The sequence below is a fragment of the Diprion similis genome, chromosome 10, assembly GCF_021155765.1.
Source record: "Diprion similis isolate iyDipSimi1 chromosome 10, iyDipSimi1.1, whole genome shotgun sequence".
In the NCBI taxonomy this organism is placed as follows: domain Eukaryota; kingdom Metazoa; phylum Arthropoda; class Insecta; order Hymenoptera; family Diprionidae; genus Diprion; species Diprion similis.
In genome coordinates, this window is record NC_060114.1 from 6186969 (window position 1) to 6259057 (window position 72089).

Consider the following 72089-nt stretch of genomic DNA (forward strand, 5'->3'; position numbering starts at 1 on the left):
ATATGATGGTTGATAAATGTAGTCTAATGGAAGATACGACAAGACTGTTCGAGAATACTGTCTCCAAATTTGAAAAGAATCGGTTTAAGCCTTTTTTGAGGAGTCATGAGCACCAAAAAACATATTATTGAGTAAAATGTTTAACATTATTTTCCGTAGGAATAATAATGCTTCTTATTGTTTGATATTCATAAACAAATGTCAACGATCTAATTGGATGATTGATTGTCAACATATGAATTTCGAAAGTCAATTGACAATTGACCTACTTTTCAACCGCGTCTAATAGTATGTATATATATTCTATCGAATAGATTGATATTTTTGAAAACTTTTTGGCAATCCCATAATTGTGGTGAACAAAAAATGAAAATTTTCAACTTTTTTCCCAGGATTGAGTAGCAGCAGTAACTCCGCAAGTTCAGCGGGAGGAAACGGATATGGAACTTACAGTTCGTCGAATTCGTGGGCATCGGGGTCAGGATAGGAAGGATAAAGCAGCTAACTTGGACAATATATTTACCTGTAATAAGCCGGGTATAATAGAGAAGCAACCGAAAAAAAACAAGTAATGAAGTTGATTAGTACTTAGATCAATAAACGTATAAGAACTCTAAGTTACTCTTTTCGCTGCTTTAATCACCTTGTTTTCCTTCATGTGTCTAAACTTAGTCATCAAAGATTTTTTGACATGGCTCCTCGCGGTCCAACATGGCGCCGGGCCAACGCGATCAGCTGATCTCAGTTTTCAGTTAATAGCACGAGTAACGAGGCGCAAAAAAATTTCAGCTAGCCATCGAACCTTCGTTTTGTAGCCTTGAATGAATATCTAAAAAAAAAAAAAATAGGATATAAACTGACCTTTACCATCAAATATGTATTGTATGGTTCGTTGAGACTGCGTCGAATTTCACTACATCGTATTAGATTTCTGCGTCTGCGGAATACGTTCTATTTTTACTTGGATCTGGAGGCGAGAATTGAGACGTTGTGGAAACCAGAGAAGCGTGAGTAATTTTATACGGCGATAACAGTCTGCCCGATATATCTTTGCTACCTCCTGATCTCCTAATTGGAGCGTATATTTTTACTCTTATTTTTTCGAGGGGGGGATGAGGTGTCTTACACAATTCCGAAAAATGAGCCCACTTCAGGCCTTTGAATTATTTGTCGGAAATGGGATGATGGAACGAAGGATGTTTTGAGATTGTTTTTATTTTTTTCCACCTCCGAAATTTTGTATTTTCAATGGATCTTCGTTTATTGTGACGCGATCATCTTTATTGCTGTCAAGTGCGCAGGGCATTGTTACACATAAATACCCGACCAATTTTTCTTCGATTTTTCACGTCTTTTTTAACAGTGTGTCTAAAATATATATCATAATCATGGTTATAGAAATACGGTGTTAATTCACAGTAAAATTTTTCTCATAGTTATAAACATATGTTTACAATTATTGTAACATCGATGGATAAATTTAATTGTATTTCATGCTCTTTTTCTCCATGTAATATCTGGCCATCTTTTCTCTCAACTTTGTAAATTACCTGGAATTATACAGTACATGCGTGATTTCATTCTGTTACGAATTGTTATTGAAAAACACGGAAAAGACGCCCGAACGAATGTAAAATCGAATGGTCGATCAGAATTTGAACGCATATTTTCGTATTTGATAATTTTCAGATCGTTTTTTTTTTTTTTTTTTTTGTACACTTACAAAGCGACTGAGAAATTAATACCGATACATTTCCTGGATTATTATTATTATTATTACTTTTTTTTTTATAGGTTATGTTCAACGTCGTATAGATTACAGGTACTCGCGGTCAGAAATTTTTTTTTCACGGTACCGAATAATGATACTATCCGTATACTTACATGTTAATGTGTTAATAATAATAATAATACAACAGCTGTAAGTATAATATAATATACATGTATAAATACAAGAATATTCGGACACGTGAAAAATGTAAAATAATATAGTAAGAAATAGTCGAAAATATAAATATTTTTCGTGTGATCTTAGAAAATACAAGCTATGTATATTTACAGAGTATATATATTATATTTATTTATGTAATTGGATAATATTATAGATATATTGCGGGGACTCTATACATAATATTATCTATATATACTTAATATGTTTATTAATAATTATTTATATTTAAATGTACCTGTAATATATTGTATAACACCAACTATTCAACAACATGTAAATACTTATAAATTTGTAGTTTTTCTTATTCTTCATATATATGTATAAGATATTGTTTTTGTTTTTTGTTTTTTTTTTTTTTCTTCTTATAACATTCAATATAGAATTATTCGAGTTATTGTGTCCATCCTAGTAATATTTATTATACGCTAACACAAGTTTTAAAGGATATCCATACAGTGCCCTATATTAACATTTCATTTACTACACGGTCCTATTTCTAGGACCAGTTTATCGGCGTTCGATTTCATCGTATATACATTCCGAATTTTTCGATTATTCTTCATTTTTCCCTAATTTGGAGTGAAAAATTCAAGTTTTATAATAATTGTCAACTATTTTGTTTCGTTCCTTAAAATTTGCTATTGAAGAGTTAGACGAGCGTCGATAAACGGATATTTTCAATTGGATTATTAGGTACATTTATTGAAATAAAAAAAAAAAAAAAAAAAAAAAAAAAAAAAAGCAATTTTATCGTGTTTTTTTATTGCACGTATGATGCGATGACCTTCCCGCAATTGAGTGGTAAGAAGAAGATTGATTGAAGAAATTTGAAAAGTCATTTATTTTTCGACTTTATTTTTAGCGGTGATTTACTCTCTTGAATGCCTCGCGCCATTTCTAACTCCGCATGTTTCGTAAATAAAAAATTACGAAAAGGACTCCCCAAGGATCTTCAAAGGGACAAAAAGCTGCGATTTATTTGCAAAAGCGAGGCATTGAAAGGGAGAGAGAGAAGGAAATTAAAAAAATACTTCTAGAAGCAGAAAACTATTCAGCACACACAACTTTTTACATCAATAGTAAAGTAATAACTTGAAACTTTTCCCGACGTTAATTGAATAAACATTTTCTTCCTCGATCGATCGACGATATCGTTCGGTGGTTTTTACCTAGATCTCGTATTTCATTTTTCATTTTCTCGAACCAGAATTCTCCGAAGTGAAATACATATATTTTTTTTTCTGTCAAATGAACGTCATTCAAATTTTATTCTTATTTTCAAATCGTACTAAAAACTGAGACTTTCTTGAAATTTGTGTTGTTTTTTTTTTACGAATAGTTTCCTTATAAAATTCGGAATATGTGTACAAAGAAATATATCCAACAGCCGACGAACTTTTCAAGTCGACTAACGATTGTCCGCTACATTTTTGATGGTGTTATAAACCAGTGATTGAAATTGATGAATCTTACATATTTTAATTACTATTATTATCATTATCGTTATTATTACTACTATTATTGTTATTATTATTATTATAACGATTATTTAATTTCTTAAAAATTGCATTATACGCAAATGAGGGAGGCAGAATTTTGATCACCTTACTCGCCTCCGTACAAATATAGATATATATTACATATATAATTCAGTATATAATTTGAACTTCCATTACAAGTGCCATTTTGGCTGAATTAATTTTCCTCATTATAATTATTATTTTTACTATCAATACTACTATCTGGTTTTTATATATTATTTTTTTTTGTGTCAAAATATTTTTATTCTTTTAGTTTTTCACTTATTGCTGACGCAGGATTTGGACGAAGCTTGCAATTCTTGGCAAACACTCAAAATAATAGATGAAAGGTTTTCCAATCACCGCAAACTTCACCCTCCACATATTTATTGTAGTCACACTTAAGAGTTCCGCTAATCGACGAGAGCCTTTTTAAACCGTTTCAACCGCCTAGATTGTTACGGTTGTTATTATAATTACTACAAATATTTTGAATCAGTTTTTTGTACATATTTTCTAAACTGTATCGAAAAAAGTGACATTTTTTGTCGCGCGGATTGAAAAATATTTAACAAAAAATTAAAGCAGTTTCAGCAATATTTACGCTTTTATTTTCTGTTGTTGAAAAGTATTGATTGACTTTTTTTTTCTTTTAATCAAGATTAGTATCAACAGTTCGATTTATATTTTCTTTCGGCCGGGTTTAAACGGGTTTGAAGTACTCTCAACGATCCACCTATCATGCATTATATGTATATCATATTAAGGATCGATTGATATCCACACTAGACGTAAATAGTAAATAATTGTCCTTCGCAGTATATTTTGAGACTTTCGTTGACCTCCGCAGTTTTCGCTCCATAATTCAAGAAATCAAATCAGAACCTCTGTAATTCGAGACAAGAGAGACTCCCGAGATTCAGCATTTCGATCAATTTCTACAAGAGTTTCAAACTCCAAAGAAAGCGAAACAATCATAACAGCAATCGCTATAATTATTCCAAAATTGAAAATTTGGAAAAATTCACAGTTAATTTTTGACGTTCTGATTGCACAAATAACAAATGACAAAAAAACAAATTATATTATTCGTACAATTTAACAGCAATAACAACAAAAACGACGAGAACAATAACGGAGTGATAAAAAATTGAGAAATCGGGAGTTTAAATGATGCACGAAATGTTGATTACGTTCGTTTTTTACAAATTATTACACACGATCAATTTTTCTGTTTTTTTTCATAAGCCCGTCCTTAAACACCGATGATAATAATAATAATAATAACAGTTTACAATTGAATACAAATCACGAACTAATAGCTTCTTTTTCTTTTATATTTTTTTTTTGTATCTTCTTCTTCACTTTAGGCCGATAGAAAAAGGTATTTACATGCTTTGCGGAGAAATGTGTATAGGGTATTCCACGCCAACTCGACCACTGTCAATTTTTTTTATTAAACCGTTTATTTTTTATAAATACTTGTAGTTGATTGGTAATGCCCATTTTTAAAAATCTGATCAATTCTCAAAAAATTCAGTGAATGCCACAAAACACCCCCCGTTAAGGAAAATGTGGGCCGATTTTTGTTTTCTATTTTTTTATCACCTAATTCGAAATTTCAAAACTTTTAAACCCAAAATTATGTTCACCAACTAAAGTGTCGCATCATCGAATCGCTGAAATCGAACATTTACAAGAAAATTGATCCTTTCTTGAGCTTTTCGATTTGATCCTGTGTTAATTCTGGGTTTAAGAATTTAAAAATTCCGAATTGGGTGATAAAAAAAGAAAAAAGTAAAAAAAAATTCGGCCCACGTTTTTCTTAACGGGTGGGTGTTTTTCGTTATTCACTAGATTTTTGGAAATTTTTTCAGATTTTTAAGAATGGGCATTCGCAATCGACTTAAAATATTTATAAAACATAAACGAATTGACAAAAAAATTTGAAAAAAATTCAGGTCGCGTTTTTTACCGAGTAAAACGTTAGAGAAAAAAAATGAAATGTTTTTGAGATGGTCAGGGTTTAACACTGGTCGAGTTGGCGTGGAATACCCCGTACATTATATATATATATATGTGTGTGTGTGTGTGTGTAAACGATTAAATTATTATAGTCAGGTTCGTTAAACAATTTTTTTTTTTTTTTCCCACTCCTACAGTAAAATATATCGTATGTATATAATAAATTATTATTTGTATATTTATGTTTCACATCGTAAGTTTTAAGTTGATATATTATAACGAGATGATTATTAATCATTTGTCTTAAATACTCCATCATATGTAGGTACGAACAGCTATATTACGTACATCTATATTATTTATTTACTTTTTTACTCAAAATTTTCAACGCTTCGGCTGTCCCGCAGCCCGTTACGAATTCTATAAGGATATTGATTCCTGTCGTTGAATATCGTTTTACCAAATTTTACGATATACGGTAAGGTTATCAGTATAGGTATACGTATATGAGTTCACTGAATTTCCTGATTAGGGAATAAATTCACATACATACGTACGTTTGAATAGGAATTTTTACCACTGTATTGACTGCCATCGTTTGATCTAACCGTTTATTTCGTAGATTGAGATTCAATTGAAAAGAAGGTGAAATTCGACACTTACTTTACATTTTCTGTCTGTGAAAATCTCGGAGAATCTTTGAATTGGAAAAACATATTTTTTTTCGAGTGAAAATTTGGACTGTGTTAATAAATTGAGTTGGAAGAAGAAACAAAATTATTGAAAAAATAGCAACAAAAGCAAAAAAACTAAATAAGAAACTTCCTACAATTTGTCGTAAAGTTGGAGTCGAAATTTTTAACAGTCTATGTGACGATGTTTTTGCACTCCGTATGAGTTTAAAATTCCTGTAAATGCATATCTGTATGTAATATTCTCGTTATGTCAAATTACTAATAATCTCTTAGACTTATAATACTTACGCAAGAGGGGAATTTGAAAATGAATCATTGGTGTCTCTACAAGGGAGGTAGTTTGGCATCGTAATTTTATCTACCTGTTACGTCGTTATAACGATTTATTACTACTTAACATCTCATCAAACTACTTTCGATTTTTTAACTCTACTTCACGACTCGTGATATTTAATTATTTCATCGTTCACAGAGTGAATTCTGTCAAACTTAACCAAACAATCAAATGATCATTCAATCAACAGATTGCATTTTTGTCTGATTGGTTGATATAAAGCATTCACTCTTACAGATTTTGGATTTTGACTTGAACGCACATCAAAGTTCTTCCTTTAGGATTGAATTTGTTTTTTTTTTTTCACCCATACTAGTATTAAAAATAATTGTATATATTGATACTACTCGATTGTGTCGTGTGGATAGAATTATATAGTTACACTAAGTTGGTTACATGTATATAATAATATAATTTGAGCGATCGTTTGCGAAGATTGAACGTAAAAAATGAAGGATAAAAAAACTGGAAATTAAAAAAAAAATTCAAACAAATTGAGAAAAACTTTGCAGATTTAAACTCACCTGCTAATTTCACTTATTTTTCCAATACGTACGTGTACATAAAGCTATACAATATACCAGACCTATGATAAATGGCGGCCTGTTGACATGAGACTAGGAACGGGATCTTCTGAGTAAATATTAGTGCCCGTGATTCCCGGGACAGTAATTGATTCGTTTTTACGATGTATGCATATGACGACTGGGGCGAATCTACTTGAAAAACTTTTCCTCCACAGGTTTCTGTACTTCTTAATGTGACCTACACGAGCGGAATGTCTCTAGATGAAAGAAATCAGAAGGGGAGAAAAGAGGGTGAGGCATCAGTAACAGATGTTTGCCTTGTCCTGGTTATTGACTGATCGATTCTCTCCGTGAGGTTAAAAAGGGAGCGAGACAGGGCCGAGTCACGAGTTGTCTGAAAGCCTCCTTTCGGACGCAAAAGAAGACTGCAAACAAACAACCAAGAAGCAAACAGAGAAAGTGGTCAGTTCCATACCGGGAACCAGGAACGTGGCTCTTCAAGAATGGTACTCGAGATGCACCTCATCGATTTTCTTCATTCTGTGATATATTGCGATACGTCAAAAGACATTGGGCAGGTATTTTTTATACGTGCCAATTCGGTCGTTTAAGGTATAAAAAACACGATTATAGCTTACCTAGACAAAATAACTGGAGCGCAAACTATGAGGGTGAAAACACTGTACGTACTATGGTCCTTGGATGGTGGATAATGTAGCATTGGTTTGATTAGAAACACATTCGTCATTATTACAGAATCAAAAAAATCAATTTTTCAGGGTGAATTTTAACCCTTAGAGGACCGGGGTCTGATGGATTTTGAAAAACCTTTTTTCCTACGGAAAAGTGATTAAAAGTCCAGAACATTGGACCAAATTGAAGTCTAATGTTGGTAGGTGAATGACTTTATCTCAGATCGAAGAAAATCGGTGAGGTACACATTGAGAACCTTCTTTATTAGATGCTTGGATAATTTGAAAAACTATCAGAAAACGCAGGAATAAAACATCGAGTGAGAAGAGATAAGAAGATCGCAGAGAAAGACTAATTTAGTTCATTATTGTCAAACAAACAAGACAAGGTCGTGCCTGCACATGCTGTCAGAGACCTTTAAACGGTTCCTGCTACGAAGTTCCATTTCGGTACTAAGGCTTCTTCATGAAAAGCTGACCATTCCACGAAAATCCATTTCAACGATACTGTTCATTTTCGAAGTTAACAGTCACACATTAATAAACAAATGTGAGCTACATGCATATGAGGGATGAAAGTCGAATGGAATGGTCGAAGCAGCTCACCGGACCTTGAAGATCGATGTCTAGTGCAAAGACAGTGACTCGACGGACAGAGACATCGATGCTGCGTGTCGGTATATCTGGGGACCAGGAGTTACCGGGTGTTCTTCGATACGTTCAAGGTCGTTTGCGGCTCCAGCGCTGTTCTGCTTGTAGAGTCGAGGCGTTTGTCTACTCAACTGCGGCTCCGTCAACGACGAAGGTTCATCAGCACGGTCGAGGCTGAATTGCCGCTTCAGCAACCGACAGCCACTGCTTTTTCCTGAAGAAGAAGAGGAGCGGAAGCGTTATTGTTTAAGGTTTCTTGGAACTGTTCATCCATAAGGGTAATTAATTTAAATTATGTCTGCTTTATTACACTCATTATGGAATAGTAAAACGGGTGAATTGAGTCAGAGAAGACAATAAAAAGTTCGAGAAGATTTGAATAAAGAATTAGCTTGATTATTTTCAAAGTAGATTTACTTAAAAAAAGCCAAGAAAAAGTTTAGAAGAAAAATCCCTTGCCCATCGGAAGTAAAGAGCAGAAAAAGAATAAGATCAAAGTGGCGCATAAAGAGGTTTCACAAAGCACCAAATGATTCAATTGAATCAATTTGCAAAATGAAAGCAGAGAGGCAAAATAATTCTAAAGTAAGAATGCTTAAATTGTCCGCCATTCTTCATCAGTGCATGCAGTACTTAGATGGATATAACATTGGAAAACCAATTGAAGACTAGTACAAAGAGAGGAATAATATGAAAGAGTGTCTATTAATGAAGATAAGATTTCCAACTTACCGTAGTGTTCATTGGGCGAAAGACATCTGTAGTGATTGTAGGGCGTACTGAGATCATCCTCGTCGATGACGCCAACCCTTCTGTGCCTTCCGCGAAAAGCAGATCCAGTAACCGAGGTCAGGGAGGTCGTAGAAGCGCCGAGAAGAGCGGCGGCGACTTCGGTTGCTGATACCGGAGTGCCGAGTGACAGTTGAGTGTCGCCGGAAGTGCTTTTTGTGACATTGGCGCTCGAGTTGTATTCCGGAGTCTTAACGATGTCTCGAAGAATTTCAACCGCGTCACTGGACTTCAGGGAGAAGCTTGTCGTCAGCGACTTCTCGTCATGTACTGAGGCCGAAACTCTCTTCGTAAATGCATTCCTAGCCTCAAATCTATCCTGCGAAAGGTGTTCCGTTCCTCCGGACAATTTCAATCCGGATGGAGATGCCGTTCCTGCCGGCGTTGTCGCCAAGGAAGCGCTGCCATCTCCAGAACTCTCGTCGTCCGATGCAATGCTCATTACCTGAGGCGTTTCCAGTCCAGATTGATCCTCCATCGGCATGTTACCGATTATCAAACTCTCGTCTAGCCTTTAGCAAAACCAATTATTTCACATTTTGGACACCAGAGGGCGTCGCTTTATCAAAGGGTCGATAAACAATTGCTGTAGTTAAATGTCGTCGTACAAGTACACCGAACGTTCGTTGCAGATATTATTATTGAATGAGGAATTGGGTCTTCTTGAATTCTAGTGTACAGTTACTTGAATTATATCTTAGATCACTGGAAGGCTTGGTTAGTCTTTTAAATCCGCAAAAGTTTTTAGGTTATGAACATGTACGTTCAATAAAGAAATGATCAATATCTTGTTTCTGTAGAGTATTAGTTTAAGAGAAAGTTATCTGGAATGTGTAAAGAGAGTCGACGAGAGTGATCGAATCATCTTTTCTAATCGAATCAAGAATAAACGTCAAAACGAATTTCACCCTGGATGTGTAAAATCGAATTATAAGCGCTTGGTAAATTTGATTTGTAAATAATTACTCACCCGTGACTCTCCCTGTTCAGCGTTAATAGAAAAAAATGCGAGCCATTAAATTCCTGAAAACGAAATAACATCACCCTTCTAATAAAATAACGAAATAAACTGACTCAATTGAATTGTAACATAAACGAATCGTCAATTGAAACTTCAAAATTTTGATAACTGCCAGTTTTTTTTTGTTCTTTTACATTCACTATGTCGAGTTCTACTTTACATACACCTAGTTTATGCTTTGATTTTCCTTCGAACTTCACGTTTAGAGGATATCCGTGCTTGAATTTGAATTCAAATTTTGATACCGTTGACATTACCCAGTTTCAACTGGTTAAATGATGACCGGCATCTCAACAAGTGTAGTACCTAAAAAATTTAAAAAGAACATACCCAAGTGGCGGTGGCGTCGGCAGTTCCTTGTCAAATCCCTGCTTCCCCAGGAGCCAATAGGTCGGCAGTCTTCCCTTCCCCTTGACCTCGGTTCTCCCACGATACTCGATCTGGTAGCCGCCGACATGCGTCAGGCGATCGCGGGTTGCCTGGCTCATGTGTATACGCCAAGCAGCACCGGTCGACTCCATCCTCGAAGCGGTGTTGACAGTGTCGCCGAAGAGGCAGTACCGAGGCATGGTAAGTCCAACGACTCCCGCACAGCACGGTCCTTGAAAAAAAAACGAAGAGAAAGGAGAGTGAAAGTTGGGTCTTCGGATGTTGACGCAACCTTCAACCTACCGGTGTGTAGACCAATCCTCAGCCTCAGCTGCGTCTTTGGCAAGTGTCGCAGCTTGAACTTCCCGCTCTGGTGAAGCAGATCTAAAGCCATCGTCGCTATCTGGGTCGCATGGTCCGGTATTCGCACCGGACATCCGCCGACCACCATGTAAGCGTCTCCTATCGTTTCCACCTGTGATATGAGAGTGGCTCGTATTAGTGTGTAGATGAATTGAAATGAACTTCAAAGTCAACTATTGACTTTTCTTAAAGGAAGACAAAGGAAAATTAACATGTTACCGCATTGATCAAACTGTCTCGTCCATGAGCTTCTGCTGAATTAAGAATGAATGGGCCACATCGTCTGAGTGAAAAGTCAGGATGGTGGAAAAACCGTTTCAGGTATCATCAGCAGTGTTATTTGTACTAACGATGGTAAACAAAAATGAATTGCCATTCTTGTTGTGTAATATAAATGGTTCTGAGCTGATTCGAATTACACATGCCAAGATAAAAAGGTTATGAGAAGGGGTCTTTAGAACCAGAACATTCAAAATGTTTAAAATCTGATATTTTGGATCCGATTTTTACGTTTCTGAGCCTATATGGTTCATCATGAAAATCTCTAGACGTCACATGATATTTTTTTGACAAGCAGTTCTCTCCAGAGTGAATATAATTAATAGATTCGTGTGACTAAGGTTCAACACATCTTTGCCAACCGTTGCATTTGCGCTTTGCAACTATTTGGGTAATTTTTGGGGATATGGTCAGCCAGAAAAATGAGTTTGAAATATTAAAATCGGATAAAAAACAACAGAGTTTAAGCATTTTGAGCGTTCTAATTATGAAACCTTTCTCAAATTGTGATGTCTCAGCTTCTGTCGGTTGAATTTTCTCAGAATCATTTTTATTGTATAATGAGGATTCTGTTTCATCCGTGCTTACCTTCATTGGTGCCAAAAAAAATATCGCGGGAAAATTTTTTCTTCTTACTTTTCAACTTTTCATTTAGACGGTGGGGCACATTCATCTAGTGAGAGACACTACTTTGTCTAACATTTTACCTTGTAGACATTATACGCGTTTATGGTGGCATCGAAGCAGGTATAAAGGTCATTGAGGAGGTCGACAACCTGGAACGGAGTCGAGTACGCTGATATGGTGGTGAATCCAACGATATCCGAGAAGTATATCGTCACTTCACGGAATTCTTCGGGGTTCACCGGCTCACCGAGTTTAAGTTTCTCTGCGACAGAGCTGAAAATTTCACAGATAAATGTTGTCACTCCTGTTTCAGCCAGTGGCTAACTTCCGATCAATAGATGACGGCACTTGCCTAGGCAGCATGCGGTTCAGCAGCTGTTCGGTCTTCTTCTTCTCCATGTCCAACTGCTCGGTTCGCTCCCTGATGAGTTCCTCCAAGTTGTTGGAGTATTTTTCGAGCATTTGGAACATCGTGTCGACGAAATTCACCTTCCTGAATATTGTGTTCCAACTCCATTTAATTCATTTCGTATCGCTACAAGGTTTGCGGGACAAGTGGGAACCAAATGGAAATTTGACAAGGTGCTTGAGCTTCGCCGAAGACATAAAATTCCCTCTAAATTCGTGTTTACTTCTCATCGCGGACGCTTGAACGGAGAAATTTCGACCCTTGAGGAGGCGGTTGACTCAGTTTGGTTTTGTTTACCCACCTCCTCGATTCCGAGGAAGAGATTGTCGCTCCTCGCGTAAATTACCGAAGTGAAAATAGGTCGTTGATGCGGACAGTTTGAAACTACGTCGGAAATCAATGCGCTAGCCGCAGCCTGTAACTTGTATCAAGTAGACACACTCTCGCAAATTGGTGGGTAGCAGCCCTTGCTGCCCGCAGTTTCAAAGTTCCTCCAACACGGATCCCGTTTGTATCAATCTACCGGGTGGAGCAGAAAAAACGAGTAAAACTTGCGGAGTTCAAAGGGCTTTCAGTTATTGGCAACGGCTGTACTTCGCGGAGAATCGATGAAACTTTAGCTACTGGACGCCACCGCCAGTTGGCGTTCTCATCACCGATAGAATACCGCCACATTGCCGAGGTATTAGTTGAGAAAGTTTGCCTCAGTTTTTCGAAGGGGATCAAAACAGGATCCAAAAGTTGGGGATCCACGTTTATCTCTCTTTGTTTAATTCAATTCCCCCTTTTCCAGGCTTGAAAAGACCGGTCGGAAGGATTTCTTGACCGTGAAAATAATAAACACCTGAAACTATCCAAGATTGGAAGGCTTTCCTCTTTCCTTCATTCGCGTCATCGTCACAGGAAACCTTTTTATCCGACCGACAAGCCAACGCGCTAAAGCTGCTCGACTACGCAAAGTTAATCTGACGAGGTGGACGTGTATCGGATTGTGAGTTAAATCTACCGTTCAACGATCAAAGGGATTTGATTACATTACGCGGCTAGCTCAGCTGGATACTCTGATCCATTCTTATCTCCCCCATCTTCCTCCTCCTCTTCCTCCTCCTCCTTCACACTTCAATTCCCTCGTCTATGAACTACATCGGCTTTAATATCAACTCATTTCTGTACTCTCGTTGATCCTCCGATGGAAATTTCCGCAAACTTTTTCGCCAAATCCAGAAAATTAAACTCGTAATTACGAACACGTCTGAATCATTTGACATCACTTTAAGTTATGCCAGAATAATTTTAAGTTTCAGTCGCTATTATTTAGATTGTTGTGTTCATTTGAAGTTCTCATGAATCATTTCATCTTTGTAGTCAGGTAAAGTGATCAACGGAACAATTAAATTTCTAAACCTCACTCGCTTTTTCAGCTGTCCATAAAAAAACATCAAAACATCAGCTAACGCTTATTTTCCCTTATTTCTCGTTTGCACCACATCCCGATAACCTTCCGCACCGAGAAAAGCCCCGCGAAGCGCATCATGTGTGATATTGTAGTTGTGTGAATTAACCGCTCGTTAGGCAACGCACCTGTTCCTGAGTTGTGGGGAAGAATAAAAAAAAGGGAGGATGGTCGAGGAGAGCAAGAAAACGTACCTTAAAGTCGCACACTCACCTTCCGTGATTCAGCTTTTTGAATAGATCGTGGACCGCGTTGAAATCCGGTCGCAGATCGGTCGCCTCAGCCCAACATTGTCTCATGATATTTATCGCCTCCGGAGGTGCTGCCCCTTTGCTTACCGACGGCCTTATCAGGGGTGGCGGTCTTTTCACTTTTTCTATGATATCTGAAAGTAAATTTAAGCGTATCGCAAACGTGACAGGGTAAAAAAAAACGATAAGAAAAATGCTACGAAATTTTAAGGTGAGGAAGAAGGAAGACCGTTTGAAACAGCACCATCGATTCCATAAGTTTTGAAGACGAGGAAAACCATTTGGCATTTCAGATCAGAATAATAGAGTTCAGAATTACTGTTTCTACATCAGAGTACAAGAATATAAATTTTGATTTTACAATTTATTAAATATATTCATGATTAGCGATCAAAAAAAAAAAAAACTCAAGAAATCCGATTCCAATCAAAGTGGACGAGTGAAAAGAATTTATCCATATTTTTCTTGAAGGAATTTTATAACAAATTAATAAATATTGATTACAAAAAAACAAAAAAAAAAAAAAAATTATCTGTGTTTAAAAGTAGAGAGTTGCCAATTCCGTTATCGAAGAAACATAATATTTCAGTTTTCAGTGTACAAACACACAGCGGTGGGAAGCATATAACTGCTGACTGCGATAATTCAATTTCACTAAAGCTGGTTGATCCCGAGACTGTATAATATCGTTGAAGAGAACTTGACAGATAAGCCCCAGGGAGAACTTAGATCTCTAATCCGGAAACTTGCGGGGTTCAAATTCCGCAACGAAGACGTCTTAGACACCCGCTGACATAGCCAAACGTTTAGCTCAGATCTTCTGCCCGACCGAATATCCACCTTGCAGGAAATGCTAATCCTCTGATTCTGTCCGTTTCCCTTATCTCGTCGGGATCTAACTTTGCACTCTTTCGATTGAAATTAAAGAGAGCGTGACTATAATTTCGTAAATGATTTTATGATTTTCACTAAAATATCAGTGAACAAATAAAGAAGAAAACATTTGCGCACAATTTTCATGACGAAAAATCAAGATCAAATTCACAATCAGGCGTTACGAAGTGTTATTATTAGAAGAAATAAACAAGAGTGAGATCCAATTGTATGATTTCTCATGCGTACCTTCGGGGGACAATCCGAGCATGCAAAAGGGTGCGCCTCGCACAACAACCTCTTGCATGATTATCCCAAAACTGTAAACATCCCCGGGTTGTGTGCCCCTCTTCCTCAAACCGGAATGCCTGAGAAGTTCCGGAGCCGTCCATAATAGATCTGAAACATACACATCTTGGCGGGTTACATGCAGTGTGCTAAAATCTGAAATTCTAGATTCAAAGAAACCACCGTTTGAAAAATAGGGAGAAAAAAATTCAACCAGTCACCCATCGAGATAATGGAGAAGAATCAAAAATTTATTCAGTGACGAGTGGTTGTCACTTGATACGAACACTAGATTCTAACCAGAAAATTACCTCACAGATTTTTGCACTTTGTAATGTGTTATGGTACATCAAATGAAATTTTACACGTATAGTCCAATCAAAATAAGTCTGAATTCAAAATATTCGGCTCGTGGGTGTATTTTGGTTTTAAGGGGTTTTCGACCCTCGGGAACTCAAATCTGAAGTCATTTTCGAGCTGGGGTTCAAGAAAACAACCAAGTTGACGTTTTTGTATTTTCCTCAAAAGCTGCTACAGAATAAATATTCGAAAATAATTGAGAAGAAAAATTTAGTTACCACTCTTCTCTAATCTAACCAATTGTATTCTTCAGTAGCAACAAGATTTATTATGAAATAGAAAAAATTTCATTGTTTGAATGTATCACGATCACTGTAAATCAATCGCTTAATACTTGTAATGTCAATTGAAATGAGTATACTTAAGTGACAATAAAATGTTAGATTATCAAATAATTTATCATGACAAGTCAATAGTAAGAACAGCGATTTTTCGGCGTAAAAAATTCAAACATCAGCATTTGCTATATCGAAAATGTAAGGGGATGAACAAGGTTTGTAATCCCGAGAGGCAGTGGAAAATAAGGGTTGTTACGGTTCGACCAATTTATTACGGTCAATATAAGCGCTTGTTTTCATTTTCAGTACGTTGATCTGTATGCAAAAATATTCACTCAGCGAAATTTTCAAACCCTAACAATGTGAACAAGCGTTTTCGGATCAAGTTCTGACAGTCACTCCCAGTATACAAAACTTGAAATCGTGTAAAAAAAAGTTGAAATCCCATGAAAATGATTGAGTACAGACTATTACTTGATCAATAAAAATTGAATCTTCTTTTTTGTCTTGAAATTATCCTAATTTTCAGAAAATTTCAAAACAAACTTATTTTGAAACTTAGGTTATCGAATATTCTTCACAGAACCAGATTCGAATGCACCCTATATGCATACCTACTCATGTGCATGTACGTCAAAATTTGACAAATACACAAGACTGTTATTGGGCTTGTTGGTTTATCGTATATTCTACCTATATCGTAATAGAAATTTTATCGAACGGACTATTCTATGTCGACAGCGACATATTCCCGTCGTCAGATAGAATGCTATTTTTATTATTCCCCGTCTGTCTCATCGCCATTTTCTTTTATCCTCGTGCACTGTAATTTCTCCCAATTTTTTTTCTCCCTATTCTGGTTCGTCGTTTTCACTTTCGTAGATCGTTTCATTCAAATCTTGACAGGATGTATGAAATTCAAATCACGATTAGGCACACGGCCCTCCCTCCCCACATCTTCACTTCCTCTCGTAGTCAGCCTTCGCAGAATCTTGCTGCAGGATTAATTTCAGACTCGAGTCTCTTCAACGCGACTTATCGTAAACTAAATTATCTCCTCTACTCTGCTGTGCTTAACCCTGATTCCGTAGCATGACTTAGACCGAGAGAAAGCGCGTCGAGCCTGGTGGTGCGTATATACAGGGTGTCCCAGCTTCAAGTGACCAAACTGATAGGGGTTATGGAGGAGGTCAAACTGAGTAAATTGATCCCAAGAACATGTGGTCTCTATAAAGTCGCGTTCGCGAGATACGACCGGTTAAAAAAAGTCCTGCTAAGCGCCGGCACGTAGGCAACTGAGTACACAGTTCAACGTGGATAAATGATAAATGATGAATCCTATTTCCATCGCATGTCCTCGTTGTTGGATTCGGCGAAAATTCAATGTCAAGCTTATTGTCATTTGAAATTCTTGAATTTGAAACCGTTATGTTTCGTATTAGTAGTCAAGAGCGCATCAACAAGACCGCTGACCGCTACCTGCTGTGTACTCGGTTGCCTACATGCCGGCGCTTAGCGTGCTCGGTTGCCTACATGCCGGCGTTTAGTGTTCTGGGTTGCCTATATGCCGGAGCTTAGCGGGACTTTTTTAATCGGTCGTATCTCGCGAACGCGACTTTGGAGACCACGTGTTCCTTGAGTTAATTCACTCAATTTGACCTCCTCTATAACCCCTATCAGTTTGGTCACTTGCAGCTAGGACACACTGTGTATAGATATATTATAATACGTGGGTATACATATACGTCAGTATCTATGATATCGTTAATGCTAAACTAACGAAGACATCAGTTTCACAGCGACGATGTAATGAAATGATTGTTTACCCACAGAACATCTTTAAATCGATAGACGGAAATGAAATTGAAAATACGAAAGGGTCTGATCAAATTTAGTAAAACAGTTGATACTAAAAAATGAAAGAAATATTAACGCATTATAAAAATAGAATGTCTTGATCAAATCATTCATGTTTGACCTTTGTTTTTGTATTTTTGACACCCAATTTTCTATTTTCTGTTCGTGTATTTTAACGTGTTTACTTTACGGTTACTTTAAACTTACCTCTAGCCGTCTTCGCTGGCGGAACAACATTTTGGGCGTCGTAAAAAGCCGGCAAGCCATAATCCGATACTTTCAGAACCCAGCGTGCGTCGATGACGCAGTTCCTCGAGGTTAAATATCCGTGAATACGAATTGGGCTGCTGTGTAGATACTTCATTCCCTATAAAGCATAGGAAAGAGGAAAGAAGAAATGATGAAAACTGCAGAATAATAAAATACGAATGGGTATAAACCAATTTATGTTGTGTTCCATTTTGACCCAACCTGATGTTTGTAATTTTACAAATGGACGGAGTTGGGAATAAAAGATTTCATGATTATGTACCAGGACAAAGATCGAAGAAGATTTAAAGATTTCAGCGTGCAAGAATTCGATTTCGGAAAATCCACATGTTAGCCGTTTGTTTGAATAGTTTGAAATTCTATTTTTCATTCGTTCAAAATGGAACACCGACTGTGTATTTATGGGATAGTCCATCCCATTTTGACCTGCGATGATTTCTGATGATTCTTCTCACATTAAAAGGCATCAATTTTTTTTTTAGATTTTTGAAAGTTGAGGGTGAGACGCAGGTTGAAATGGAATGATCCGCCTGCACTTAATTACCCGCACGAGGTCCGTCAGCAGCGACAACCGAAACGACCAATCAAGCTTTATTTCGTCCTGGACCAAAACATCCTCCAAAGATCCCCGGGAGCAATACTCGGACACAAGACAAGGCCTGGTTGGTTCCGTCAAACATCCTATCAGTGGGTTCAAGTTCTCGTGTCTCAGCCCGTGGATCTTGTTGTCGAAAAAAGTAGAAAAACAAGGTAGAAAAACAGCAGAGAGATTAATTTTACGCATTCACAGGACAGGAAAGAAGGTGAAAAATTAAGAATTCATTCTCACTGTGACTATAACGTCCATGGCTTTGCCTTTCAGCTCGAACGCTCCTTGACAAGGAATCTCTTTGAGCTCGACCAAGTCCCCCTGAAACACCGCAGTCGAAACTTAAACATCTGTGCGAAATGAATTCAAACATTAAACACAATGCTCGGAGTTTTGTTCTTTTGTTCACATTTACTTTAAGAGATTCATTTTCACCTCTTTCTGTATCCAAGGATTTAGTCTGAATTCTCTGTTTGAATTTTGCTAACAAATATTTCACAATCAGTTATTAATCATTGTTTCTATTTACTGAAATGATATTTTTGCAAAACCTTTTTTCAACAGAGTATCAAAATTCTACGTTATTCGTTTTCTGTATCAACTGTAACATCATTAATATACAAGCTGATCAATCGTTTCTTCAAGTTTTCAGTTCGAGTAAACTTTATATTTCTAGAATCTTTCGTCAATTTTTGAACAAAAATTTACACAAAAAAAAAAAAAAAAAAAAAAAAAAAACCAAAAAACATTCATAGAGAAATATTTTAGACCGTGCAAAGTGTACTCGAGAAATCAGCTGAACCGTTAATGTTCCTGGAATGGAGAAAAATCCATCTTTTCTAGGTAGAAAAGGTATGGGAAGAGTTGCCAGAGTTCCGTTGTGAAAAGTTTTCAATCTTCCAGAAGTTCCCGTACATGTAGTTTCCTTGAATTTCTTTTTACACCGTTTTCTGTGTGAACTCTGGGAAAGTTTCGTGATTGCGCCGTATATTGATTTCGCCAACCTTAGTACTTGGATGAAAGAGGGAAGAGGAAAAAAAAAAAAAAAAAAAAAAAAAAATAGGAAAAAAGAGGAAATCCCGGCTTCTTCCCATCGCAAGTCGATTGAAACATTATTCTACTGTAATATATCGTAGAGAAAAATTCTCTAGCAGTACGTTTTTACCTGCTGAGTTGCGCGAAGAGAAATTCGTAAAGCAAATTGTGTTTAACTTTTAATACTTAAGTTACGGGGACTGTTCTCATACGTGAAACCGTAAACACACTCTCGCAGATTTTCAAGGCAGAATAAAAGATAAATTCATAAATTATTCTTGCACAGAAAGCGCTGGAAATTTTTTTTCGCCGTCAAGGAGGTCACGGAAAACATAAAAATAAGAACCCACTCTAGAACCTCGAGGGACTTCAATTGGCATAAACAGGGATGGACATGCTGGACAGAACTATATAAAAAATGTTCATTGTTTATTTAAAAAAAAATGTTTCAATCCACCGGAGATGGTGATGAGTCTGCACTTGACTAATGGTTGGACATTTTTTGCAGGGAAGTATACATGCAAGGTTTACTAATCAAAGTTACACGTTCAAATAAGAGTTTTAAGTAAATGGATTGGTAGAGATGCGAACTTTTTTTGAGTTTGGAGTTTAGGGTCTCAAGAATTTTGAAGAAATCCAATTTTGAGTCTTTCACACGTAAACTAAGTTGGGTCCTTTTAGGAGTGTAATTTTCACATACAACTAAGTTATGCAAAAGATCGTTTTTTTTTTAAATGCATTTATGGCAGAATTAGTCTTCAACTAGTCCTGCTATATTCAAATCGTAGATTGTTCTACAGTTGTGAAGTCTAACAAGATGCAATTCATTTCTAAGTAACGCAGTATACTTAAGTGTTTAAGGATAGCTTCTGGATAAACAATTAAAGTACTTGGAGTTATTCAACTTTCTCTGTCTTTAAGGAGTATAATGGTGTACCTAGAAGTGCAGCTTCTCTCTCCAAAAAAGTTTCCCTATCCAGCTGGACTGGACTTAAGTAAATTCGGTACCAACGGCGTCAAAATACCCTAGATCAGTGGTGATTAATTGTTGTGACCCGTAGTGTGAGTATACATGGTGTGCCTAGAACTCCTACGACACGCCCCTTTCTTCGAGGTCGAAGCCTTTAAGTGAGATGTGTACCAACTGTCTAAAGAAATCCCTATATTGCTAGGGAATTATTTTTTTTACGAACGCTACCCTGCTCAGTAATACCATCATGTATAGTTCTGGCCTGAGTTATTTAAAGTCCAGCTCATTTTTTCCCCACGCAGATTCAACGTCACAACAATTAATCACCATTGATCTAGGGTATTTTGGCACCGTTGGTACACGTCTTATTTAACTTTTTTGGAGAAAGAAGCTGCACTCCTAGGCACACCATGTATAATTACTCCACGTTCCATATGCTGGAGCATGCTGGAGAAGATCCAGCATAAATCTGGATCAAGAGTGGCGTGACCAGCCAAGCAATGTGAATTGGGCACGATGTTTGACTGAGCTTGGGGTAAATTAACTTGCAGGAAAAGTGGTGAGAATAATCGTTTCCAATTAGACGAAGACACCGATGATTAAGTGGGATCAGCAAACGAACATTTCACGTCATTATTATTGGTGGGTTGTCTTCGATCATTCGCTATTAGGTTCGAAGGCGTGTCTCGTGATGCTCCTCAAGATGTTTTTGCTATTCGACAACCTCAGCACAAAGGACTTCTCCTTCGATCTGAATTATGCAACAGGTCGAGTTACCCGAAGGTTCGGCAATAGGTCCTTTGTTAAAATCCATTTTCCAAATAGCCATCTTCACTTCACAAATCAAAAACAGTGACGGTACCAACCCGTGCGAATTGTTTACAAAACGTGTCTCAGACTGTATTTAATCTTTAGAAATCACATCTGGAATATCAGATAAAGAGAGACCACGAAATAGGAGAAACCGATTTCGTAAAAAAAAAAAAATGTTGACACACTCTTGAGCCAGAGTTTCATCAGCAAAAAAAAAATGATTAAAAACTCGTTTCGATATCTTCTAAAAAACTTTCTATTTTTTTGTGCATTCTCTGAAAACATGCTGGTTTTTTCTTTTTTTTCCTTTTCTTTTTTTTTTTTTTTGTTACTTTAACGACATATAAGAAAACATGCTGAGGCAAGTTGAAAAAAAAAAATATATATGAATTAAAATTGCCTGTTAAATAATGGAAAAAGGGGAAGCATTGTGAGCACGATTTTTCACCCTGCCAAATAATGCATGGAATTGGTATTTTTCAGCGATTTTCAAGCTCTTTGGCTATGCGAACGGTGAACGAGATTTTGCGAAGAATATATCTACACAGCATAGTCGTTTGACAAGGGTCGTAACGGAATAATAATGATGCCTGACACGTCGCAACTGGGTCAAGCGATTGAATTTTGTCACTTTTGCCTCATGGTGGTCAGACATGAGTGTAACTTTGGGTCAATATCTTTGTAAAAGTGTGCGGATTGTTCGCTAAAAGGTAAAGAATTCTGAGCAGTAATCAGAAAATGATGTAAAATTTCTGTTTTGACATTATACTGATGATTAATGGTTTTTTTTTCCTTGCGATGGTGGACATTTTTGATTATAAAGTAATTATTCACGAAGTTGAAAATTTTTAAATTTTGTACTCCTGTTCAGACTAATTTAAATGATTTTTACAGACTTTTATTACACGTCACGATAAAAATTGTTCGAAATACAAATGAATTAATTAGAGCAATTAGCATCTCGTCAGCACTGTTTCTTGAGACGGACGAAATTCATTCGCATTTTTCTCTTCCCTTTCGGTGATTGGATTATAAATTTATTACTGTGTAAGGAAAAGACAAAGAGATGCAGGAAAAAGTTCGAGAAAGTTTGAGCGTTTGTCGATTTCAATATATATAGATATATCTCATTGAAATGTAACGTAAACGATACTTCTAAGACAATAATAATATTAGCAAAATAAAAGAAATATTATTCGGCCTGTAACTAGGAAAAAACGTGACGTGAAAAGTTTTCTGTAAACCTAAGTAGATTTTGGTCTATTTTTGTAAGACTGAATAGAATCTTTGAAAAATTAGTCAATTCATTTCAAACAGTTGGTGGTATTTTTGAGTGATTTTTTTTCTTTTGTTTCAATACCTTTATCTTGTTGGGCAGGATTTTGATGATTAGACAACCTAGAAAATTCACCAGACTCAATTTTAATGCCTTCGTATAAGGCAAGATACAAGCGTATTCTCTGGCAGGAATTGAAATTGAATTGGAAATTCAATTCCCAGCGTTTTCCATTCTTTCTCTTCTGCATCTCGTCTTTCGTTCAGTTCAACGTTCCGAATATCGAAGAGTCGATAAACTGAACAAATTCGCGAGGCGAGGGGATTTCTTTTTAGGTAAAATCGAGACAGCATAAATCTCCATTACTTTATTCGGCAGTAAATTGAACCGTTCGCTGGAAGGCGAAATAGAGTTTGTTGTAAGAAAGATGAAGTCTCTCGGTGAGAGTTCAAAATTAACAATAACTTCGGAGCTCGAGTCTTCATTGCTTGTCATTTTTTTTTTCATACTTGTCGATAGTCGAATTTTTCTCTGTTCAAATTCTTGAAGAATCAATTGTATCTCGAAAAATCTTTCAGATCAGATAGATATCATGAAAAATCATGGAAAGTTACTGAAAATTGTCTTCTAAACGATGAAAAAAGTGCACAAAATATTGTGGCACGCGGGTTTCTTTTTCTCTTCAACCAACGTTGTTTTATGACTACAGTAAACGGTTGAAAACTCATATAAGTGGATAGAAGATAAAATGAACGAAAGTTATTTTAATGGACTCACGTTGTAGCGGGCTCGGTGATCCTTAAAGATTGTATGGCGTGCCAAGCTTCCGGTGCTCGCTTGCAGGTGAGGTTTCAAAGATCCAACGCTACCCTGGAGAAGGTCCGGCTTTTCAACTTCAGGACCACCGAATTCCTGCAACTGCTGGAGCCAACAGCAAAGCATAGCTTCGATTCCTTCGTCCACCTTGAACAAAAAACACAATTTGCTTCAATTATTAACTGCATTGGATCACCTTTGTTGTGTTCATTGAAAGACAAAATCCAGAATATTGAAAGAGTGACGATGCCTGTTGTGGAATGATCGGAGAAAACAAAAAAGAGAATCATATTTTCTCAGCAACGGTTGATACGGAAAAGAATTTTCCCTCTCGATGAATCATCACTAATTAGTGAGCAAAGCGGTTAAACAGTTCCGACATTTAATCACCGAATACCAATTAAATTAATCAATGATTAAAATGCTAACGATGACGAAATCTACACTCACCCGACGCGAGTCATGAACCTGAGGAAATACGAAGTCACTGGCAGTCAGGATGATCTTGTAAGGTCCCTTCGACATCCTTTTCTTTAGCAGGTGTCTCCTGTGGGAATAGAATGTGAAAAAAGTGGAATTAGCGGATTGAGTTGATAATTTCAGTAGCACAGCTTCTTACCTGACTAAAGCGGTTGTCGTGATGGCGACGAATGCGAAGAACAGGGAAACCAGTATTATCAGAATGACGTGGGTCGTTCGGAACGGGTCAACACCATCTGAAGAAGGGATGGGTAACTATGTAGATGTAGGGTATGTACTGTGACGAATTGGGAAAGTATGGAGGACCTAGTGTCCAGTTGCCAAGTCAGGGTTGAACATCTTTGATAATGGGCTCAGTCCATTGTTACGATTACTTTGAGCCATTTAAAGTTACTCGAAATAATGTCAAAACGATCAAGAGTCGTTTGTAGCTATTTATGTGGCATGCCTGTAAGCCGCCTGTTTTTTTTGGCAAGGATAAAGATTTCAGGACGAGCTGAAGGCGAGCCGGAAGCGAGTACTGAAATTATCCGAGCCAAAAAACGGTTTACGGGCATGCCACATACAATATTTTTCACGGTATGGGCATTGAAAAGCAAAACGAAGAGTGAGGTTATGTCGCGATCTGTTCGACGAAGCTACTTTATTCGGCAGTTTGGGATACGCACTTCGAACTGCGCATCAAAACTGCGGAATAAAGACTTTATTCCGCAACTTTGTTCGCTGCCGTATAAAGCGTCACTTTACGGAACGAAAACTGCCACAAAAAGTGGACTTTTCAATGCCCATGCCGTAAAAAAATAATTCTAAATACGTTATGACAAATCGGAAAGTTATTCTTGATTTCGAGTCACTCTTACTAGACCATTTCATTGGCGAACGAATTTTTAGCTCTGATAAAGTCGATAAAAACTACATCACTCAATGCTCTCATCCATCACTTAGAATAGCAACAAAAATTACACCGTAAAACGGACAGTTAAGACAGTCTCTCGTCTGCCTGAAGCTCACAGCAATCCATTAAGCGCTCTGGAAGTGAAAGCCAATCAGTCTGGTTCAGATGCTAAATTGACGCTAAACGTGTCGCAGAGTGAAGATGGAAGTTGGTTCTTATTTATTCTTTGAACACCCTAAGCGTTTCCTAAGGAGCTCCTGAACTTCACTCCCTCTGTCACGAATCGAATGGCTGAATGGATATTCCACTGTGCTGCATCGAAAGCCAGCCCCGTAGGGACTTGCTACACTGATGTATGTAGGCATTCATAGAAATCGATGCCCCGAACGTGCATTCCTTCCATCGTAAGAAGGTCCATTTATACAGCTCTGACATGTTCAGGAACATGGAAAGGTTGATTGATGCGCGGTTCTTTCAACATTTTTCCGAAATAAAACTTACAACAAGAGTGATGAACCTAAAATTGATCCCAACGATTCTCTTCATTCAGTGACATGTTGTGGTCCATTATGAAACGTTAGAAAACTTTTTGTTCACTTACGGATTCGGCCGTTTGAGGGATAAAAGCTACGCTTGAAGTTTATCCCAAAAACGAAGGATGTGACCCTGGCATAAGGCAGAAACACTGCGCATATAATCGACTGCTATCAGCTGTGTAGATGGTTTTAGGACAAACTATTACGTCAATATTGAGAAATCTTGGAAAACAGATTTCGGAGATAAACTTAAGAGGTAGTTCTTATCTCTGATCCAGACGAACTGGCACTTTAAAAAAAGATGCGACCAATGTGTTTTTACGCAGTACAATATATATCACAGAATGAAGAGAATCGCGAAGTACTCGAGTACTTTCCTTGTTGAACAATCTTTCGAATTCAAGATGTTCAAAGTGCGATCAGTCACGAATGTCTAGAATCACTGAAACAAAAAGGATCATCCTGATAATTTACCGGGGCATTCTCTGTCCTCGTCGCAAGGTGGTTCGAAGACTCCATCATCAGTTCTGACGTCCTTGCTGATCTCGATGACGATCAGTTCATCCTCAGACTCAGTGACCTTCAGGACTGGTTTCCATCCATTGTCGCGCCAGTCTAGCAGAACGAAGCTGTAAATTTTGTTGTAGGAACTGAGGTCGTCCTGATTACTGCTCGACAGTATCTCAAGGCACTCCTCAAGACGAGCAACTATCGTCGTCTCCGGGTAAGTTTGACTGCCGTTGTAAACCTGTTCCACATTGTGCCTGAAAGTGAAGTGTTTGATCCTCTTTTCTTTCAGGATGAGATGAATCGAGGCACACTAAAATGAAACCGTTCTCGTCGAGCGGTGTGAAATGAAATGTGGTAACACTGCTGCCGGGATTGAATTAAAAAAAAAAAAAAAGATCAGAATGCGTGAGAGAGGAATTTGAATTTTAACCACGAACATCCCTATTTTTGTACGAAAAAGTATGATAATATCATGATCCTGCGAAAAGATTCTGGAGGAGGAATAAATCTTCTCGCTTTTCTTGGACGCGAGCTTTCTTTCTTTCTTTCCTCGGTTCGCTGGATCTCTCCAACCCTCCGTATTCTACTTCAGGTTGAATTACTCGGAGGTACTTTACCTCTGATCGAAAGGCACCATAACCAGCAAATTCTCCCGGATGATGTCACTGAGATTTCGATGAGGTGACAATCTCCTGATATTTGCGGTCACTTTGGCCTTTGGTTCCGAGTGAGAGCGGGACCAATTAGAGGTTGAAGAATTGGAAGACGAAGGGCCGTCATTTTCAGCGCGATTCACGCCACCTTCCGAAGGTGGTAAAAAAAGGTCCGGAGACTCGGTCTGGATAAGAATGACGGCCGAGGCCACAGCATGGCTTCCCTGAATTACATCAAGCTCGGTCAGAACCCGAGTAGCGAGTTCGGAATCCGGTGGAAGACAGAGGACGATTGCTGAAAAAGGAACAATCGCATTTTTAGCCCAACTTCTGAGAAGAAAATATTCTATTTTTTTTTTTTTTCTCATAGAAAAGAATTCGGATCGCGGCAAAGAGAATAAACTAGCCAAGGATATTGGCTCTAAATTTGAGGTTAGAAAAAGAATTCGGATTGCGGCAAAGAGGATAAACTAGCCAAGGATATTGGCTCCAAATTTGAGGTTAATCAGTTGAGCTGTTTTCAACACCGTAGACTCTATTCAACCTTATACCGAGTAAAATGGTTGACATTTTTGCTGATACCAATGCTTCCTATTGATTGATTCTGATAGAGGAAACAAAAAAATGGAGCTCCATTTGGCACATTTTTTAATCAAATATACTACAGTCGAAGTGAATAACTGGTGTTTTGAGTAATAAATTTTCGAAATTAACTAATTTTTTTAATCCTCTACTTGCATATAACTTCTGAAACAATATCGATGGGGATTAACGTTCCGAGAGAATTTTTTCCGAGTGACTTGCAACGCGTTTAAGCAACACGACGAGCAGGAAATTGAGTTTTCGTACACAGATACATACATATTATACGCCCGTGAGAAAAGTTCGCCCTGAGATTAGAAAAAATTTAACAATTTCACGCTGAAGCGGCGTAGAGACGCTAGTTTCTTTCCCTAAATTTATTACCCCGTGTTCGATTCAACCGTAGTCTAGATATATATTATGGCATATATTAGCTCCGCCTGCCTTCACGTGTTAGTACTAAATTCTATACCGCAGCCCGTTTATCTTGGCGGTATACCTTGTAGCATCCTCCAGGCGGAGGGCGGAATGGAATCACCCGTATATTTTTATAGGGTGTTGGAAATAGCGTTTTCACACCAACACATTGCCGCCTGTTTACCGAAATCTGAGACAAAGTTTCGGAACAAGAAAAAAAATCGCACGTTTTATGGCTTCCAGTAATGCTGAGATAGTAAGTCTACCGGCGAAACTCGGAACTATCAGCTTCTGGACGCCACCGGTAGTTGGCGTTAGGTTTAATCAAGATACAGAATTCTTTTCAGAATTGCTTTTACAAGTTTCTAAAAAATTCTGAACGTGGAAAATCGAGATTTATTTCGTAAAAAGAAAATTGCATATATCACAATCACATTTATCTTCTATTTCTGTCGTAATTTAGTCTCGAACCGACCAAAAGCCGATCGAACTTGGACAATTTAAAAATTTACGATCAAGTCAATCAGGTTTATATCCCGGTTGAGGGTGGCGTTCTCTACTTTTATGGTACAATATCGAAGCTTATTGGACAGACGGCTCTTTTCATTGGACATAGTTTTCCTGATTACCGCCACTTTTTTTCTCTACCGACAAAAAGGTATCTAACCAGGGAAAATGAGGTTCGCTGCCGAAACAAGAAAGGCTGAATGAGCAAGAAGAGAAAAGCTGAGGACAAAGCGCGCTCACGACGCTTATCGGAGGGTCAGTACCGCTGCTAAACGTGAGCCGACCCAAACAGGAATCGACATACGGGAAGTCGAGTAACTTTCAAAATAGAAGGACGTAAATTCGGCTTTTCCGCACTGTGACGTGAAGAAAATGTCTGCCCATTTCAGGGCTTCGGCGTTCACATCCACTTCACTTCAAAGTCAATATAAACTTGTAATTTTGTATACCGTGTTTGAAATTTAAACTCAGCGTCAAAGAGCTCGCCGAATGAAAAAGTTTGAATTCGATTTAGCTCGAATTTTGTTAGGTTAGGAAATACCATCATCGCACTAAAAAAACTTAAGTTGACTATTCCGCCTCTGAAATAGCTCGAGAAGCTATAATCAATACTCAGAAGCTTGATTCAAATTCGTCAAATTCAACAAAATCGCTTTACGATTTCAGGGTATTTCAAAAGCTCGATTTAACAACAGCCAAACAGATTAGATCGACAGATTTAATGCAATTTTTTTGTTAGATTCTAACTGAATCCCAAGAATTTTATGGAATAATGAATATATCATAGAAAATTTTTGTCCAATTTTGGTTGGTTCGATGACACTGCATACAATTTAATGAGACCAGTTCTAATTTGAGATCAAATTTCACGGAGATTGCTTTAGGAGGTATGCGTATCTATTATGCGTGTAATTAAACAGAACCTCATTAGAAAACCCATGAAACCTAATGCCGATTCGTAAAGTTTTATGTGGCCGCGGATCCCAAGAGGTTAAAATTTTTATCAGCATCAACGGCAAAGTTTGATGAGTACCCATAGTGACTGTGATAATATCGACAAAAGTGGCAAAGTTTAGTTGACTGTATTCGCAGTTCCCGCTACTCGACTGCGTATATGAAGAAAATAAACCAGTTTAAAAAACTTTCAGGTATACGTAGTCAAAAAGAGTTCGTAGAAATCATTTTTTTTTTTTTTTTGTTCAGTTTTTTTTATTTTTTTAGCGAATCCTCAAAATAATTGTTTATGCGAATAATTCTTATTACGGATCAGAAATGATCGCACGATAATATTTTTTAACAATATTTTAGCAAACGAAAAAATTGAAACACGGTCTAAAGGGTAAAGAAAATTTTGCATGTGAAGCTCGGTCGTTTTATAAAACGGGCGATTTTGCACTAGGTGAGGATATAAAGCCTGCCATAAAAAAAAAAAAAAAAAAAACCGAGGAATTCAAGGGAGAAGTACACAAAATATATATCCTCCTCGTAAAGTTGATGCGTAATTTCCTTCGCAGATACCGTTAAAGGTGGAGCTACAAGACCCGCGATGCTCTGCCGCGCAATAATATCTACCTCATTGCGCGAATTCGTAACATCCGGAATATATTTTTTTCCCTTTTCGCACGATATTTTCTTCACCTACAATTGATTCTCCGTAAATTGGTGTTTGTCAAAATATAGACGGATTAGAAAATAGAAGGTTCACAATAGACAAATTTTAAAAGCGTGAAATTCTATTCTACAGGATATTAGAATGTAGAAAGTATTGATGTAGAAAAGTCAAAATGTAGAAAGGTCAAAATATAGAAAACCAAAATATTCTGGCAGCTATATTTTTTTTAATGTGGGCTTAGGGTCGTGTAGTAGTCCTACTTTTACCGACCGAGCAAAGTCGCTCATCATCGTGCTAAATTGAATAAACAAACGAAAGTAAAGGGTTCAAATTTTTCTAGCAGAATTCAAGCAAGTTACTCATATTCCGAAAATCTTGAAAAATGTATGGTTTTTTGACACGTTTTATTATTCCCTGTTAAGATTACTTGGAAGCAGAATGATTTCACTCGGGATAACAAAAGATACTTTGGGTTTATTTTGCACATAGGTTATAGGCAAAATGTTCGAGAGTCGCCGTGAGTAGTTGAGTTAAAGCAGTGTGTCCAATCGTAGAAAATAAAAGGTTACTAGCATCCCTCCCGCCTAGGTATTGCCTCTAGCCGTTCCGTCGGTAAAGTCGATGACAACTATCTATCTTCAACATCCCCACATCTCCCGCATTTCAGGTGCCAAAAAGTGCATATCTGAGATGCCTTGCGTGATTCCGGAAAGAATGAGGATTAAAATGAGCCATCGTGAGACTGTTTTGTAGCAATATCGAGGTCGCTAGATGCGAACGACGAATTCAAACCACACATTTTTTGATAATTTTCGGGATATGAGTAAATTTCCTGAATCCTGTTGTAAAAGAGTGATGCACCGTAGAAATTTGAACCAATTCCGTTCGTTTGTTTATTTGATACAAGAAGAAAAAGGGTGAGTTTGCTCGGTCGGTAAAGGTAGGAGTACTACACGACCTTAATAACATTTCGACTTCTCTTCTTACCCTACCCACTCCGAATACGAGAAGTTATGGAGAATCTATTGTATAACGCTTGAGAAAATAATATGAACGAAAAATCACTGGTAGGTAGTTGTGCGCTTGTCTTACCTCTGCAAGGGACGTTGTGGAGTGGCCTGAGGGCACCATGAATCTGTCTGGCCATTGCGTGGGACGACAAGACCACATGGTGCCTCGGCACTGCGTCTATACTCCGCAATGAACCAACCATAGCGTGATCCAGGCTTGGCCAGATCCCGTGATCTGGAATCAGAAGAAGAGATAAAAGTTACGAAAGTCTAGCAGACATAAAAAAATTCAGCACTTATGCACGGATTTCAATTCTGTTGAGTATAAATTATTTGAAAATTCTCAAGCTTTATATGGGAACGTGGGGCATGACGGACCCCATAAGCCGTTAATAGTACAACTTCGTAAAACTTAATCAATATATTGCCATAATTAGAGGAAAAAAAAATTCTGGGTCACGACGGACTCCTTCCAAGAAATTATTAAAAAATTACATAAAAATAAAAAAAGAAGAGTTTGTTTAAAAATCTGTCTACACTCCTTAACAGTGATATGCAGCATTCAAACTTTGAGAAACGTCTTTGTTTAGGGTTAACTTGAGATTTTTCAACTTGGAGTATATAAACATTTTTTTAACGACCACCATAACACATTAGATCGAAAAAGATTGTGGGGGATTCCATTCTAGTACTCAAAAATTAAGGGGGGACTTCGGTGAAATTTCGGTGATATCGAGTTTTTTGTTTTTCAAACGACTAAGAAAAATGTGATCAAAAATTCCTTGCGGATACACTTTCGTCGCAGTAGATTAAAATTTCTTTTCAGGCCACGTACTACCATAATAGAAATTTTTTTTGGGACGAATTTTTTATCACATCTTTTTTAGTCGTTTCAAAAATCAAAATTTCACTGTAATTCCTCCTCAACTACAAAAAAACAACCAACGGGAGACTCGGGGTTCGAAATAAAAATCTGAAAAAATAAAGGTTTGTTTTGTTTTTATATAATTAAACCCGATCTACGACCATCCTAACATTAAGATTCCAAAAAAAAAAAAAAAAAAAAAAATATTCAACGACCACCCTCATGTATATATAAGCGAGCAAATGGAGTGAGCGACCCCTGAACAGTCATGGCTTCCACCATGATTATTAACCGGTTCGAGCGAGGGGAAAGTGACGTTGAAAAGAAGGAGGCAAGGATTTCCCTCCGCGGTAGAAGTGTTGGACTTTCTCTAACGTTTCCCTGCTTCAAATATACTTTCGTATAAAAGCTCGAGCTCATCCGACCTACGCAACCATCCCTTCATCCCTTTCTCGGGGATTAAGGGAAAATTCACCTTTCTACTTACGACAGTGACGTATACCTTGAATACATAAAATATATGTGGGTAAAATATATACGGAGTGTTACACTGGGACTAAATGAAAATCAGGACGTCAATTCTACTTGCGAGAGTTTTCAACCCTATGAAATTCCCATAGAAATCCCCCACCCCCGTAGACTAAATTCTTGAACCTCGTGATAAAATTTGATATCATGGAAAATTTCAAGGTGAATTATCCATGGAAATTTTTGAAACCCTATGTAATACGCGTGGAAAGCTCAGGCAAGAAATTTCGATGAATAATTAAATTTGATTTTTCAGTTTTTTACATCGCAAAGAAAAAGTTGAATACATACATGACGTACAAAATCTGTGAGATATTTTAATCCTATAAAGTAAGAAAGAAAAAATAAGAAAGTGTAAAAAAAAAATCAATCTCCAAAAGTGAAAATAATTTTTATTTTCGAATTCGACGTATAAAAGATTTGATTTTGAATTTCACTTTAAATTGCAATATCATCGGCTTATTTTTTTGAAAAATTATGCTCGTCGTAGTCGGTGAGATGAATAGAACATGAAACCCAAAATCGAAGAATCACCTTTTTCAGTATGAGATGCCTGAAGTGATTAATATTGTATCCTCGTACATGTATATTATATAATATTAAAGTTAATTCTCCGTTATTATTTCTGTTTCTGCCTCTTCGTGCTGTTGAAGTCTAGTGCTGTTATATTAGAAGGTACATGAATAATTAACGAGACACGAGATGCGAGCGGGAGCGTGACGATCACGCCAAAGTAGATTGTACATACATACGCTATCGCCTTGAGCCGAAGGCGCTCAGAGTTAAGACGATAGAATTTGCGAGCTTTGGATTACGAAAGTTTCATTGATTTGCTTCACCGGCAATGAATTTCTAGCCAGAATACGCGTAGGATGAAATATTAGCAGCAGACTTGTTCGATTTTGCTGTTACAGTTATTTGTTATAATTCAATAAGATACTTGAATTTTGCAAAAACAAAAGTTCGTTTGAATTAAAAAGTTATTTTTGTTCAACATTTTTTTATTCTATTTTTCTTCAACGTCTCTAGGCTTGTCGCTGATTTTAAATTTCGAATCCAATCGATAATATTTGAATTTGAAAATTTTGGAAACGATTTTACTACTTTTGATTTTATATTCATTTCATTTTTTTTTTTTATTCTCTTTCTGTGTAATGTAAGGATCTCATTAAGTATTCAAATTTATGGCTAGATTTAATTTCAAATTCGTAAACAATGATACCAGTTTTTTGCAATCAACGATTTCGGATTTATTTGTTGAAAAGAACAGTCTAAGATAATAACGGAACGTTAAAAAAAACTTGAATCTATCCTGAACAATAAAAATTCGAATACTTTTCATCATTGCTGGATTGACAATATTGAATTTGCAGTTTTGGATTTGAAATCAATCACAGAGTAAAAAAAATCTTAATTTTTTTTTCACCATATTGAATTGAACACGCATGTTTCTGAATTCAGGATAAAATAGTTTCAAAACTTTCCGAAATTATCTCGAAATACTTCAATATTTCGGTTTTCACGAGGACAAGGAAACGAATTTTCATTACTTCGCTTTCACGATACATTAGCATGTTTTTACTATCAATTTCGCGCGCAACACAATTCAAATATCTTTTGTTTTCATCTAAATGAAACAAAAAATCTCTATAACTTCAGCTTTGATCTCGTCAACTCCAATAACGGCGTTATTGCTTATAAAGAGTGCCTGTACGTGTAGCGGGGTGAAAAAGTTTCGAGTGAAAGAGTTTTCGCTGTTATAATACCGTGCATGAAGAGAATCTTAACGGAAGATAAAAAGTTGAAAAGAGAAAATTTGTCAAGCTCAAGCTTTCAGTTAATCTCATTTCAGCCTATTTCGTTCCGAAAATCGAGAAAAACGATCCTGCAAACTGTATTGGAAGAAAAAACAGTTATTGACCCAAGAGATGTTATTTCGGTGGAAATGGATGCGAAGTGTGACTTGAAATTAAATTTAGTAAACGTAGTTCTTTTCGCTTCACTTCTGTATTTTTCTCTCTTTTTTTAGCCTTACCCTCTTCAAAGTCCCGTCGTTAAGAGCTTGGGAATAACCCGCTTTTCTTTTATCTATTTCGGTAAGGGAAATAGATTTTCCACCCAATTGGCAATCGGTCGCCAAAAAAGGTTTACTAAGCAATTACACCGTTTTGGTCCACCAGTGTTACCGCTTTTTAAATTACACGTTTCCTCGCTTCTCCGATGCTAAAAATTTCAATTCACCAGTCACGAGTCTTTCACAATTTATACCAAAATCGTTATTGAAAAAAATTTTCTCAATCGATAAACATGCAAGAATAAGAATTAGATATTTTTTGCAAACAGCATTTTAGTTCTTCCTGCTTCATCGCCATTCATCGTGCTTTTATTTCTATCTCGATATTCAAAAATGAACGCCTTTTTGTTTGTCCCGTATGACGTCAGAGCCCGATTGTCGGCGCCATTTTATCACCGCATAACCTAAGTTTTCTATCTTAATGGAGGCAAATCGTAATTCTTGGGGTTTCAAATTACTCATGTCACATGATATAATTGAACATAATTAACAATATACTTGGTCAACCAACCACACACGAAAAACACGGTCAACGATCAGCTGTCAGTCTGGTTGTGCGTACGTGGGCGAACGTTTCTGAATTAGTACAATCATTTTACAGAAGGTGGCGCGTGAGTCGTTTCAACAAATAAGCGTATTTCGCACAGTTTAGCGGCAGTTCGTATGTTTTCAAATCGCTTTTTTGCTTCAAGTTTTTTTTTTCTTTTCTCCTATGAACAGCTACAACGTCTGACCAGGTCTTAGAATATATTTCGTAACAACCAAATTCATAGTTTTGGAGAAAGAACGATATTTGTAAGCCAAGTCACACTTATGCAAACGCTGACTAAATTCTTACAGATAGAGGTTAGGTTAGGTTAGGTTCGTTTCTAGGTTAGGTCAGATATTATCAGTCTTAATTCTAATAAGTCTTAACTGTAAGCGTGATTTTTTTTATCTGAATAGAATTATTGGATTCATCACATTAAATTTGGATTCGGACAAAACTGCGACGAGCTGCTAGTATGTAATAAAAATCTCTTTATTCCTAAATGTTTTTTGACGTTTGGAAAGAATTCATTGCGAGTATTAATCTTTGGAAGTAAATAATTTCTTGCTTTCATTTTTTTTTTTTTTTTTATTTCTGAGTGACCGGAGTAATTCCTGTCACATTTTGGTGTTTCGGGATCGAAAAAAGTTTCTAAGTCTTACCTGTGCTGACCATGGCGACAGATTTCCATCGAAAGTGTACAAGAATTTCAGCCAAGGTTTGTGCGATCGCTGGAAGTGACGGAGACAGCCTGATAACCGAGGACACGTCCGCCTCTTCCACAGTTCTCTGAAAATTGAAACAACGTTAACGAGAATTCAAGAAAACTTTCAAGTCCAAGGGACATAAATTTTGTCGTTAATAATTCAAGAATTGAGACATTCAGGTTCTCATTATTGAATGAATAAAATCATCCACAATTTATTCGCTTCTAAGGGAGCGTTACAACGGATCAGAAACACCCGGTGAAATAAATGATGAAAGTTGAATTTCAATCTTTTAGAATGTTGTTATTCCAATTCTAAATCGTGAAAAATTCCATAATTCAATGACGAAAACATTAAAGTACCAAAAACTTCGGTGGAAGTTTTGCTCCTGGTTATCTTAAGACTCTTACAAAATAACTTGAGCAAACGTTGAAGGGAGAAAAAAGAAAAAGAAAAAGAGAGAAAGTACGGGCAGAAAGTGTCGAGCTTCAAGTGGAAGTTGAGAAAATTATAATTACAGAAGAACCGGCGTCGTTGATAACAAAAACTCCGCCGCTTTGGGTAAAAGTTAACCGGAGAACTCGAAATTTATCAAACTTAATAAAAGTTTCGTCACTCCTTAAGAATCCCGTATTCCATACTAGTTAGTTCCCTAATCATTCCCTGAGAATTAATTATACAATTTTATGCATCAGTAGCTTCTGTTATTCATTACCTAATACGTAAGCTATAAGATACAACAAAACAAAAAAAGGATGATATAAAATAATAAAAAACGATACATTTTCGAGGAGTATAAATTGTTTAAAAATTTTTGCAGAATTAGAATTCTCGTTTTGAGTACATCGACGATTCTGAATCCGATTGTTCACAAAGATTTTACAAGCTAGCTTGGTTTTGAAAAACATTTTAACATTTTAGTTATATTCTTTATTTATTTACTTCTTCTCTTCATCTCGGTTCAGTGATAGTAACAATTTGACCTTTCAAGCTTGATCAATAAAATTTCAGGTTAATAATACATAAGATTTCTGAAAAGAAGAACGAATCGCGAGTCACTATTCTTGGAGAGAATCGAGCAATATAAAAAAGCTCCGGAAGCTTCGCCGAGCTTGAAAAGCTCCGAAACTCCGTGCAGAGTTCCGAGTTATCCATCATCGGATAGGCAATACGTTCGACCTTGTCAAAGCGCTGATCTCTCACAGAGCTCTGACAATGAATGGATCGACTGGCACCGGGTTCGAACAGATATGAAAGCTTGGCTCTGAAAGCGTCAGCGAACGAGCCGTGGATCCGTTTACCAACATTATATCTACGCCGCGCAGGAATTCCTTCAGCCCTTGACAATGTAACAGGAAACGATTAGACCATGTATAGCTTCGAGAGGCTTGCATTGTATCGACGCCCGGCTGACACTCAATAAAAAAGTACGAGCAATTTCCGGGAGAGGAATATACTCCATTCCCATATTCGTTGATTCTCTTCAAAGTTATACTTTGACGTATTTACAAATTCAATAGAGTCTCCCGCAAGGCAGAGATAAGAGCTCGTACCGGTATTGTGCATAAAAAATAAGAGCAGATAGAGTTCAACTGAAATTTCTGTATCGCGTATATTGGCAAAGTTGTGATACGAAAAAGTTGGCTGTTTACCCATTGGGGGTGGTAGGTATGTGTATACGTTTTCCCGCAAGCCTGTTTACTTGTTGGAATCGTGAAACACTTTTCATTACATTCGGCCAGAAATCATATCGAATAGCTTGAGGATATTTGAAATCACTTAGAATCTCTTTGAACAACTTATAAATCGTTTTAAACTACTTGAAACCAGTTTGAAACGATTCGTAATCATTTTCAAGCTACTCAAAATAATTTATAACAGTTGAAAAATCATTTCAAAATCCTCGAAGGAGTTTGAAATCGTATGAAAATCCTTGAAATCAGTTTCGAATAGTGTGAAATAAGTTTTGAACCGCTTGAAACTGTTTGAAATCAATTGTCACTTGATATGTAGTTGAATAGTTTTTCCTTATCTCTGATTTTTCCCAAATTTGGGGAACTGAAGGTTTTTTAGGTCCCTCGTCACGAACCTGAACTCAAAATTTGTGATTTGAAAATAAATGAAAAGTGTAAATGAAAACATTCATTTGATTTGGACGAAACTTTGCAGCCGGTATTTTTTGAATATTATTACGCGTCTCAAGTTGAAAAATTAAAATTCAAAATGGCAGATTCAAAGAGTCAAACATACTTCCGAGGCTTTTTACTCACAGATCAAGTGACAAACGATTTCGCACTGTTTAAAGCTGCTTGAAAATGATTCTAAGCTGATTCAAACTAATTTCAAATAGTTCAAAATAATTTCTAAGTAGTTCCACGAGGCATCCATATATCAGCTTTTCTTCATAATTTCAGCATTTTCAATTTTTTTATTCTTACAGATTTCTTCGTAGTTCACGACTATACCTAATATCACAGGCAAACAAAAATAGTGCTTTGTACCAACGACTAGACCTACTAATTCCTATCTATTTTGACATACTGAATCCGAATCCGGGGTTGAAAATGATTTTGTACGCGCCATTTTTTTTTTTTAATAATCAAAAACCACCCTTAAAAACGGAAAATTCACTATAAAAGGGATCAGCATTAGGAAACCTACTGAAAATGACTGTAACATCTAATCTCTATGTATTTTGACGCGGTGATGCTGAATTCGGGGTTAGAAATGCTCGAACACACACACAGATAAAAAAAAAAAAAAAAGTAACAAACCACCCTACACTAGTATAGTGATTCTAAATTCGTCTTCAGCGCATCAAATTATATATATAGATTGGGTCTAGCAGTCATTTTCAGTCGGTTTCCTAATGCTGATCCCCTTTACAGTGAATTTTTCCTTTCCAAGGGTGGTTTTTTGATATTAAAAGATAAAATAAAATGAAATAAAAATAGTAACTAAAAAAAATTCGGATTAGGATTTAGCACGTCGAAATACATGAGAATTCATAGGTCTAGTCTTTGGTACAGACAACTTTTTTTGCGCGTCGGTGTCTACTTTTACACAAACACTCGACGTACGACTATATCTCGTAGTATAATTGATAAGAAACATCGATTTCCGTCGAACTAACTTCCCGACAGCGTGTCCAACCCTTCCACGTCTCTTTTCCCTCGACAACGTCTTGACCCGTTGTAATTTAGTGAGCTTGTCTCCGAAGCCTAACTGCTGGTAATTATCAAGCCACCGAGCCGACTAGACTAGAGCCATTATCGTGAGTAGGTGGTTTTCCACCCACCCCATTCCAGTCGAATTCCAGGAACTGAGTTACCCAGCGCGTAAATCTGTGTTTCATTAATTAAAGTGTAGTCATTCATGAGTATTACGCAGGGATGTCTGACTGAACATATATTTCCTACGCGGTGCTAAATAGGGGATGAAAGTGCGGAAGAACGGTGGAGAGGAAAACGGACAAGACGGGAATGGTTGAGTCTCTCGGTGAGAAAACAAGAGAGATAAGAGCGGAGAAAAAAAGAGAGAGAGAGAGACGGCGCCTCATCCTCCAACCCTTAGGGGTTAAATAAGGAAGTTTGCTCGTCGGCTAGCATTAAACTAGGTCGACCCTGACGCAGGAGTTGAATATTTCCCCAAAGTTTCCGCGGGGGAAAAAGGATATCAGAAATGCGAAGATTAGTTGCACCGGGTTATTAACTCACCTTCGTTCAATTAACAAACTCAATTTTCTCCTCGTCACGGGTCACGAGCTTTACACGAAACAAAATAAAAAATAACCAGAAAAAAATAAATAATACGTTGATATTGTGAGTAAAGACTCCATCTCCATGTTTATGTATGGTTTAATCAATTTTGTACCTAGTAATAATAGTCCAGTTGAAATAGGTCTGAATTCAAAATACTCAGCTCGTCGCTGCGTTTTGGTTTGTAGGGGTTGTCAACCCTCGGGAACTCAAATCTGAAGTCATTTTTGAGCCGCGTAATCGGGGTTTCAAGAAAACAGCCAAATTTGACGTTTTTTGCATTTTCCTCAAAAACTACTGTCGGTAGATGAAAAATAACTTGGCCATCGCGTAGAGCGGAAAATTCTACATCGAAGTATGTTCTCATATGTCGAAAACGAATCGGAATCGGATTAACAAATCACAAAAAAAAAAAGAAATTATTTTACAAAAATTCCCCAGGTACCTTCGATAAGTAGAATTTTTATTTTCTTAATTTGTTAATACGATCCGATTTCCGACTTATGAGAATATAATTCAATGTAGAATTTTCCGAAGTCGGATCAACCAATTAAGAAAATAGAAATTCTACTTATCGACGGCATCTGGAGAATTTTGGTGAAATAACTAGATTCCAGATATCGTCGATAAGTAGACTTTATATTTTCTTAATTTGTTAATCCGACTCCGTTTCCGGCATGTGAGGATTTGATCCAATGTAGAATTTTCCGCTCTACACGATGGTCGAATCATTTTTTATCTATCGAGAGCAATTTTTCAGGGACATACAAAAAACTTCCAACTTGGCTGTTTTCTCAAAACCCCGACTATGCAGCTCAAAAACGACTTCAGATTTGAGTTTCTGAGGGTCGCAAACCCCTATAAACTAAAATACAGCTACGAGCTGAATATTTTGAATTCAGATCTATTTTGATTGGCCTAATCACTCCTTTAGAAAGAAAGAGAAGAAGGATTTCCATATTCCATGAAATCCTGGATATCAGAATACTTCATAAAAGCCACAAACGTCGTTGAGAACACCGTCAATGTTTTTTTTTACCAACATTTTTATCTAACTGACAATCGATACTTTATATTTATTCGAATTTCTCAAACCTCCGTTCTTTTTTCTTTGCTTCATAACTAGACACGTAATTATCTTATTCGATGTGCTGACATGAATATAAAAAAACCACACACACACTATCAACAAGTTCGAGAGTAATATTCTCATTTCTGAATTTGATAAATTCTCGAAGCTAACTACGTGAACGTGACATCTGCGCTGAAACATGTTGGACATTGAAGAGAAAATTTTGAACTTTACTCACCAGTGGACAGGTCCACGTAATCAGTGGCTTGTCCCAGAGGTCGGCAAGCCTGGCGGCAACTTCGCACGTGTCTGGTTCTACGGTTGCGATCAGAGCCCGTGTGGTGTTGCGTCCCAAGGCGTTGACGAGTGCACCAAGCCCTCGGGAACGCGTCTCGCAGGTGACTGTGAGTCGAGAACAAACAAGAGAAAACGTTTCGTGAGTCAAAATGACGATGCAAAAAATTTAGAAATTACGGTGACATTAAGTTTTTTTCACGTAATTAAGTCTCTGTTAAAAATTTTTTAGCAAATACAAGATTTTCGAAATTGATGTTCAACGAAATGTTGATTCACTTTGATATTTGGGTCAAATTTTGGGCACGATTATTTACATTTCTTCAGAAGTTATTGCGAAGAATAAAAAGAAGTTGTGAAAACAAAAGTTGACCTTTTTATTACCAAATTGGGGTATCGTTAAATCCACCCGTAAACATTTGAAAAACATGATTTTATATTGGTTAAAAAATGGGCGACTCAAAAAATCAATTTTTACTATTTTTGAAACAGGTTTAAAAAAAGAAGACGATCGTTTTTTGTTCGAAAAGTGCCCTGAACATCCATTTTCATGAGTGATTAGTAACAGAAACGTATTCACATTTCTCATATGACATGTTTGAATGTTTATGTAATAAAAGTAACGTAAATTTGTGAAAAAAAAAAAATTTTCTCGCTCCTAAGATCCGCCTGCCTGATATTTTACTCTTCCGGATCCCTTCAGCACTTGTTCTATCCGGTTTGCAGTCAGTTTTTGAGAATTTCTACTTCTTTGATGAATAGCATAAATAAGTAAACATTTATTATAAGGATTTTGAATAATACTTTCGAAAAATTGGGTATTTCCAAAGTTTGAGAAAGGCATTAGACTTCTGACGTATCCTTGCACTACATTATTCATAACCATTGTTTATTTTTTTTTTTTTAATTTCAAACTCGAGAGTGTGCAGTTCCAGAGATTCCAGTAGTTTTCCAATGTTTTTGTTGAATGAAAATATATAGAATTAAAATGACAATTATCATGCACCTCGTTTTCATGTTCGAAATTTGAAAGTACACATGCAGAAAAAATGGACCCGATAAAGACACGCGTGGGAAATAAAGTGCTCAAGATTCTACCAAGACTCTTTCATGGTTAATTAAAAATTGATTTCTGAGTTTGTATCGTAACATGTTTAATTAATTTTAACATTGACGAGATATTGAAGCGTGGAAAGTAATTTTTGAGTGAATAAAGCTGTTGCGAAGTCTTCGGGTCACGGCAGATTGCCAATTCTACCTCGACTTTACGAACCAAGAAATTCCGAATGCAAATTGTGTGATTTATATGAAAATCGAGCGTTTGGGGTTCTGGGGTCTCTGATTACGAATCTAATCTCGAAACTACGGAATTCAGAACGATGGATTCAAAACGGTAGTCGAAAGGTGCAAAAATCCAGCGTGGTTTGTGGTAATTGGAGTTTCCTAGGTCTTGGAACTCACTAATTGCGAATATAGACTCGAAATTTCGAAACTCACAATTTAATATTCAAATTGGCAAGTAAAAATTCGGGAATATGTAAAATATTGCCAAACATATTTAGATTCTTTCAACCCTAGAATTGGTTCCTGGGATTTGGAATTCTCTACTTGGAAATCCCGAAATTTATGGTTAACGATCGTCTTAACCTTACAAGTTCAATATTATGAGGTTCATTGATTTTTGTGCGCCATCTCAAATTCACATTGTAAATCAAACAATTCTAACCTTAAACTCGGACGTTTGACTGCCTCGAAAACGTTGAAAAAAGTACACGATTTTCCGTCGCAATTTTTAAGAGGAATACAAATTTAAAGCGGAGGTACAGGAAGACCTGAAATTTTTTTCGATGGTTAAAAACCGTTTGAATACTCTTTAAAATAAAAATAAGTGACGCCCCTGGGCGTCTTTTCAACTTGCGGCCTGAGAAGGGTTTAAGTTTTTTATCAAGTCGAATGGCAAAAAAATTCATCAAAACTCTCCAGACAGTATCGAGTATCGACGCACCTCGGGAAAAAACTGTATTGCCTTTATACATTCACAGTCGTCTAACGCAAAGCACTGAAAATAAGAGGCGAAGAATTTTTTCGATGCTGAAGTTCCGAAAAGTTACTTAATCATACGCGAACATCTTAAGTAATGCGATCGCAATGGAAATCCTCGCAGAAATTTGAATGGACAAGTAATAAAAGTATAAGAAAGGAATCGGACGGGTTTTTGAGAAGGTGAAATATAATTTTTGATATAAAGATTTTCAGTAACTCAACAATGTTTATATTAGTTGTGATTTGGGAATTTGAATGGCAATATAATGAAAACAAAAAAAGTTTAATAAATCGAATTTCAAGCAGGCCGAAATCAAATTAAGTTCTAAATCATAGAAACTTACCAATGGATCCACATTTCAGGTCAGACTTGAAGTGGAACACATTCACTTTGATAATTACTTTACGAAAAGAGTTGTCGTATTTCAAAATCAGGTAGGATTTAAACAATATAAGTATTGTTAAGAATTAGTGCAGTCTACTTCAAAACTCACTCATGATTTCGAAAATTGGGATATTTGAAAAAGCTATAGTTGACTTGAAACCAGGATTTAGAGTTCAAAAAACCGAGGACACTGAAATTATTTTAATTTGAATTTTATGGAATGTAAGAGACAAAAGAACATCGCTCACATTTCAAACGTATCACATGTTCCGATTTTTATTCATTCACCGCAAATAGCTTGTCCGTTTGTAAGCCTATCGTCACTTTCATGGAGACTACACGAGGAGCAAAAACCCCATGTATATGAATCGTTTTCAAAAATAGGAGGGCACTAGTGTTCGAAGTACCGAAACGGCGGAGGGGAGTATAAGGCGGCAGTGAAAACCTACGAATCACGTTACAAGATTATCGATAGCCGATTTTGGGCATTTTGGGTGTATACGTTTTCCCAAAAGCCTATTTACTTGTTGGAATCGTGAAACACTTTTGATTACAATCGGTCAAAAATCATATCGAATCGCTTGAGGCCATTTGAAATCGCTTTGAACAACATATAAATCGTTTTAAACTATTTGAAACCAGTTTGAAACGATTCGTAATCATTTTCAAGCTACTTCAAATGATTTATAACAAATAAAAAATCAATTCAAAATCCTCGAATGAGTTTAAAATCATATGAAAACTATTTAGAAATTGTTTGAAATAAGTTTTTAACGACTTGAAATCAATTGTCACTCGATCTGTAGTTGAATAGCTTTTCCTAAACTCCGATTTACCCCAAATTTTAAAACTGAAAGTTTTTGAGGTCCTTCGTCACGAACGTGAACTCAAAATTTGTGATTTAAAAATAGTGAATTGAAAATGAGGCATCCCTGCAACCAATGAGACTTGGGTGCCAAAGGAACACTAGCGACTCCAGTGGTACAAAAAACAAACCTACTGTGCACGATTACCGTGACAAGTTTTGTCAATTCACCTATTTGAATTCGTGCTTCTTGTATAGTCTCCATGATCACTGTCGTGGATCCAGCTTGGTCAGGCGATTCTAATGCGCAGACTCACTAGCTCGCATCATAAATTTTCGTGTTGCGCACGCGCGCGAGACAGCGACTGAACTTCAGCGCTGAGAACCCGAACGTCTTGGTGCGACGACGTTCCGAGAAGAACTGAAAACTAACCAAATCCGGAATTTTGATTCTGGATTCCCCTACAGGTGGCGCTAGAGTTGAAGACGCGTCAACACCATCAAACCATAACACATATTGACAATTACTAGAAACACTTCATCAGACGATGCGTAGCTTACATTACGTCTCATGATGGTGGTCTTTAGTCAGTGATGTCTTATTTTTGACGACATTCTGATCAGCAAGTATACCTTGCTCCTTGCTATAGTTTTTTAGTGTTTCACATCCTTGCTGGTTATAATTTCTTAGTGTTTCACATCCATGTTAAAAAAACTGTTTGTACCAAATTCTTCATTCTACTGTCATCTTTCTTTCATACTGGTCTTTGAGAATTCGATATCGCGTTTACGTTCCTCATGTTTGTATGCAAACCGCCGCTACTGATAATTATCCTAGTAACGTGAAGGAATTTGTTCCATTGCATGGATGTAGTAAAGATCTATTTATGTATGTATGTATGATTCTATCTGTCTATCTATCTATTTAAGGATTAATCTTTTTTTCACTAATCACTCCATGTTTTGACTCTTTTAATTTCAAGATTCTACATCAAAGCCATTGGAAATTCCATACTTGGTGTTTTGTTTTGAAAATGCAATTGCCTGCGAATTTCAGTTTTACTTATATAAAAAACTTACAGTCAGTACTTCGTTCAAAATGATTCTTCTTTGGAAATCCATACATCCGTTTAAGAAACATTTTAAGTATCTAATTTTCTGCATTTTGATTCAAAGTGTTGATCCGGCAATTATACTCTATACTATTTTCGTTCGACACATTAAAACACGAAAAGAAAATTTTCCAACGTTGATTTTCCGACTTTCGAAAAGTTGATATTGAAATCTGCACTAACAAAATCAATTGTCCACACTGTATAGAAGTTTTTGCCTTTCACCAATTCCGCCATTAACCATCCGTCAACTTTAAAAACTTTCTAATTTTGGTATCCGACCTAATGTTAGTTTAACAGGATATAATATCCATTACTGGTTCCGATCGACAATAAAGAAGAGGAAATTCCGTCTAGATTCCGGCTTTTCGTAACACGAAGTTAGTCGCACAAAAAGTTGAGCGAGACAATCCAAAGTACCAACCCACCCGCCTCTTGGGCCGCAAAGACTTTAATTAATCCTTCTGGGTGGAGGGGATTATCTGCAGATGTCGTGTTCATTGCCAGCCGTTAACTCAAGTCGCTCCACGCTCGTACGTACTTCGGTTACAACTTCACCATAATCGTCTTGGGAATGTGTTGTATGGGCGATGGCTGCAATTGAAAACGTTTTGAGTGCTCACGGAATGGGGTATGAAAAAAAAAACTGGTCACATTCTCGAGTGGCTGTTTCTTCAAGCTGTTTCCTCATCCCACACCAGCCGGAAGAAAATGTCCTTGTAGAATGTTTCCTAGAAGAAATTTTGAAGCTTTTGCAGTCCGAGTATATTTGTCTGTGAAATTAATTGCTCAAAATGTTCTGGAAATTTTGGTTTTGTGCCAAATATACATAAGACATCACGAAATGATTTCATGTTGAAGTTGATGGATTTTTCAAAATCGAAGCCAATGAATTCTACCCAATTTCAAGAACATCGAGCAGCATCGACTGACTATTTTCCAACAACGATTGAAAAAATGTATGGATGGATATTGGAAAACGTTCCATAAACTGTTCATGAGCTGGAGCTTAGTTGATTGAAACCGTGAATTACGACTCTACCGAACGATGTGTTGAGTTTAATTCACCCCTTGCCTCAATTGACGTTGAAATTTATAACCACCCGCTTGGCAGCCACGTTGTACGCTGCCGTCAATTTCAAACCTGTTTGAAAATCATATACGTAGTAATTGTTATCCTCGATATTATTCCTCGACCAAAAACCTTCTCGACAGAATAGCTGTTGCTGGCATTTTGCACCCGTGTATCAGCGTATGAAAGGGTGTCTGCGAATTTTGATTTGTGACTTTGAAACGCGTATCGTTAGTTTGGAATGGAGAGATTTTTTAATGATTATCGTAGTTTCAATTTTTTTCTTATTTTTAGAAGAAGAACGGGGTCTTGATCTGATTCCAATGAAACGTAGCTTACTTTGCTGATGAATGAATCTTCTTTTATCAGTTTATCAGTTAATGAGAATAGTTTTAAAAACAAATCACTATAGGACATGATAATGAAACGTGTGATTTTAGAACGAGATTAAGTATCAGGGAGAATGTTTGTGGAAATTCTATTTACTCAACATTTCTCAACTTTGGTGTCAGCATTACTTCTTATTCGATTATTCTCTCCTGTCAACTTAACTCCTGATATATTCCCAAAATTTGTTGTGGCAGCGTTGAGAACTTATATGTCGCTTCAGAAGTTCGTTAAATATCCTGATGCCTTAATTTTTATGGAATTAAGAGTCAAGAGACGTCTGATTGGGGTTTAAGAAAGGTTTAAGCGTTTTGAAAAAAATTCAGGACGTTCAATATCCCGACGACTTAATTTGATGGAATTTAGGTTCAACGTTGAGTTTTCACGTATCTTGATCCAAAACAATGTTACGCAGTTGAAAAAACGTTTTTCCTCAAATGAAGTGAGTTTTGGATCTGAAAGTCGGAACTAATTCTAGGAATGTTTTATGAACTGTCAAAATGTCGGTTCTCAATAAATTGGTGAAAGTAGTAAGAAACTTGTTATCATCTTCGGTAAACTGATGGCCTAGTTTCGATGCTGCTGGAGTTGAGCCTTTCTTTAGCTCTTGGCGAACGATTTGGCGACAGTCTCGAGGATTCCGCGCTCGGAACGAGCTAATCGTGAGCTAATCATCGCAAATCGAAGCCACGAGATGGTTTGAGGAACGATCAAAGCGAAACTGATTGGGATTCTGGAGTAGGGAGAAAGTGCAGCGCTGCAGGATCGATGCAGCTTAAGTGGAACACGTAGTCAGGTGACTGGTTATGCATTACCTTCCGTTGACATGCACACCAAGGTCCGAGCTCTGCGCATGCGCGATTGTAGCAATGGTTTTGGGGGCGGCGCATCCCTCGATGATGCGCTCGGGACTCTCTAAGAGAATGTTGGAACTGCAAGTAGGCTCGGGAAAAGATGCTTGGAAAATGAATGACCCACCAAAAAGAGTGAAACAGTGAAACTTCTTAGTTTCAATCTTCAGCTTGTGACTGACATCAGATAACCTTACAGCATGTTTTACATGTTTACGAGTAGAGAGTGATATAAATAAAAAGCTTGAGAAACTAGTTTTCAGGATTTTTCCGAGTACCTCGATAGAGCTTTCTTTCATAGCTTGATAAGATTCGTAGACTTACTCTTGCAATCTTTTTTTCTCATCAATTGTACAGTCATGCAAAAGTTTATCAATTCGAAATACTTCATACGCAGCGCACCTCGCGCATCTGATGTACAGAATTCTAAGTTATCAGGGTTTTTGTCCGTAAAAATAAGTTCATGTACCTTATCAAGTTTTAAAAACGTAAACAGTGATTTCTTGTTTGCTTCATATTCATACAACGTTCTATTTGAAAACGATAAAAAAAAAACTGCAAGATTATGTTATTTGGGAGACAAACCATTTGCTTGTTGTTCGCTAAAATTACGAATATTTGGTTTCTTTGCAACGCTTTCGCGAAATACGCGATAAGTAACAGCCTGCAATCAGAGACACCTTATTTTCTTTATCATTTCACCACGTGCAGAGCTACGAAAACTGCGTCATCCAGATCGTTAGAGCCAGCTGCTTGCTCCAAAGAACGCCCCAGATTTTTTTGCTTAGGGCACTTGAATTCCTAGCAACGTAACTTGGCACCCCTTCTCCACTCGGCAAAAAGTTACCTTTCAATGTACCGAGTGCGAGTTTCTCACCCCAGTAAAGTGAATATACGAGTTCAGGGTTGACTTTAATAAGCTTTACCTGTGCTTTGAATTAATCAATACTCTAGATTCGCAGTTCAGCCAACGTGTCGCTGGTAATTCAAGACTCGAGATGATTCGAGAACAATTATATATTATTCATGCTTCGATAAAAATGGTGAAAAATTATTCTCAAGGTCAATGGTTTTCGTTCAAAGTTTCCAGGATCGTTTTATAGTTTTCAAAAATCAGGTAGAAAATAAAGGAATTGTCAGAATATTTAAAATGCAAGAAAAAAAAACAAGCAATCAAAAAATCACGTGAAAACTTGCAGAATGTAACGGGAAAATTGATTTTTTGACATATCTACCCGTCAAACAATGCAAAAAAATGAAATTTATGCATGAAAGTAAAAATGACAGTGCAAGGTCGGGAGGACCGTGTAAGAGATTGAAAGAAAGTGGGTAAATAAAACCGAAAGATCAGAGAACATACACACATACAGTGCAGAAAGAGAGAAGGAGAGGAAAAACGTCGTATATCAATGTCACGAATTCACGTTTTCAACAAACTTCTGAAGGTAAAAAATTATTCCAGGAATGAGGTAAATGTTGGTTTCGTCCTGCCGGTGATTCAATTTGGTTCCAAACAACTGTAAGAATACTTAATTATGCATTGCAGGCACAATTTAAATGAAGGTAAAACAGTCAGTCTCCATTTAGGGGGCCGTTTTTTGGTCTCGTACTTTGGCGTCCGGTTCGAGAATTCCTACAACAGCGAGCTCCGAGGCCTCGTTTAGATGCCGAGTTTTTGCCAATTTCTTTTTTTTCGCAGTGGATGCGAGACGAAGGGAATGGAGCACCGAGGGTGAAGTCAAGTTTTCCGTAAAACCGCGCAGAGTAAACAGAGGAGAGAAACTAATTGCCGGAGGTGAAATTGAGCGACTGGATTTCGTCGGCGATGCCCGCGTCTGTTGTATGCCTTGTATACAAACACAGGCGAGCCTGTATCTTCCAGGAATGACACTTCGTTGCTGTGTGGCCTTGGCCATAATGTCGGTTTCATGACTACGCGAGCGAAGAATAACAGCCGCGTGTAACAGCGCCGTCTTTTGACCCTCCGATGAATAACCGAGGTCGCAAGACTCAAGGACGCTCATGGCTTCGGGGGCGGGTGGCAGTCGGCCAATAATGCGCTTGACACATGGTCTTACAGCCAGCCCCCTGCTGGATCGTCTGTCTTTTATTAAATTGCAGAAATAAGCATTATTCAAAGGGATAGAGAGAAAGAGAAAGGAGCTAGAAAATAGAAACGAAAATTGATGTATAACAAGCTGCGAAATCAATGCCAGCAATTTTGAAGTTATTTTCTCTCGCTGATTTCACAGTTGGCAGACTTATATTCGTGCTGAAATTATGACTGAACGATTCTTGCCATCATTTTTTTTCACGTGCGATATTGTTTGATAAATTGCTCGTGTCTGGAATTATTTTATGGCCGAAATAGAATCGCAGGTGAGACAATGGCGGCCATTTTTTGATTCGTTGTAATTGGTTGATAATTGAAAAAAAATTCAGCTCATAAGGGGCGGTTTGCTTCGAAAAATTGAACGTGAAGAAAACGATTTTTGCACTTGTGCGCGGTTGGAAAAAGATTTAAAATCATTATTTTTTGAAAACTAAGTACTGAACGAAATTTTTCATTCTGGTAAAATCACCTTTGGTGTGAAATGGAATTTGGCTATTTTGCATTCTATTTAAATTAGAATGTTCACATTTATTTTCGCTCTCAATCTCTCATTTTTTTAAATCTACGAAGTTGATTTGAGCTCTTTCTGTAATTTCAATCACAAAGAAATCTAGAAATTTTATAAAAATTTCGCAGAAGAACTTCCCAGATAACAAAAGTCGTGAAAATTTTTCAGCAAAAAGATAACAATTGTTGCAAAGCATCGTTAGCAATATTAAAACAAAATGTGTCCTCAATTGCTCTTAAAATTCATAGAAATCGTTCTAAGCTAAAGCTGTGAGTAAAATATCTGCCTAATGGAAGCAATACTCGCTGTACAGGAAAATAACAAACAATTATTGCTATAAATTTAATGCGCAAAAATTTTCGATCTAAACCAACCACAATCATAGCAAGCGAAGCAATTTTTTCTACAGACACACTTCGTTATCTGAGTCAGGAAAAGAGACGAAGCAAGCAATTTTTCCATTCAAAGACTTCAGTGAAGATACTTCAGGGAATTTGTTGGGCACGGAGAACTTCTATGGAGAAAAAAATGTGACAAAGACGTACTTTCAAAATGGCGCATGAGAAAATTCACGTTTTTGTCATCCTTTCACACACCCTGTTTTTCGTACAGTTTACATAGCCCACGGGTCTCTGAAATTGGGGGTTCATTTAGAGAGTTCAAAGCGGGTTGAAAAAAGTAATTCATCGCCAAAAACGTTTGTAAGCCAGGCTTGCCAGTCGAAAACTGACACGGGTATGACCGGCGGCCCATCCAGAGTATGATAATGACCCCGAATTCCAGCAAGAAGTATGAAATGTACCCAGCGTATCCAATGTACAGCGTTACTCAGGGTGCACGTATCGCTCGTTTTCACGTCCCTGACACCACGCGAATTCATTTGATGTCACCCATTTTTCAAGCCCTATTTTTACTCTCCGGTCACTTTTTTTCCCCTCTCGAAAAGCACGCGTGACAGGCTGCAATGCTTTATTTGCAAAAAAAAAAAAAAAAAAAAAAATACGCGGGATGCAGGGAATAACTGTGGACCGTTTCGGAATTTCCAATTTTTTTTCCTCGCCGTTATAATCGTTTTCGGAAACTTTTTATCCACCGCATCCGTCGAGTCCTGGTGATTATGCCGCGTTTAGCGCTTGTCATCCCGAAATTGGAGGAAAGCCAACACCGTTAATGAAACCAGATTGAAGAGGATTTAGCTGAGTTTCAGAATTCAACTTGCCATGACATTATTATCCTCATTATGTTATTAGAAGAGACATTAGGTGCTCTGCTCGATTGATAAGCGTCGGATCGTGATTCGTGATGGTGGATTCACCAGGAAGATTCATCAATTTCGAAACAGCGTAACCTTCAGGAGAAACGTTTCTACGTTTTTCATTCTTTAAGGTTCAATTTACATCTTACAGGAGTCCTGAAAATTTATTTCGACACAATAATGGATTGACCACTTCCTGATTTTGGTGTGCACCAGATTCTAAAATTTTAGGATCGCTTCGAAAATCTTCGTCAAGTTTTAAGAATTTTAAAGCATTTCCAAAACGAGACAATGAATTCAAAATCTCAATGGTTTCATGCAATTGAAAAAATGTCACTGACTGATCAATATCATTGGAATTTTTTGGAAGAGTTTTGCAAATGAGTCGCTGAAGATTTTTTCAAACAAAATTGCAACTGCCATAAAATTTTTCATCAACCTACCAAGGTTTAAAAATATTTGATATCAATTTTTTGACGGAGTATTAATTGTTTTCGTCAACACTAAAAGATTCAGGTATCGATAATACTAAAATTTTACATTGAGAAGACGACACGGATATCTAATTTTGCTTTCGTTACGTCGAAGGAAATATTTACCGAAGATTTTGGAAAAATTTTAAACCCATCAATCACCAGATTACCCAGCATAGAGATTTGCTCAGTTATTATTCATGCGTGGGTAGCCTGACCTCTTGGGTGATCGATTGAATTGAACCAGCGACCAGAAACTGGATAACTGTCGATGACAGATTGTCAGTTGGCTTTTCACCCGATCGAGTTGCGAAGTACCGCCGCAACTAATGCTTCTGATCCCAAATTCGGGAAAACTTTGCGGTCAGGGTCTGATGTTTTGACAGTATTCAGCTGCGCAGGTTCATCGCCGACATTCGTGTCACTTGTAGGGATTGTGGCGGTCCAAAAAAATTTTAAATCCCTCACAGCTGCCGGAATTTCACTCACTGCCCGGAAAGAAACCATTTTTATTTACCAAAAGTATATATATAAAACTATAAAATACGGGGTTTTCCACGAGAACTCAGTCAACGGATGATCATAACGTTTTTGGTTTCATGAAGGATTTTTCCTACGTTCGTATGATCCCTAAAAAACTTCTAAAAAATGTTGATTTTTTTTTTCTATCATGCTTCCTGAAACAAGATGAACAAAAAATATATCCTTCTCGGGGTAAAAACTTTTCACCTGAGATTCAGAACAAAAGGACTTTTTTTCTATCTTTTAAATCATTATTTATATTCATAGATCTTTTTTTTTTCTATCTTCATGCCTGGTCAAAATCTTTTATAATACTTTGAAAAAAAAATTTTTAAAATCGTAAGTGTATTTCGAGACCAGAGATAGAGTTTGGAAAAAATTGAATTGTAATAGATTTTGAACAGGTATAAAAACAGAAAAAAACGGTTAAAGAAAAAAGGAAAAAATGATTTGAAAATATTGTATTTCGGAAAACAAAAAAAAATATTCATTTTCTTCATATCGTTTTATCGGATGTATAATTAGCCCCTAAAATTTTTGCCATTACAACAAAAAAAATTTTCCGAGTATTGGGGGTGAAACAGACCGAGAAGATTTAAATTTGGAGCTGTAGAAGAACAAACAAATTGAATTCGTCAAATTTGCTTTAACCGCCTTTGTCCTCGGTACGGATTGTGTAAATAGGCGGTGCGGTGAACGCGGGCTAAAATCCGGGTCTGTTCTCCGCCAAACAGCCGGAAACTCACTCACCGATTTAAAATTTTAGCCCCAAACGTTCCCGCTGAGTTGCAGCGCTTTGCGGCCGTTGCGAAGAGCCGAGGACCCGTGAGAGTGTAATTAAATCTGACCCCGGGGGTCATTAATTACTGTTTGACTGTTCGACCGCAATACCTGCACATGTTTCCCTCACCGTTATACGTCTGCCTCGGGAAGAACCGAAACGCTCAAAGCGAAAATGCGCCCTCTAAAACACCAGTTGATTACTCGAAATCGGCATTTTTTTACCTGCTCAGCTGGATGAAATAGTGACATTGTTCAGAAATTTCACAGTGATTTTTACAGGGTAATCCATTTTAATTGCCCCAGGTGAATATTTAAAAAACTACAAGTGATACGAGAAAAAAATCTGTGATTTTTTAAATTTGGTCGTCTAGCAGCGGCAAAAATGAGCTACGAGAAAATTTTTTTTTTGTACGGATAACAATAGAAATTAATATAAATAAATAGTGAGTATTGTTTATTGGTATTTAAAGTTTATAAAAAAAAATTTATTTCACTTTATTTTTACAAAAGTTATTGTATAAAAAATCACGCGATCCACAACACTGAGCAAAAAAAGTTTCTTCACGGTCGGCATCATGTATTCAGTGAATGTCGACTGATCTGCAAAATCGAAAGAAATTCTTGTGAAATAAAGTTGTAGTTATAGTATGTCGAATCGGATTTTTGATATTTTGATTAAAAAATTTTATAAGAATAATTAAAGTGTAAAATTTATGACGTTTTTTTTTTAAATTGCTATAAATTGCTAAATTTTTCGAAATTCAAAATTACGGCTCGACGTACTATAACTACAACTTTATTTGACAAGAATTTTTGGAAATTTTACAGACAGATCAACATTTTCTGGAGATACGATGTCTTCCGTGGAGCAACTTTGTTTTCCTGGTGTTGTGGATCACGTGATTTCTACACAGTAACTTTTGTAAAAATAAAGTAAAATAAATTTTTTTATAAACTTTAAATATCAATAAACAATGTATACTATTTATTTTCATTAATTTCTATTTATATCCCTACTAAAAAAATTTTTTCTAGCAGCACTTTTTTGACGCTGCTAGACGTACGTAAGCCTAGGCCTCAAATCTTCCTAGATCATGAGGTAACGAACATCATAATTACGATAACTTCTATAATCCCAGTCCGTTGAAATTAGAAAAAAGCGAAAAACGTTTTCTCTGAATTCAACTTGGTTATCTACAAAATTAAATTAGTAGACCTTTCAAAAAATGTTTACGTTAATACCGAATTATATGATTCACACTCGGTGGGTACGAAACGTTCTACGATAACTGCTCCGTGAACCTAACCTAACAATAAGCGGAGCTCCAGTGTACGGTTAACAATGAAAAGGAGGAGAAGAGTGAAAAGGGTGATTCATTCTCGCTGTCCCCTTTTAGCCAAACCCGACGGCCTTACTTCACTTATTTGCTTAAACCAGAGAATTAATCAATAGGGCAGCTGCCAGCTTTTCTGATCCAGTTTTCGAATTGCGAATAAATATAATAAGACCGAGACTGGACCAGCGGCTAATTGGCGAAAAACGTGTGGAATTTTCGTGAACGAATTTCAGGAAATTAATTGCTAATTTATCACCGTCGAAATTCAGCGGCTCCAGGACTCGCGATGAAAATTAAATTCACGCCGATTACAGGACGAAGTTTCGTTACCAGATTGCTGATTTATGCCTCATCATGGCCGAGTTACGAGTTTTTGTATTTAGGTGCTTTTTTTCGCCATTTAAAAAAAAAAATATATATATATATATATATATTGCAGCTGGTTTTGGGTTGGAACTTGTTTGCGCAACGTATCTCGAGGCTCATGAAACATGAATCCGTTGGAAAAACGTGAGGATTCAGAATTTACAATGCGTGGGAAAAGAATAAAATCTACTTAAAACTCAGGGGCATCAAATATATGAACGATTTCTTGACTTCTTTGCATCAATTGTTCACTTTACTGCTGTGAACTTGTCTGAAATAAGCAGAAGACGAAGCCAAGATAACAAAATAGCTCTGATAAGCTTATTGGAGCAGTGTAAAAGAATTGCTGAAAAAACTTCACGCCGTTCGCGATTTTAAATTTGAAAAACTGTTGACATTCAGACCTATTTTGACTGGACTATGTTTCCGCAGAAGGTTCTAGAGTCCCGAACCCTTCAGCGAGTAAGAAATTCCATCCAAGGAAGCAGAAAATAACTTATCGATGATTCGATCGACGTCACTCACCGGATTCCGGCAGCATGCTGAGGGTCAGAGTCGAATTGTACCGGCTGAGGAAGGCACCGATCTCCGTGATGTTCGTCCCTTGATCGCACTGCTCTCTGAGGTAAACGAGGACCTCGGTTCCTCGCGAAGAATCCCTCGGCACCAGGCGACGCTCCGAGGTTTCGCGGCGAGTCCAATCGGCCCTTGCTCTCGGCCACCATCCGGCCAGGATCAGAGCGGTGAACCACCACCAGCGAAGGCGTGACCAGCCGGGGGCCATGGACCCGGGGCTGATAGGAAAACCGGCAGCTCGCCACCCCGCGGGGCGTCAAACCACCCGCCAATCTGCAACAGAAGTGTTTCGTCGATTCGGTAACGTTAGTGCAGATTCGATTACGCTGACGAGGAAAACGCCTGAGATGCATACCACCGATTTACTTCGTTCGCGGATATGTTGTAGTACGTTGAAAAAGATTGGACACGTGTTTTTTCTTACGTGCCAACTCAGCCGTTCAAGGGTTGAAAAGCACCCTCAAAGTTCCTACCCCCCTTAGAAATCGATGTTATAAGATTTCTCGATAAGGATGTGGAATTTTTTGATCACACCTTTCTTTGTAAGATAAATTTTTGTTGTTATAATTACTAGAAAATACCAGAAAAAAGGATATCGTCATAATAATGGTTTAAAAACGTAAGAAATACAAGCAAACTTGTTACAAGCCACTATTCATGGTACGATTAGACTGCAATAAATTGTAATGATGACACCAAGTTACAAATAAAAAAAAAGTTAAGTACCCAGTTCAAAATTTCTGGTTCATTTATTGTTACAGTTTATAGTTACATTTTTTCAGTTCATCGATTTATTGCTGCACGAACACCAAATTATGCGAAAATGATAGCGGACGATTACTTCGATGTTTTTGAAAAAACTGAAATTCACCTGTCAATAGCAAGAAATAATGTCAGAGATTAAATTCTATGTTCTGAAATGTAAGTACTGAATTCTGATCGAGTAAAACGCGAGCGAATATTGTGCTTTCGAAAAAATTAAAAAATGTAAAATATCTAGGGCATCGGGTTTTTGATACGAACCGATTCATTTGAAATAAAGTGGGGTTCTTATTTTACGCTCGAATAAACGTCTGACGGTCAATTTACGTCATCGCATGGTGAGAGACTCGTTTCTTCCCTGTCAGGATATTGCTCTTGATATTCACGTCTATATTTCTTCCAAGTAAGAGCAAGATAACTCAATTTTCTTCCTTTCTTCTGCAGTAAATTTATGGACTGTGGCAAAAGCAACAAAAGTCTGCCTCGCGTGGTTTATCGAACAGTTCGTAAATTTCTTCTCGAAGAAATCGTCGAATCAACCTCTGAAACATCTTTCCAGGCAACAATTTAAAAGTTTCAAACTGCGACAAGCGTTTCATTGATTTATTTTTCAAACTCCGAACCGTTTTTAAATATTTTTTTTTTCTCAAATTCTACAATTTACTCCAAACTTGTTAAAATTTCGGAGTTATTCGATTTGATGACAATTTTGATAAGGATTTCCGCAAATTATGTGAAATATTCTTAAAAAAAATCGTTGAAAAACTTTTTATAGTTCTGAAAATATCCTTCAAGTGTTTACAGTTCATAATTTTAATATTAAATGGAGATTACAGTGCGTTTTAACTATTTCATAAATTGTACTAGTATGTTCAAAAAATTAATTAGTTCAAATAAAACTTTCGTTTTTGAAATTTTTTCAGATATCTGATACTGCAATGATTTTTTCATGTAGAAATTTGGATATTTTATTGAAATTTGTATACATTTTGTAAATTTTAACAAACTTCAAAAACCTTTCAGAATTTGACGAGATTTCATAATATTTTCTAGTACTTCTTGATAATTTTATGGAATTTCACTTTTCCCACTAATACTTTACACATTTTTCTATTTCTAGGTTTTTGAATTCCATCCAATTCCCAAATATTTTGTATCAACGTACAAAATTTGTAAAGATGAAGGTATTAAATTTATTTCATCATGCTTATAGTTGGATTTTCGATAATTTTCGATTTCGCTTAATTGACTATAATTCTAACTTAAATGACTAAAAATCCTATGAATTTCATTACAGTTCGACTAACATCTCCGCTACTCGAAAAGCAAAATAGAATTGCAGATTTTACTGACCTTGATCTCGTCGCAGAGAGCCTGCAGCCCGCGGGTTCTTCTACCTCTGAATTCGAGGCAGCTTCCTTTTCCTCATGGCGACGATTTTTCCTCCCGCTTAATTTCGGACTGGACGAATTCGGGCTCGCACTTTTCCGCGAAGAAATAAGGCAAGAACAGATGAACACAAAGACCAGGAAGAAAGAGCGCGAGTCGATTTATACGGATCGAGTGACGGCCTTTGAATTCCGGAACTCAATTGATCTTCTTTGCCTACATTCTGCTTCCTTAGTCGATGAATGCAAGCCTCAAAGAGTTCGAACAGTTGAACGCAGCTCAGATTTTCTTTTCTATTTTTCTTATATCTCACGAATCTGAAACATACTGAAAGATCAAAAAAAAATTAAGAATTATTCCCTTGTACAAAACTTTAAGCCTTGAATTAAAAAACTTTCGACAGATTTCACAAGATCGAAGAATCGATTCAGAATTTACACGGTTTTTCTAAAAACGATTCTGATAACTTTATTTACAAACATGCGATAGTTTTAACATATTTTACAAAATATTGTAGCGTTTTCAAAAAAATTGAGAACGTTTTTGACAAATGGGAAGATATTTCTACAAAAATTCAACTGGGATTCAAATAATCATCGAAAAAATATCAGGGTATTTTGAAATTCCTTAATGAGTGGGTGTGAAATATTTTTGAATCACGTTTAAATGACTTTGCTAATCAATTTCTAAAGATTTTAAATCATTATGAATGATTTTGTACGAGGTATCAAAAATTATTTCCGCAGACTTTGATATATTATCGAAAATTATCACGTGATCTTGAATGGTTTTTTGAAAATGAAAATAAAACTTTGAAAACAGATTAGCAGAGTTCTGCAGTATTCTTCACTTTATGCAAACACAAGCATATGAAATTCAAGGATTGATACGCACGTTTAATTCCGTTATACAATAAATCATGGACCATTAATTCCTTTACCAAAATTTTACATTCGTTAAAAAATAAATGAAAAAACATGCAAGGTCGCGTATAATCAATCTTCCGAGGCAATGAGATGAGATTAAAAAAAAATTCTTCACACTTTCAAGGTGTGGAAAAAAGAAAAATGATTTCAAAAGAAGCTCAGAATATCAATATCGAATCTCAGAAACCGTAATAAAAGTATAATGTATACAATATATATATATATAATATACTGTGCAGTTCTAAACTATTTCAATTTTTGAATAAAAAAAAAAAATATATATAGTTCTGGAAAAAGAATTAAAAATTAGTTTTGCAGCTGTAACCTAAAATGCAATAACACGTGTTATCATTCTTTTTTCCATTACGATAACTTTTGTAAATTGAATTGAAAAAAGTAAATTGATTCTCAAGCCTTGATGACTGAAGAAATGTATCAATCGTATCAAATAGTCAGTCCTATGGATTTTTTTATTTTTATTTGTAATTTCAACAATATCCAAAATGTTATTGTAACGATACCCGTATGTTATCAAAAATTTGGTGTGACTGTAACAAACGAAAGTTTTCTCACTGAGGGATGTTGGAGGGTGGAGGACGTGATGGGGGAAGAGCAGCATCACCAGGGTTGGCGCCGGTTTCGCAATTCCGTTTCACGCAAATTGCCATTCGGCAAAGTTTTCCCTTCTCACCCCTTCCGTTTCCCGTTCACTTAGGTTTAGCCCGCCCCCGTATTACTTCGCTACGGTGGAAGAAAGAGCACATCGCGCATCGTGAAGTCTCAGAACACAGAAACATCCCCGAGCTTTCTTTGTCAAAATTCCTGTGTCGTTTTAGGAATGTGGAGGCAACCCGTCAGGCTTCGTCTAACTGTCGTTTCTTCGTTTGCGGCTCATATTTACGCCCGTAAAACTCATCCGCTAAGCGAGAGACGGGTGAAGATAAAGCAAACAAAAACTTTTCACCCCTTAAAGGACGAAAGAAGAAGAAAAAAAAAAAAAAAAATCACAAAAAACAGACAACAGCAACCGATAAAAACGAGAAAGAAAAAAAAAAAAAAAACGAAAGAAATAATACGGAAAGAAAACGGGAGGGATGAAAGAAAGCTGGAAAACAAACGGAGAGGGGAAGGAAAAAGAAAAAATATCGGAGATTCAAACTCCCCATTCTTGTAGCGAATCTCGGTTACTAGGGCAGGAAAAGTGGGACGGGAAACGAAATGTGTTCTCAAAACTGAAAATACAGATTAAAAGGTATGAAGTAACTAGTTTTCGGAGCTTTAATGTGATATTTTTTCAATTTCTTTCAAAGATTTTGGTCCCTCGATTTTTTGCCACTTGTGTTTTACGTTTGTTACATTTTTACTTTGTTGCAAAGTCGGAAGAATTACGGATAGAAGTTGAAAATTTGTAAAGTGTTGTTGGCTTTTTTAGTCTAATTGATGTTCCACTCATTTATGAAGTTTTTCTTTCGCATTCTATTGCTGCCTGATTGAATATTTTGCCGTTTCCAATCCTACTTGGTTGTTCGCTTTATGGCGAAATTTATGGCGTGTTAAGGAAGAGCAGAAAAAGTTCGAAATATCGAAAGAGAAAACTCTTTTTCTAGTTATGTGTGTGTGTACTTCTCGTCTTCTTACCAGCGAGTTGTAGTATCCATATCGTCTAGAAGGTATCAAGTTCAAGGTAAACGTCAATGATAAATATCAAAAATGAAGCGAAAACTCTCCCAATGGATCGGGGTTCACAAGTTTTAACAAAAGAAATGTTTAAAAAAAAGTTTTGCAGCATAAAAAAATGCACTTAATAAATTTCGGTATGAATTTTACGTTCGTCTATTTTTATCTGGATAGTTCCTGACAAGAAGAAAATTGTTCTATTTTCTATTATATTTTGAGATATTTTTTAAAATCGAGACATTTCCAAAGCTACAGAGAGTATTTTTGATAATTTCTGAAAAGTATTTTGGAATTTGGAATTTAAGAGCAGACTTAATTAAATTCGGGAAAAAGCTGTAGAAATTTTGTCACGTTTTTTTTTTTTGGGTAAACGTTGTGTATAATGAATTTTATTTCATTTCAATAGTCAATTCAATATTTCCACTTGTCGTTCATAATTAATATCGGTGCCGTGTTGTAAAATTGAATATTTAGAATGAATGAAAGATTAGAATGAAATCGAACGAATCTGATAAGCTTTAGAGAATTTTTAATCACACGTATGTCTAGTGATAAGGTAAACGAATAATATCGATTTCTGGTCAGATAATCTTCTCAGGGTTTTGAACATCCGTTGCGCGAGACAGATTGCGACAATTTTCCGGAGATACCACGATCTGCTGATATATTATGGATTAAAGTGAAGCGTGTCAAAGCCTTGCGATAATCATTATCAACCAGCATTTAAACGCTGCCATTAACCGTTGATTGACACCCTGGGGTACAGACGACCCCACGTCTTCTATTCGTTCATTTGAAGTATCTAAATCTAAATGCAATCCGGTTTGTGGCGCCATCTGGAATTTTGATATTTTAGTATATGATCTATATAGTTTCAGAAAGTAACTTTTTAAGGTCATGTATTAATTCTACCTTTACCGACCGAGCAAACTCACCCTTCTTCTTCCCGTGTTTAATGAACAAACGAACGGAAATGGTTGAAATTTCGACGGTGCGTTGCCTTTTTGTAACGGAATTTAGGAAAGTTATTCATATCCCAAAAATCGTCAAAAGATGAAAAAAAAAAAAAAAGAAAATTACGCACCTCATGAACTTCTGAAAGAATTTTTAAATGAAAAAATTTGACAGTTCATTTTTGATAACGATTTTTGTCGATTAATTCGACATAAGTGTGTCAAACAAGAGTTAACTCTGACATGAATATAACTGCCGAGTCAGGTACTATGCTTAAACTGTCTCGGAATGTGAAATTCGACACGCGGCATTCCGTCTCACCTCCACTGAAGTCTGATCTTAACTGCTTCGGATATTATGTGAATTTTGTATGATGATCGTACAGCTCGAAAACACTTGAAATAGTTTTGTAAGATTTAGGTCAAGCAATATATAATTTAAGGGATGAATTTTTTGATCCTTCAAAATCTGACGACTTGTATTATTTTGGAAAGAAAAATCACAAGAATATTTTGTCAGAAAAGCCGAAGACTTAAAAAATTCTTCCATTTGTTTTTAAATACATTTTGTTAATAATTTATACTTACACAGGTAAGTCTTCTGAGATTCAGAAAACACGAAATAATAGTTGAAAAAATGAAAATCGTGAATTTGTTAATTGAAATACTTTTTACTTTACTATAATTTACCCAATGGGACAAAGCATTTAGTCACAACTTTAAAACTAACTCAGTTTTTTACAGGTCGTTGCTTTCTGTAAATCCAAAAATTAATTTAAGCTTGTTTGCAATCTTAAAATTCTTGTCACTTTGTGAAAAATAATCGTGATTGAGGGAGTCCAATAATTCATGAATGTGTATCATAGAAATAAATTTTCAATTACACACAACAACAAAAAAAACTTCAGTCAAGTTCGTAGTCGGGGAATAAAAATTTATCTTTGGAAGCAAGAGCGATTTCGTTAAAAGCGTCTCCCCGCCCTTTACGAAGCATCAATTTAATTGCCCTAAACACTTGACGCCACCTGCCTACTTAGTAATACAAGGATATGTAAGGAGTACTTTAAGGATAAGGAAGCTCAGGTGTGGCAACAGAATACGTTCTAATAAACATATTATACATTATGGTTTATGCGGTGAATTAGGGTTGGAGAATCTTTCCTCTACGGAGCCGCAAAACGTCGATGAATTTTTTTTACTTCTTCACAAAGATCATTTTAATGCTAAAAAAACAAACCGAACACAACAATTATTCAGGATGAATTTTTCAATCGGCTTTTGTTTTATTTGTGAAAAATTGGTAAATAGATGAATTTGTGAACTCGTTAGGACAGACTTGATCCAAACAAAAAGAAATAAAATCGATGAACCAATGAACAAATAAAAGATCATGTATCGTTGTGAAAACTTTTGCCCAAAGTGAAAAATCAAAGTATTACTTATTACATTATATTTATTGAGCTTGCTGGAAAAGTTTAAGTTTCTTCGTTGGAAAAAAGTCTGCTTCGTCACGGAAAACTAAGAAGACAAAAAAAAAAAAAAAAAAAAAAAAAAAAAAGAAGAGAGGAAAAAGCTGAAAGCAGTAAAGCGAAAATACATATCCGAAAAATTTGAGGATCAGGATATTTTTGGCACCGCTGTCGAAAGTTTCCCTGAGTTAAGAGGAAAAAAACCGCACGAAAAAAGAGTATGAAATAACTTCAAGCAAAAGTAGGAAGGATAAAAAGAGAGGCGAAAGAAGAAGAAACGCTGTAATTTAATCTTGAGGGAGGCTTAGATACGTTTGGTGAAAAAAAAATAAATAAATAAATAAAATAAAATATGAAAGAGAGAGAAAGTAAACGTCACAATTATTTGCATCATCTAAAGATTACCGTGCTTTTAAAAAAATTAACTTAATTTTACTCGTGACGTTTTTTGTCAAGTAGAAATTATAATACGTATATGTATATGTAAAATGTTTACAGAATTGACCTAAAACTCTGCACATTTGTAACTCGCAACATTTGACGAATCATTTAAAGTTTTTATAATTTTCCTAGTAAAAATTCATATCAAATGAACTTTTAAGAAACTTGATCGATGAGAAAGAAAGAGAAATTTAAGTGCAGTGAAATATGTTGCAAAAAAAGGGTTAAGATCTGTTGACAAAGGGTTAAATCTGTATCAATTTGTGACAAAAGAATACAAAAAAAAAAACAAACAAAACAAAAACGATTTCCTTGACTCTAAAAAATCTGACGACTTTAATCAGTGTTTCGTTAATCTGCAAAAATTGCAACTCGATTGTAACTTGATTTTAAAACGTTCATTACGTCGAGCGGATGTCCTTAAGCCTTCTCAAACTTTTCAAGCCATCTTTTTTATGAAAAGATCTGTGGCAATTTGTATGCCAAATACGTAGATCAGTCCTTTAAAATATGACTGTTAAAAGAAAGACATGCGTCTCCCCGCGAAGAAACAAAACAGAAAAAAAAAAAAAAAAACACTAGATCACTATATCAGATTTATACCAAACCATAAAAAACATACGGAGGCAATCAACACTCTTGAGAACGTCAGAGACTTAACTGATGAGGAAAAGAATTCCATTATTTTGCCTCAAAAAGCTCCGAGGCACTTTACGCTTTTCGAATCGATAACAGCAGTCTGGTTGGGGGTGTGGAAATTTATCGAAAGTCTGAAATTCTCAAGGTATAGCAAAGTAGGCACAGCAGTTTAAACGATCTGTTCGATATAACGTCCGACGCTTTCTCATCTCATTTATTCGTAGTACCTTGTTGCTTTTTTCTCCAGCGAAATTCCAGTTCATCACCGCGGGTTTCTCCCTTTCACAACTCATAACCTAACCTAACCTAACTTAACCTAATCTAAGTTCAGGGGGCATATAAGAGTAGACGAGTCTGAAAGTGTGTGAATTTTGGAATTTAAAACTTCGCTTCGTTCAACAGTAGGTATATCGAGTTTCATTTCCATGTTATTTCATCAGAATATATTAATGTGAAACATTGTTTTTGACAATAATGTAAGCCGTTTACTCATTGACATGTTTTGCGATACCCACCATATCACGAAAACGATACGACCGGTTCACCTAAAATTTGGAGACAACATTCTTGGATAATTGATCATCTAAGCCAAGATTTCACTTTTTTGATTGAATCGTATATTTTTCTTTGTTCGTTGATTTGAAAACTCGTAAATTCTTGATTAAAACTAACGTCTTAACCTCAAATGGTTCCATTTTGATGAATAAATGAGAAACATGTATGTTTTGACTGGTATTTAATAGACTAGTATATTAATTTATGTAATATGTAAATTATAGTGTATAAAAACGTAAATCTGAACATTGTAAGTTATCTGAGAAAATATATGCACAAGAAAATCTCATCATCCCTTCGTTGATGATGTGCTTTTTTGTATACAGTGTTGGCCAACGTGTAGAAATTCGTTCAAGCGCCCATTTTAACTGTGCACTGATTGAAAACTGCTCGATGAAAACTGATACGACTGCGTAGACATACCTTCTGTAGCACCAAGTCTTTTTTTTTTGGGAGAGGTCACGCCGATTGGCCACTTCCGAGATGCCAACATAGCAGAAAATCAGATAGACGAATTCGTATACGTTGGCCAACGCAGGGTTTAACCTAACCTAATTTCACCTAATCGAACTGAACCCAACCCAACTGCCCCCCCCCCCCCTCTCGCTCTCTCTCTCTTCGATATCGAGTTTCGTTTAATTAACTATTCGAATATGTGGGTGCAGCTGAGTTTTCCTTACTATTGAAATGTGACGCAATAACCATTCGTCGGAGACGGCCGGTGATTTTTAATGACGTATGGAAAGTTTATGCCGTATTTTGATGTCAGAAACGTATTTCGCGGCGCTTATGGTGCTTATAAAGACACGTTGTACACCTTGAAAACGCGGGGATGCAAAACTCCTATACCGCTCAAGCGATCAGAGTAAAACTTGGGCAATTAATGCCTTATTTTGGCAAAAAGTGGAGCGTCTATTAACTTTTTCAAAATTTGGAAAAAAAAATTACAGATTGGTTACCACCCACAGAAATTGGCCAAATTTTCACAGTTGCACTGAATGGATCGAAATATCCGGTATGATGCCACTCGGCGGTGATGAAACACACATTTTGAGCCCAGTCCCATGAGATTTGATGGTGAAATGACGAAATGGCAGCTGATCTGATTTTCGATTACGAAGTACACCAAAATCTCATTTTGGCGACATTTGTTACCGACCTTTTTATTAATTTTTTACGGACATTACACGCATACATTACCGACATTTGTTACCGACATTACGCGCATGCCGATAATGTATGCGTGTAGTGTCGGTAAAAAATTACCGACAAATGTCACCAAAATGAGATTTCGGTGTTCTTCGTAATCGAAAACCAGACCAGCTGCCATTTCGTCATTTCACTATCAAATCTCATGGGACTGGGCTCAAAATGTGTTCTTTATCACCGCCGAATGGCATTATACCGGATAGTTCGATCCATTCAGTGCAACTGTGCAAATTTGGCCAATTTCTGTGGGTGGTAACCAATCTGTAAAAATTTTTTTCCAAATTTTAATAACGTAAAAAGTCGCTCCACTTTTTGCCAAAATAAGGCATTAATTACCCAAATTTCACTCTGATCGCTTGAGCGGTATAGGAGTTTTGCATCCCCACGTTTTCGAGGTGTACAACGGGTCTTTATAAGCACCTCATGGAGTTGAAAGAGCGGCGTTGCGAAAACATCACCCTCTCTTGTTGGACCAGAAAAGGGCTACAGGGTTGAAGGAGCAACCGGAAATTAATATTTTTCACTCTAACGGAAGATGATTCCTTCGTATTCTACTTTTTTTCTTCCCGTTGCGATAAATATTGGGCCTCCTGTTTACTATCACGGAAAAGTGAATCGCTGGGATATCCTTTTTATAAATTCGATCTGATTGGTTGATATGGTTGGAATGTAAGGTGTGGAAAATGATCATTAATCACAATCGGTGCTTCGCTCAGTTCGCAGCACATCGTCGATGCTGTATGAACTCCAGTGTAATTCAGATAAAAGGTCCTTTGTTCACTTCACTTGAAATTTGACAAGGTTATTAAGTAGACAAAAAGTGACCCGATGGGAATTATTTTCACAGCCATGGCAATACAACAACTTCATTGACAACGAGTTGAGTGAATGTGACTACATGATTTGAAATTATTTCACAAGTCGATTACTTCATCACCGTATAAACAGCGGATAAAAATGACTTCAAATGCTTTTCAAGTTACTGCTTAATATGACGTAATGTTTAATTTTTTTGTTAATTTTACACACCACCCAGTAAATTTTGACAAAATCGAATGACGTTTTGTTATGATGTGAACCTCACATCATGTCGCGTCTGGAAAAGTACCGCTCACCATTGGATACCAAGTAGTAATTAAGAGTGTTTCTAATATCTCCTTTCACTTAAGAGTGATAAATTTATTAATTGTAACTTCTCGTGTGATTCATGATCAGTTATCACACACGCACGTTATCAGACAATCGAAAACTGTGCCAGATAAGGCAAAGCCCGCAGTACAGATTGAAGTCTAGAACACTTGTCGTAGCGGTATAGGCTCAAAAGTCTGTGGAAACAGTCAAATAAGGGGCTTCCCTAACTTTTCCGAGGCGAAAGACTGTCGCATTGATTTTTGGGAGAGGATTGCCCCCGAGGGCATTTCCAGTCCAGTATTCAAACTTGTAAACAAAGCAACCTCCACCCTTATCACACCTAGACAAGCATCCTTCAATTTCCAAATACAGTTTTCTTTTGTACAGTGAATTTGTGAAGAGGGTATTGAAATACAGGTTCTCAAATCTGTCTTAAACTTCTAAACTAAATCACTTCCACGTACAATTTAAAAAGGTTTCACTTCCAGTGGCAATGGTTCACCTCACAAAACACACGTGTAGATTTAAAAAAGAGGACTTCCAGAATTTCCAATTTGTCGTAATTAGAATATTAGCGTCCGAGAGAAAAAAATTTTGCTGTGGGTAGATTGGCATTTGATTATTACAGCATGGCATGTGCAATCTCACATCTCAGAATCTTGTAAGCTTCGTTACTAAATGGAAGAATTTTAATCAGAGTGAATGTTGTGAGTCACTTTCCGTTGGAGAAACCGGTGACAGGGTTTAACCACACAAGTCTGAATGGGACGCTTCGCTCCTACGTAAACAAGGTACCCGTGGAATCGACGCTGAAGAAGAAAGGAACCTTTCGCGTGATCCATTTTGCTTCTCTTGAAGAACCCAAAAATCTCTGCGGCTTAATGAAGCTGCCTCAACTGCAGGATATTATCAATACCGATAAAAAGTATGACCTCATGATCACTGAGATTATGGGAACGAACTACTACCTTGCCGTCGCTTACAAGTTGAGACTTCCGGTCGTCGGTCTTGTCACCAACGTCATGTACTCCTGGGCTTATCCTCCGGTCTTTGGTGAGGCTCATCCAAGCTTTATTCCGTCCCAGTTGTCTACCTTCACGAACGAAATGAATTTCATCGAACGAGTGGGGAACCTCATAATTCACTTGTACTCACAGTATTTGTTCTCCTACTATGACAGAACGGTGTCTGATCCACTCGCAAGAAAGTACATCGATGGTGTTCCGCCCCTGAATGATATTTACAACAACATCAGTCTGATAATATGCAACAGTCATTTTAGCATCCACGGTGTTCGTCCGGAGAATTCCGCTATCGTAGAAGTGGCAGGAGCCAAGTACTTCCGGTGGTAAAGCATAACAAGTTGTAAATCAGCTTTATTACTTCGACACAATGATGATGACGAGTTTCCATCTCTTACTAGGAACTGGATGCTTACTTAAATTCGTCGAAAGATGGAGTCATTTACTTCAGCATGGGTACAATACTTAGCTCCGACACATTCTCGCCCGAGAAGATACATGTGATCTACCAAAGTTTCTTGGAACTTCCAAGTTACAAGGTACTTTGGAAGGGTAACTTGGATAACCTGCCAAAGCCACTGCCATCCAACGTTAAGGTAGTTTCCTGGGCACCACAGTATGCAGTTCTCAGTAAGTTTCATCACGAGCTCTTCGTCAAATCGAAAGTCCATTGGCTCAGCACAAGCTCTAATTCAGACCAATGACTAATTACTGTGAAAGTAACATTTTAAAATGAACACGAACATGTACAATTCCGGATATTTTTTCACAGAGCATCCGAAAATGAAGGCGTTCGTGACGCACGGTGGTTTGATGGGAACCCAAGAAGCGATCCATGCCGGAGTTCCGATGATCGGGATCCCGTTTTTCTCAGATCAGATGTTTAACGTAGTGGGGTACGTGCAAAGGGGTTTCGCCGTTTATCTCGATTACCTTGAAATAAGCAGGGAGAGTTTCTCGAAGGCATTAAGCGAGGTACTGACGAACCCCAAGTTACAATCGAACGCTGCGCGTTTTTCAAGGCTGTTCAAGGACCGGCCACTTTCACCGTTGGACGAGGCCATCTTCTGGGTCGAATATGTCATCCGAAATGGAGGCGAGCCGCTTAAATCTTCAGGCCGTCATCTTTTATGGTTCCAATACTACTTGATAGACGTTATGTTATTCTTACTGGCTGTAACCTTGCTCGTTGTCGCCGTCCTGTTCGTCCTTATGAGATAAACGTTGAGAATCATCACTGGTATTCAGAGCTGTGCTCATCAAGTCAAACAAAAGACTCCTTAGTATGTGTGTATATGGATAGATTAAGGTGGCCGTTAAAAAAAAAGTCCATACTCTCAAGTTGAAACATCTTAATCTTAACCTTGACAAAAGAAAATCCTCAAAGTTTCAATGCTTTGTATCTTACAATTAAGGAGTGGGAAATTTTAAGGAAGCCTTGAATGAAAAATTATCAAATCAAAATAGTAATAAAAAATAAATCATGTGTGCACAGACGGTGTACTCAATTGATTTTTTGTTCCCAAGCTCTCTAATTAATTCGTACATTAATTAAAAGATTTTCCGATAGTCGATCAATGGGGCGCAGTAAAGATAGTTATAAATAAAGTTACTTTATAACAATAATAAACAATAATCGTTATGGAATTACAGATTTTCGGACTCTAAAAAACAAAGAGTTATGAGAGAATTTGTGTAGAAATTCGAATCCATTGTACCCATCTCTACTTCTATACTGATGGGTTGTTCATTTTCGTAATAAAGTACAATCCAACCTCTGAATAAGAACGCTAAAGCTTTCGAGAGGAAGAGTTCTTCCGCGAATTCGAGTTCTCTCACCATGTGTGAGCTGGTTGCCCGCTGACTCTATCTGCCTCTCGTTTTTCTCGTAGACTGGGCCCAACTGAGGTTAAGTCGGAGTGGGGGAAGTGCGCAAGCAAAAAATTGAGGAAGCGTTCTTATTGAGAACTAGGACTGTAATTTTATTTATAGCTGTCTTTACTGCGTCTAATTAATCAACTATGGAGAACTCCTTTAATTAATATACGAATTAATAAGAGAACTTGTCAAATACATGTTTAATGAACTTGATTATGACGAAAAATCACGAAATTAATAAGCATTATGTATCTTTTTTTATCATTAAAAATGTATTCATTCAAATAATATCTGGGTCTTGTCGTTACGCCCAATGGAATCCCCCTCCCCCCCCCCCCCCCCCCCTGTCGTAATGATGTCACGTTAAAGGGCCTTCTTTAATAATGGTACAATCACAAATGTATGAACTAGAACGAGGTACACATGGTTCCTGATTGATGTTAGCGATTAAAACTTCTTCGTACAGTTATTTGGCTGTCATTGATTTTTTAAGAAAATATTCTATTTCCTGCAACGCTACCGGAATAAGAGTTTAAACTGGAATTAGAATTCGAGCGAAAATTTCCACTGACTCTGAGAGTAGATAGGCACGTGGTTATTTCAGTACACTTATAATTTAACAGCTGGATTTGATGAATACCACAAAATTGAATGGAAAGATTGTTATCAGCTAGAGATAAGCGGAACACGTGCTCGCGTATCAGCAGTAAGTAGAGCCTGAGTAAGACTTTGATCGTTGAAAATTTTTTTATCAAACAATCAAAATTTGGACAGGCTTTCCCAAATAGAGCATTCGAGATGAGAGATTTTCAACAATGACTGATGAAAGTGATGATACCATAATTGCGACGGGTTACTTTAGAAGAATACGAATACGAGCATTGCGATACTTAAGAGGCAGCGTGAAGCTGTTTTCAAACTGTTTCTCTCTCTCGTTGAAGATATGAAACAATAATTCATGAACATTATACCCTTATCACTCATCACACTTATCATCTGAGTACCAACGGATACGCTGTTATGCATAAACTAATCCCGTAATAGATACGGTGACATTGACTTTGATTACAAGCCTTCGTAATTATTGCTTTGTTAATGGTATGCATAAACTGGAAGGTTGTATGTTACTTGCCTCTGGGCAAAGTAGTTGAAATTTTCAACGACTTGCGTAGAGTCTTTTTCGCAGTTGATGTTGCTTCTTGATGAGATTCTTCCCTCCGGTGACAACCATCACTGATCACCTGCCTCCAGGTGACACTGTGCTGTCGTTATTGCGAGCGGTTAAATGCAGTTTATAAACACGATACAAAAGTAAGTTGGAGAAACCAGATGAGAGTTAATTGGATGATTGACTACTATTGCTTTGAACTTTTTTTTAACCAAGATCTAACTATTTTCGCAGAAATGGGACTCCTCAAAATACTTTTTATACTTTCGGTTAGTGGCTTCGTGGCCGATGGGGCGAATATTCTGGCAATATTTCCATACCAGGGCAGAAGCCACAACATAATGTTCGAGCCCCTGATGATCGGTTTGGCGAGAGCTGGTCACTCGGTCGACGTTGTGAGTCACTTTCCGCTGAAGAAGCCGGTGGCAGGGTTCAACCATATAAGCCTGGAGGGAACGCTACACTCCTACGTCAACAACATGAGCGTGGGGTTTCTGTTGGAAGTAGAGCAGACCTTTACCAGCATCCATTTTCTTTCCGAGCATGAACCCAAAAGCTTGTGTGGCCTAATGAGACTGCCCCAGCTGCAGGATGTTCTCAACACTGACAAAAAGTACGACCTAATGATCACCGAGATTATGGGAACGAACTGTTACCTGGCTGTGGCTCACAAGCTGAAGCTTCCGGTCGTTGGTCTTGTCACCAACGTCATGTACTCCTGGGTTTATCCTCCGGTCTTCGGCGACACTCATCCGAGCTTCATTCCGTCCCAGTTGACAAAGTTCACGAACGAGATGAACTTCTTCGAACGCGTGCAGAATCTCATAATCCACTTGTACTCACAGTACCTGTTCTTCTACTATGACAGAACCGTGTCCGACCCACTTGCAAGAAAGTACGTCGAGGGCGTTCCGCCCCTGAATGATATCTACAATAACATCAGTCTGGTGATAACCAATAGCCACTTTAGCATCCACGGTGTCCATCCAGGGAATCCCGCTGTTGTTGAAGCGGCAGGTCTTCATATAGATGAGAGCCAAATATTGTCTGAGGTAAAGTATGACAAGCATGAACTCTCCATATCACTTTGACTTGATAATAATCATGATTTTCCATGGTGTACTAGGAACTGGATTCTTATCTCAATTCATCGAAAGATGGAGTCATTTACTTCAGCATGGGTACAATGGTCAGGTCAGACACATTCTCGCCCGAGAAGTTACATGCGATCTACGAAAGTTTCTCTGAACTTCCGAATTACAAGGTACTTTGGAAGGGTAACTTGGATAGCTTACCAAAGCCGTTGCCGTACAACGTTAAAGTAGTTTCATGGGCACCGCAGTACGCTGTTCTCAGTAAGTGTGTTCGTTTTGACTTTTTCGTCTAGACAAAAATTATCACTACTTCGGTATCCCTTGAAGTTCTTTTGCACTCCAACATTCTGTTTTGAGGCTTAATTTTCCTGTATGGGTGATGTAAAAGAACGAGGACAATCGGTTGATCTTGATTTGTGAACAAGATGGAATCATTGAACATCATGATCTATAGTTTAGACTCCAATGTGAATGTCATGTTTCGAGATGAATACGTGCCTGCAATTTTGGATTTTCTTTTTCAGGGCACCCAAAAGTCAAGGCATTTGTAACGCACGGAGGTTTGATGGGAACTCAGGAGGCGATACACGCCGGAGTTCCAATGATTGGAATCCCGTTTTTTTCAGATCAGAAATTCAACGTAATGGGATACGCGCATAGGGGTTTCGCAGTTTATCTTGACTACCTGAAAATCAGTAAGGAGAGTTTTTCGGAGGCACTTGCCGAAGTACTGACGAACCCCATGTACCAATCAAACGCTGCACAATTTTCAAGACTGTTCAAAGATCGGCCGCTTTCGCCCATGGACGAGGCCATCTTCTGGGTTGAATACGTAATT

The 72089-nt window shown here is 37.1% G+C and overlaps 3 protein-coding genes across 3 annotated transcripts in view; 2 read left to right on the plus strand and 1 right to left on the minus strand.

Moving 5' to 3' along the window:
- Nucleotides 1-546, plus strand: part of LOC124410922 (keratin, type I cytoskeletal 10-like) — a 3792-nt gene extending 3246 nt beyond the window's left edge. The window contains exon 4 of the mRNA XM_046889652.1: nt 393-546. Within this exon, the coding sequence (XP_046745608.1) occupies nt 393-487 (95 nt within the window). The 3' untranslated portion in view covers nt 488-546. The remainder of the gene's footprint in view (nt 1-392) is intronic.
- Nucleotides 547-7905: 7359 nt separating this feature from the next.
- Nucleotides 7906-57379, minus strand: LOC124411332 (retinal guanylyl cyclase 2). The gene is made up of 22 exons (XM_046890415.1): nt 57054-57379; nt 54888-55211; nt 40295-40458; nt 35182-35308; nt 30606-30758; nt 26360-26690; nt 25707-25996; nt 23941-24037; nt 23772-23868; nt 23283-23468; nt 18652-18732; nt 18367-18543; nt 17760-17919; nt 15019-15168; nt 13859-14030; nt 12136-12276; nt 11864-12056; nt 10818-10989; nt 10476-10746; nt 10095-10106; nt 9068-9636; nt 7906-8549 (listed from the first exon to the last, which is right to left on the minus strand). The coding sequence occupies exons 2-22, from the start codon at nt 55144-55146 to the stop codon at nt 8311-8313; spliced, it is 4041 nt and encodes a 1346-aa protein (XP_046746371.1). The 5' UTR covers nt 55147-55211; nt 57054-57379; the 3' UTR covers nt 7906-8310.
- A 7101-nt stretch (nt 57380-64480) lies between these two features.
- The window catches only part of LOC124410820 (UDP-glucosyltransferase 2-like), a 7821-nt gene continuing 212 nt past the window's right edge, over nt 64481-72089 (plus strand). Inside the window, exons 1-4 of the mRNA XM_046889467.1 lie at nt 64481-64485; nt 70432-71209; nt 71284-71512; nt 71776-72089. The exon at nt 71776-72089 is cut by the window's right edge and continues 212 nt beyond it. Coding sequence (XP_046745423.1) covers nt 64481-64485; nt 70432-71209; nt 71284-71512; nt 71776-72089 — 1326 coding nt within the window. The remainder of the gene's footprint in view (nt 64486-70431; nt 71210-71283; nt 71513-71775) is intronic.

Coding starts and splice junctions, on each gene's coding strand:
- LOC124411332 (XM_046890415.1), bottom strand. CDS start 55,146: ATGGCCCCCGGCTGGTCACGCCTTCGCTGGTGGTGGTTCACCGCTCTG. Junction 18,544..18,651: donor CCATGGACGTTATAGTCACA/GTGAGAATGAAT, acceptor TTCGACAACAAG/ATCCACGGGCTGAGACACGA. Junction 17,920..18,366: donor TGCTGACGGACCTCGTGCGG/GTAATTAAGTGC, acceptor TATGCTTTATAG/GGAATGAAGTATCTACACAG.